Source organism: Ruditapes philippinarum, unplaced genomic scaffold (genome assembly GCF_026571515.1).
Source record: "Ruditapes philippinarum isolate M1 unplaced genomic scaffold, ASM2657151v2 ctg3743_1_1_1_1, whole genome shotgun sequence".
NCBI classification, from domain to species: Eukaryota; Metazoa; Mollusca; class Bivalvia; order Venerida; family Veneridae; genus Ruditapes; species Ruditapes philippinarum.
The window spans coordinates 647-72735 of NW_026864805.1; the positions used below are offsets into that span (position 1 = coordinate 647).

At 32.6% G+C, this 72089-nt stretch overlaps 3 protein-coding genes across 3 annotated transcripts in view; all 3 read left to right on the top strand.

Annotated features, from left to right (window-relative positions):
• Positions 1-11117: 11117 nt before the first annotated feature.
• Positions 11118-23372, top strand: LOC132726876 (adipolin-like). Its single transcript, XM_060712282.1, has 8 exons — positions 11118-11158; positions 11562-11706; positions 13235-13337; positions 14006-14061; positions 16247-16402; positions 18684-18886; positions 22736-22814; positions 23156-23372. Exons 1-8 carry the CDS (start codon positions 11118-11120, stop codon positions 23252-23254), a joined length of 882 nt encoding a protein of 293 aa, XP_060568265.1. The 3' UTR covers positions 23255-23372.
• A 2574-nt stretch (positions 23373-25946) lies between these two features.
• LOC132726875 (uncharacterized) lies at positions 25947-29522 on the top strand. The gene is made up of 4 exons (XM_060712281.1): positions 25947-26274; positions 27159-27575; positions 27849-28124; positions 28783-29522. Exons 1-4 carry the CDS (start codon positions 26182-26184, stop codon positions 28882-28884), a joined length of 888 nt encoding a protein of 295 aa, XP_060568264.1. The 5' UTR covers positions 25947-26181; the 3' UTR covers positions 28885-29522.
• A 34377-nt stretch (positions 29523-63899) lies between these two features.
• Positions 63900-72089, top strand: part of LOC132726874 (paired mesoderm homeobox protein 1-like) — a 14815-nt gene continuing 6625 nt past the window's right edge. Inside the window, exons 1-2 of the mRNA XM_060712280.1 lie at positions 63900-64236; positions 71336-71565. Coding sequence (XP_060568263.1) covers positions 64125-64236; positions 71336-71565 — 342 coding nt within the window. The 5' untranslated portion in view covers positions 63900-64124. The remainder of the gene's footprint in view (positions 64237-71335; positions 71566-72089) is intronic.

Consider the following 72089-nt stretch of genomic DNA (forward strand, 5'->3'; position numbering starts at 1 on the left):
ACTAAATGTGTTTTTATTTTTGATACCTCCAAATGGGGGGGATGTATTTACAGATGGCAGTGTTTGAAAATTGGTGTTTTTTTCAAATGGTGTAAAATTTTCCCCAAACCCCTCTTCAATTTGGGGTCATGTAAAAATATGTCGAAAAAACAAAAAAAAAAATATTAAAAAAACTAAAAAAAAATATGTATGCAAAATAAAAAAGAATTTTTGTATGCAAAAAAAATAAAATAAAATATGTTAAAATAAAAAAAAAATATTTAAAAAAAAAATTTAAAAAAAAAATATGTATTAAAAATAAAAAAAATATGTACACAAAAAAAAAAATGTACGAAAAAAAAAAAAAAAAGTAAATTTTAAAAAAAAAAAAATGTAAAACTTTTATGCCCCCGTTAAAAAGCTCTAGTACGAAAAATTTTTGTTTTCCAAAATTAAAAAAGTGCGCGAAAAATATCCCGTTCTGTGGGGTCTTTGTTTTTGAAAAATTTTTGGGTTGGCCATATTGACCCCCTTTAAAAATTTCCCATTTTGGGGTTTCAAAGCACTTTGGGGCCCCAACCCCAAAGTGCTTTTTAATTTTTGGGGCCCGACCCCAAAAGTGCGTTAGACTTTGGGGCCCAAATTTTCGACCCCCAAATTTGCTTTTAAACAGGTTTACATATGCTTTTTTAAAATCGGGGGAAAAACCAACCGACTTTGGGGTCAAAAAAATTAAATTTCATTTTTTGTTTAAATAATATATTGAAACCCAAAAACCCCAAGGGTAAAAAAAAAAAAATAAAGGGGTTTTAAAAATAGACACAAAAAGGGCCCCCCTAAATTTATAGAAAGAATAATAGGGTTTTAAAGGGTTTTAAATTAGTAAGTGGGGAAAATTTTTCCCCAAAATTTAAATCCCAAATAAAAAAATTTGTTGATTTTTTTAAGCAAAAAATACTTTTTCTCAAATTTTTCCATTTTTTTAAAAAAGGGAATGTACCCCTTTTTATTAATTTCCATTTTTTTTTTAGCTAAATGCATTTTTTTCCCCCCTTTTTTTAAATTTAAAATTTATAAATTTTTTATAAAAAAATATAAATAGTCTTGCATCAGAAAAGGTAAAAATTCTGGGAAATTTTTAGAAAGACTTTTTCAGAAAAAAAAATTCCCTTTGAAATAGGGTTGAAAGAGCCATTTTTTTTTAAGCTAAATGGGGACAAAAAACCCAAAACCCTTAAACCGCGGGGGTTTTTTAAAAAATAACTTTTTAAAAAGGGCCTTTTAGGGGTTTTTAACTTGTTTTTCTTAAAACCCCTTTTTTATTTTAAATGTTTTTCCCTATTTTTATAAAAAAATACAAAATTGGGCCCAATTCCCTGAACCCATTTTTTTTTCCTTTAGTTTCTTTTTTCCAAGGGATGAGTAAAAGTTATAGTGAAATTAGTATTTTTATAGGGAAGTAAAATATTACAGTGTTTTGAAAAAAAATTTTTACATTTACCCGCTAATTTTTTCCCAATAAAAAGGGCATCAAAAAACATTTCTTCAGATACCATTATTTTAAAACTTTTTTTGCCCCTTTCTAAAAAAAGAAAGAAAGTTTTCCCCTTTTAAAAAACCCTTTGGTGGACGTTAAAAAAATACCAAAGTTTGTTGAAAAAGTTTTAAATAATGTTTTTGTAAAAATCACTATTTAAAATCCAAATCAAAAAAAACTTAAATTGTTTTCAGGGGAAAATTTGCAATAAAATTTAATTTTATAGTTTTTTGGGAAAAAAATTTTAACTCCCAAATTTTATTTCATTCCAAGAAATTTAAAAGGGGGCCCTCAATATGGCCCCAAAAAAGTTTCAAGTAAATGACCGAAAACGGGAATTTTTGGGAAAGCATCTTTTTTTTCGGGAAATAAAATTTTTCTGTTACTAGAGAAATTTTGAAGGGTTTGGCAAAAAAGGGGGGGGAAATTTTTTTTTTTTTTGTTTATTTTTTTTTTTTTTTCGTACATTTTTTTTTTGTTTGTCGTACATTTTTTTTTTTAGTTTTAAAATACTTTTCCCTTTTTCTATTTTTGGGCCATACATATTTTTTTTAGTTTGAATAAATTTTTTTAATTTTTATTTTGCATAAAATATTCTTTTTTTTTGCAAAAAGTATTTTTTTATTTTTTTGTACATATTTTTTTTTTTGTTTTTTCGTGCATATTTTTACATAAAGGGCCATTTTCAAAGTAAAAGGTTTGGAAAATTTAAAACCATTTTTTAAAAACCATTTTCAAAACCACTTTCCCCATTTTAAAATTTAAACCAGTACCCCATTTGGAAAATGCCATTTGAAAAATAAAAAAATTTTCTTTTTGGGGGTTTTATCAAAAAAATAAAAACAAAAATTTTAGAAAATTATATAAATTTTACAGTCCCGGGAACCCCAAAAGGGAAGGGTTTCCCTCACGCCCTCGATGGGGGTTAATTTTTAAAAAATCCTTCAGGGGGTTTTGGGAAAAATAAGGAGGCGGAATAAACCCCAAGTCTTTTTTTTTTAAACCTTAGGTGGGGGACCCCCGGGCCCTTTTGAGCCCGGCCACACACCTGTAAATAAAAAGTTCGGGCACTTTTACCCTGGTTTGTGTTTTAAAGAATTGACCTAATTTTTATAATTCTAAAATTTCAGGGGGGGGGGGTTTTGAGTGGGGGCATTTTCCCTTTGGAATAATAATTTGATAAACCAATAAAACCCCCCTTTTTTCCAAATAGCCACAAATATGTAGTATATAATAAAAAAAACCAAAAATTTAAAAATACATATTATAAAAAATGGGCCAAAAAGGGGTGGGCCCCAAAACCCAAGATTTGGGCCCGGCCGAAAACGACTGAGCAGTTTCCCAAAAAATGGGCAGAAATGGGGCCCAAACCCTGTTGGGGTAGTTTTTTACTCCAATGGGTGTTTTTTGGGAAATTTTTAAGGGGTGTTTTTTATTGGCTAAAATAAAGTAGAAAACAAAATAAAAATTAAAGTACGGAAAAAAAAAAAATAAAAAATGAAAGAAAAATAAAAATAAATATGTATCAAAACTGAAAAAAAAATATGTATGCCCAAAATAAAAAACAAAAAAAAATTTCAAATGTCCTTTTTTTGCCACCGTAAATTTTTTTATTTTGAAAACCAATTTTTTTGATATTTTAAATGGTAAAAAAAATGAAACTTTATCACTTAAGATCCCTAAATTTTTGCCGCCATCCCTTTAACTCCACCCCAAAAAAAATTTCCCAAAGTCCCAAAAAATTTGAAAAATTTAAATCAAGGGACTTTAGTATTTTAAGAAAAACCAGATGAAAACCCTTTTTGACCCCCTTTTTAAACCCCAAAATTTCGTTTAAAATTTTAGCAAAAATTAACGCACTTTGGGGGGAATTTTTTTGATTTTTTACCCCAAAAGTGCGTTTTGGGCCCCAAAATGCGGTGGCCCCAAGTTTTTAAAGGGACTTTGGGGGCGAACCCCCCAAATGCGTTTTAAACCCCAAAATTGGGGGTTTTTTACAGAGCCCCATTTTAAATATTTTTGTGAAAAAGAAAAAAAAGGGAGTTTTAAAATTTTTTTCCAAAAAAACTATTTAAAAAAAAACTCTATTGGGAATGTTCTGGTGAAAAATCAAATTTTTGATCCCGGGTATAAAAAAGTGGGGGTTTTTTCAAAAAAAATTTTTTTAACTTATCAACAAAAATTAAAAGGGTTTTTTTTTAAACTCCGTGACAACCCTTCGCCAGAGGCTTTTTTTTAAGGGGAAATCTTACATAAATTTTTTAGAAAGAAAAAATGGGGAAATTTTTAAAGTTAAAAAAATGGGATTTTAAAATGTAAGATCTTGTTAAATTGGGGAAAAAAGTGCGATAAAAGGGGAAATTATTGTCAAAAAAAAAGTTAAAACACTTTTACTTCCCCTAAAAAAATACTAATTTATATAACTGTACTCAAACAATTTTCCAAAAAAACAACAGAAAAAAAAAGGGTGGTTTCCGGGAATTGGCCCAAAGGGGTATTTTCCTTTGGGTAAAAAAAAAAAAAAAAAAAAAAATAGAAGAAAAATAAAATAAAAATCTTTTTTTAAAAAAAAACAAATAAAAACATAATGAGTTTAAAAGGGTTTTTTTTAAAACCCCCGGGGGGATCGATACCCAAATCCCCTTATACCCCCCGTGAGAATTTTTCATTAAATTCTGAAGCTCCCCTCTTAAAGTGCGACTACTTAAATAGTTGATATTTTTGTAATTGCCCTTACGGACCCTTACTCTTAAAAACCGCATCTACACCAGTCAAGTTTCTTATATTCACATTTAGCTAAAAAATGGCTTTTCAACATATTATCAGGCCCATTTTTTACTGAAAATTTTTACTAAGATTTCCCAAAATTTTTACTTTTGTCTATGCTAAGCTATCATATTTTATAAAAAATTGGAAATAAAAAAAGGGAAAATAATGCATTTCTAAAAAAAATGGAGTTAATGAAAATGTACATTCTTTTAAAATAAAAGGGGGAAAATTTTAGAAAAATATTTTAAGCTTAATAATTGATACAAATTCTTTATTTGGTGATTTATTTGGTGAAATTCTTCACTTTTTATAAGCCATTTAAATCCCCCATTGATTGACTTAATTCAGGGCATATGTTTGTGCTATTTAAAACCCTTTATTTTTTTTTTACCATTGGCTTTTCTAAATATAAATTTAAAAGATTTTAAAGAACATTAATTTTTTTATGACCCCAAAAATGCGGTCGTTTTTCTGATGTTAAAAAAAAACATATGTACTGTTTAACGCAAACTTTTTTGGGTGAAAAATTGGACCCCCAAAGTACGTAAGCACTTTGGGGGCGGCCCCAAAAATGCGTTTTACCCCCAAATGCGGTGTTCATGCTTTTTGACAGATTTTGACAAAAACAATGCTGACAGAATATAATTCATTTTAAATAGAGACAGTATTAAAGAAGAATCCTTCTAGATGACAACACAACATATTTCAATGAATTTCATTAACGGTATCCGTTGTGAAAGACTTACGAACGTCTACAATGGTCTAAGTAGATTTTATAACATAATTTTAACATAACAAATAAATGATAGTGCACGTGTACATTTTTACATAAATAAAATAGTTATAATACTTGCAGTGTGATGTACACTCGTATATTGAAAGTATTCATTTTTACGGAAGCGTATCAGGGCCTACAGTTGGTGAGATGTTTTGCGCTAAGTCGACTTATTTTTATTCGTATTGATAAGATGTTTTTGCATTTCTCAATAAAATGAACTGACAAAGATGAGAAGTTTTTAGGCATTGCAACTGCATTTTCTCTTATGCTTAAGTTTTTTGTCTCTTTTGACCCAAAAAACCTTTTTGAAAATTCCTTTTATTTTTAAAACTTTTTCTGAAAAATTTTTGTAAGACGCAAAGAAGTTCTCGCATTGACAAAATGGCTCACGTAATTCCCCAAAAATCTTTTTTTCAAGATTAAAAAACCCCCTTGGGAAATTATTTAAATTTTTTTTCATTAAGTCCCTTTATGGAAAGTTTTATGTATTACTATTAATCATAACGTCTTCATGAAATGATTTTGGTCAAAACGAGAAGAAACAAGTTGACATGACGTGAAACTTTTAGATAAGTGGAGGCCCTGATAAGCATCCGTACATTTTTACATAAATAACAATAATACTTGTACGTGTGATGAAAGCATTACCTTCCGCTAAAATTGAAAAGTTATTCATTTTTACATAAATAAAACAATACTTTTTATAGTGTGATGCATACTCTGTAAATTGAAAGTATTCATTTTTAATTAAAATTTAACAAATAATTTATAGTGTTGTAAGCATACTCGTAAAACTTGAAAGTATTTCACACATTTTTACCCATAAAAAAACAATAATATTTACTAGTCTACCGTTGAAAGCATACTCGTAAATTTGAAAAGTTTCATTTTTACATAAATAACAATAATAATCTAGTATTGAAGCATACTCGTAATTGAAAATATTTCATTTACCATAAATTTAACAATTAATACTTGTAGTGTGACAGCATACTCGTAAATGAAAGTAATTCATTTTTACATAAAGTAACAATAAAAATACTTTGTAGAGTGATGCATACTTCGTAAATTTTTGAAAGTATTCATTTTTTTTACATAAATAAACAATAATATTTATAGTGTGAAGCATACTCGTTAAATTGAAAGTATTCATTTTTACCCATAAATAACAACATAATATTTAGTGTGGAAGCATACTCGTAAATTGAAAGTATTTTATTTTACATATAAAATAACAATAATATTATTTAGTGTCTGTGAAGCATACTCGGTAAATTGAAGTATTCATTTTTACATAAATAAACAAAATACTTGTAGTCACTGTGAAGCATTACTCCGATCCCTCGTACATTTTAATTACTTTAAAGTTTTTCATTTTTACCACCATAAATAACAAAATAAATTTATAGGTGGTGAAGCATATCTTTGTAAATTGAAAGTATTCAATACATAATGAACAATAATATTTATATTTTGGGTTTTTTGAAGCCATTACTCGTTAAATTTTCAAAGTATTTTCAATTTTTACAAATAATAACAATAAATATTTGTTAGGTCGTGAAGGGCATCAATACGTAAATTGAAAGTATAACATAGCATTTTTTACCATAAAAAACAAAAATTACTTGTTGTGAAGCATAAAATTTGTAAAATTTTTGGTATATTGAAAGTTTTTATTTTTAACATAAAAAACAAAAAAATCAAGCATTTTAAAAACCAAAAGTTGAACATTTCAATTTTAAACCCAAAGTCCAAAAACTACAATGGGACAATTTATTACCAATTTTCATTTTTTAAAGTCAATACTCAATGTAAAAAATTTCTGAAAATTAAAAATCCAAAAAATACAATTTTTACAAATACCAAATTTTATACTAAAGGGCAATACCTACAAAATTACTAATACTAAATTTTCCCTGAAAAAATTAAGTCAAATACAAGGAAGTACACCCATCAAACCCCCATAAATTAAAAAGTCCAAAATTATACATTGTTTCAAAACAATTTCATACAAAGTCAATACTAAAAATTTTTACAACAATACAATTTCATACTAAAAGTCATAATAAAATTACTGTTTTCCCAACATACCAATTTCATACTAAAGTCAATAATACAATGTTACAACATACATTTCCATACTAAAGTTCAATACTACAATTGTACAAACATTTACAATTTTCATACTTAACAGTTCCCAATACTACAAATGCTAACATACAATTCATACTAATGAGTCTAACACTACAATGTAAAACAACATACAATTTCTACTAAAGTGTCAATACTACAACAGTACAAAATTACAATTTCATACATCAAAAAGGTCAATAATACAATGTACCCAACATTACAATTTTCATACTAAAGTCCAATAATACAATTACAACATACAATTTCATACTGAAAGTCAATACTACAATTATAACTACATACATTCATACTAAAAGGTCAATACTTAACCAAATGTACAACACAAATTTTTTTACTATGGGGTCAAATACTACCTGTACAAACATACAATTTCAAAAGTTTAAAACTACTGTTAAAAACATTAAAATTCCAAAAACTAACGTCCAAAAACTACAATAAATTTCTACTTTAAAATCAAATACAAAAGTACAAATACAATTTTTATACTAAGTCCCAAAAATCAATTTTTACAACTAAATTTCTACAAAGTTCCCAAAACCCACAAAAGTAAAAATACAAATTTTTAAATAACGTCCAAAAAATACCCCCCGACAACATTTCCCAATTTTAAAACCTAAAGTAAAAAACTACAATGGTTTCCCAAATAAAATTTTAAACTAAACCCCCTTTTAAAAAATGTACTAAAATTTCAATTTCCTACTAAAAGTCAATAAAACAAAGTAAAAACTCCCCCAAATTTTTAAAAAACTAATCTTTAAAACTTAAATTTTACTACCCTACCCCCTTTTTTTACTAAAAGTCCAAAAAATACCCAAAGGGCAAACATTTCCCAATTTTTATATTAAAATCAATAAACAATGTACAACATACCAAATTTCAACTAAAAATCAAATTTCCCAAAACCTTTTACAACCATTAATTTCAAAACTTTAAAATCATACCTACAAAATGTAAACATACAATTTCAACTAAGTCAATAAAAACAATTTAAACATTACCAAATTTTATTAAATAAAGTCAAATTTTTACAATGTTTAAACCCCTAACAATTTTTTATACCCAAACCTTTAATTTCAATGGTTTAAAACCCCTACAAAATTTTTATAAAGGTTATACCTAAATGTAAACATCCAAATTTCATACTAAAGTTATTAAAAATGTACTACATCCTTTCATTCTAAAAATTTAATAATACAATGTACACCTAAAAATTTATACTAACGTAAATACTACAATGTTTTCCCAATACAAATTTTATACCTTAAGGGCAATAATTTCAAAGTAACAAAATACAAATTTTATACCTAAAAGTCATAATAAACAATGTCAAATTTCAATTTCTACCCAAAGGTCCCAAAACCCCCTTAAAAGTAAAACTAAAATTTTTATACTAAAGTTTTAATAATAACCCAAAAGTTATTTAATACAATTTCATTAAAACTACCCCAAAAGTACAACAAAAACATTCATTTCTAAAGTCAATAATAAAAATTTTTAAAAACCCTAAATTTTCCCAAAATAAGTTTTAATAAATAATCAATGTACAACATACAATTTCATACTAAAGTCAATAATACAATGTACAACATACAATTTCATACTAAAGTCAATACTACAATGTACAACATACAATTTCATACTAAAGTCAATACTACAATGTACAACATACAATTTCATACTAACGTCAATACTACAATGTACAACATACAATTTCATACTAAAGTCAATAATACAATGTACAACATACAATTTCATACTAAAGTCAATACTACAATGTACAACATACAATTTCATACTAACGTCAATACTACAAATGTACAAAACATACAATTTCATACTAACGTCAATTACTACAATTTGTACAACATACAATTTCATTACTAAACGTCAATACTACAATGGTACAGACATACATTTTCATACTAATGTCAATACTACATGTACAACATTACAATTTCATACTAAAGTCAATAATACAATGTATAACATTACAATTTCATACTAAAGTCAATACTACAATGTAAACATACAATTTCATACTAAAGTCAATACTACAATGTAACTACATACAATTTCATACTAAAGTCAATACTGTACTACAATGTACTACATACAATTTCATACTAAAGTCAATAACTTACAATGTACAAACATACAATTTCATACTAAAGTCAATACTACAATGTACTACATACAATTTCATACTAAAAGTTCAATACTACAATGTACAACATACAAAAAATTTCAAAACTAAAAAATCAATACTACAATGTTCAACTTTGTTTCCCCCCTTTGTCTTTTCTTCCCCCCCCCCAAATTTTTCTTTTGGCCCCCCAAAATCTTTTTTTGTCACCATTTTTAAATTTGACCCTGGATGCTTACTTTGCTTTTTTTTTGCTAAAATCTCCCAAACCCACCTTGGCTTTTTTCCCGGGCTTTTGGAAAAAATTCAACTTTAAAATGAACCAGGCCACATGAAAATGATTAAAATAATGGGAAGGGAATTATTAAAGGGGGGGCCCATTTACAAATTAAACTAACCTAAAAAACAAAAAAAAAGCTCCTTTCAGGGGGGGCCCAATTTTTGAAAGGTATAAAGATACCCCCTTTTTTTTTCCCTCAATTTTTTTTTCAATACGTTTCCCTTTTTAAATTTATGCGAAGTTTAAAAAATTATTTCGCTAGTTTGTTGGTTTTAAAAACTATTTTTCTTCCCCTTTGAGTCCAAAAAACGAACCCAGATTTATATACGTGGAAATGAAATTTAAAACTTTTCATTTTTTTTATATATGCTGGGTATAATTTTTGGAAATCTTTAACCCCTGTTCAAGGAAAATAAAGAAATTTTTCGTTTTTTGAAAAAGAAAATTTACCCCTTTCCCTCGAGTTTCACTTTTTGTTACGTGGAAACTAAATATGCGCCAGTTGTGTTTTTTAAAAAACAAGAAGATTTTGATATTTTTGTTCATGGAATATGTAAACAGGTTCGTCAAATATTCAAAACCTTCAGATAGAATAATGTATTTTTAGTGCATTATGTTTGGCATTAGAACAACGAAGAAGTTGGCAAGTGCGGAAACCTATCTCAAATAGTTTCACTCGAAACTTAAAATGTATTTTTATCTGTTTATGTATCTATTAAATTTATTTGTCACTTTCACCAACAATTATCAAATTAGTTTAACATGCACGGAATAATGTAAATTGTTAAAATTCAAACTTATGAAAGATAATGATTTTGTTTCAGCAGAAAACCAAGGTCCCAGTTTCTACAAAAAATGTGCTGCGCTCTAATTTCGTATCTGAAATATATTCACATTTTATTTGTTTTTTTTTTGTTTTGGGTTTTTTTGGTTTTGTTCTTCTTTTTTGGGGTACTTTTTGGGTTCTGGGGTGGGGGGATGGTGGCGACTTGGAAGTTTTGTGCGTGTGCCCAAACGGGGTGTTGTCGGACTTTTGGTGTGTCGGCCTGTTTGCTAAAAAGTGTACGCCCAAAAGGTGCGTTTTTTGTGTGGCTTTTTGTTCCCCGATGTCACATTTGTCGCTCGGTTTAAAACTAAAGGGTTGGGTTTTAAACCAATTTAGAGGGGGGACATCGCGACAAAAGCGTTTTGTAAGACAACGCGCCCTTTGACGTGCTTCGTATATTTCAGGACCCACAAAACGACAGTTTTCGACATCGGCCGTTTGGCGCTTTGGGCGTGTTTGTCCCCTAGCTACAAGAGAGGGAAAGGCCCATAAGATATTTATTGTCGTATCGACAACGCAACGCGCAATGTACCAAATCAGCCACCATACATAGGCGACACTAATTTGTTACAATAATAATGTGGACGCTGACTGATATTTTTATTGATTTTTGTGGTGTAGTATTTAGAAAATAAACTGACATTTTAGAACATGTCTAAAAGTACGGACTCGTTAAAGGGCCTTCATGATGTGTAAGTCGACTGATTTTAATTCGAATTAATTAGAAGTTTTTAACACAAATCAATAATTTTATTTACAAGGATTAAAAAAACGTTTATTTCGCCGAACATTTTCTCGATACAGTATGCTTGAAGTTTTTATTTATGCGAAAAATGTATTTTATTTTATGTCTTTTTTGTAAAACATTTGTCTTTTGACAAAAATCGCCTTGGATGAAAAAACTTCAATCATTTTGAGAAAAGTGACCAAGACGTTACAAAAATGATCTAGACTTCGTGAATAAAATGAACTGATTTGTGTTAAATAATCTAAAATCGAACAAAAAATCAGTAGGCTTACACCTAATGATCGCCACTAAATGGAGACCCTTTAACGTTTCCGTACTAAAGGAATCAACCAATCGACAATAATTTGAACGTTTCAGGAAGTGGAAAAAAGTCGACATAAACGTATAGATCCTAAAGGGAGCTGGCTAACATTTGTAAATCGTTTAGGAGATAGCAAGCCAGACAGACGGAAACGAAAAAAGAAAAGAAAGAGGAAAAGTAATAATATATTGGTGAGTTTCTAGCATTAGTCTTTATTCGAGATATACCGGGACGTCTATATGTACCATTACCTAGAAGATGCATTTGTAGCTACAGTGGTACCTTTTTCTAGATGTACTAATATCTTTATTATCATTTTAGTGGCAAGAGCCAAGTTAATGAATATACTTCAGAATCTTATATGCAAAGGGTAATAGAATCGAACCAAACTACGCGGAATTAAGACGTTCTTATATCGGACATAGACGTACATTGTGCTGAAATGCTTTTTTTATAGTAACACGAATTTATTTAAAACCATTAACGAATTAAACAATGTTAAGTTATTGCTTTTAATCTTGCAATATGTAATTTCGGTTTCATAAAGAAAAATATAATGATATTTCTAATTTGATTTCCTTATAGTTATCAAATCTCTTCAATATTAGGATATTATTTGGTTGTTGTCTTACTTGCATTTTGAAAGTACTGGTTTAAACTGATGAATACTTTTGACACTAACAAAACTTTTTATACTTAATTTATTGATATGTTAAGGCAAAATAAACTGGTTGATAAACGTAAAAGTACTTCTACAAGACTCCGGCTTCCACGATATCATTTTATTTTGTGACTCGATCATCAATCTTCCGTATTTCTTAGAATTATTTTAAATCCGTCTGAAAGATGTATGCATTTCACAATGGAGAGCATGCGTGTGGCAATGCTATTCAAGGGAATTCAAGATTTTTGTTATCTTACTTGATTTTAGACTGCATGCCCTCACAATTAAGACTCTCATCTTTTAGTTTCATATAAAACAGGAGAGACATAGATATATTAGTAGAGAGGACAGATGTGTTTAATTTGTTAAAGAAATGACTTGAAAGATGAATAACGTTTTGTACTTGTTTATGTGTGATGCTTATTTATGATTTGAAAGATGAATAACATTTTGTACTTGTATGTGTGTGATGCTTATAACTGACCAGGAAGATGAATATCATTTTGTAGTTGTATGTATGTGACGTTTATTTATGATTTGGAAGATGAATATCATTTTGTACTTGTATGTATGTTTTGGAAGATGAATATGAATTTTTACTTGTATGTATGTGATGCTTATAACTGACTTGAAAGATGAATAACGTTTTGTACTTGTTTATGTGTGATGCTTATTTATGATTTGAAAGATGAATATCATTTTGTACTTGTATTTATGTGATGTTTATTTTTGACTTATTATTATTATTGTGTTTAAATCCATGTTTGCTAGAAAGCGAAAATAAACCTCTCCTTCATAGACTTTCTATTTTTATTTTGAAGACTTTTCAACTCAGAGATTCTTACACAAATATTCCAATTTTAATGTAATTCTACAAACACGAGTGTTTACTCTCTCATGTAACAAATTATATTCATTTATACATAACTTTTAAGTCAACGGCTATTCATAATATCCAAAACATAAATAAAGAGTATATATGAAATAAAGCATATCCTTTTAATCGTATTTTAAATACAATTTAAGACTATATATATTTTTTTATTAATTATCAGTTAGGACCCCCGGGCCCGGCAGGACCTCCCGGACCTCCAGGTCCAGCAGGCAGAAGTGTTTCAAAAGAAGAAATCATTGCCGGTCTAGAGCATCTGATAAAAGGTTTGTTAAACTTAAACTTAATTTATCTCCAACGAATTCTCGGGTCATGACTGCGATTCCCAAAATGACACCAGTACTGGTTAGTTGACAGTGATTAATATAAGTTGCAAGAACATGTTTTACAATCGAGCTTGAATAGATTTGTTTTTTTTTAAATTAAACTATCGAATTTTGTAAGTTTGTTTTACATATACAAGTCAGGAAAAATAGTTATGATACCAATTACTTTATAAGTAAATAAGATCGATGCTCACACACGCGCACACACGCGCGCGCGCACACACACAGAGGTGGGCTTACATGGCGAGGTGAGTGTAGGTATTGGTAGGTTTACCCTCACTTTGTATTGGCTAAAACAACACATTCACCTCGCCATGTAAAGTATACCAGCCCACCTATCTGTGTGTGTGCGTGCGCGCGCCGTGTGTGTGTGCGTGCATCACAGCAATACAACATTTAAACAGTTTTATAGAATGAATGTCATATTACAACGGGTGGACTCAAATTGCACGGAGGGATAACTGACATTAAACCAAGAGTATTGTTTTGTAAACGACGTAAATTTATTAAACGTTTGTGAATCGTTCAAATAATTCGCGTTCTTTCACTACATCCTTTAAAAAAACAAAACAACAAAAAACTTATCTTTGTTGTACTTTATATTATAGAAGAAGCCACTAGAAGAGCACAACAGATGTTAGCTGACATGGTGAGTGAAAATTTGGTGAGTGATACGCCTTTTACCTGAACTTTTTTGCTACAGATGTTTTTATGGCAATGAGGGCAATTAAAGTGATTTAGTATTTTATATGGAAGTCAATATACCACTTTGTTTAACCTTTGTTACCCTTATGACAGCCATTTTCACGTTCATTACTATTAGCATCCAACAAACTCTTGTACCATTACTTAAAGCGGCCTTCAGTTTTTTCAAAAGGTTAACTATATAATTTTTTAGATCGATCGTTTCATATAATTGTCAAATCAAAAGAATTTAGGTGTAAAAAAAAGCCTATAAAATAATAAACAATAATGAAACCCCGCGGTACAGGTCCGCTCTATTTTTAGAAACAAAGGTCACTATGGAATACTTAGTTTGAAACAGCACATCTAGTGTCTACAAAAACCAGCTCGTATCTATCTTTAACACATTCTGTCAAGCTCTTGATGTTGGTAAAAAAAGTTCGCGCCGTCTTCTGTGATTTTTCTAAGGCGTTTGATCGAGTATGGCATCGAGGTCTACTGTATAAATTGAAGTTGACTGGTATAGCAGATCAATTACTTGATTGGTTCCGGAGAGGAAACAGAGAGTCGTACTTCCTGGAGCCCAAACTCCGCGCACCGGTTACGCTACGGCCATCTAATCCTGTAAGGGGAGATCACTGCGTAGGAGATTGCCTGGAGCCGTTTCATATTATCAATATTTCTTCTGGTGTTCCCACAAGGCTCCAACCTTGGTCCTCTTCTTTTTCTTGTCTATATCAATGATATTGTTTGTGATATAAATTCCAATTTTACACTATTAGCCGATGATACAAGCCTGTATATAGTTGTGGAAAATATCCGTCAACAGCTGCGAATATTTTGAATGATGATCTGAAGAAAGTCAATAATTAGGGGGGGGGGGGGGTGGCGGTGGAATGGCATGTTACTTTCAACCAAAATAAAACTGAATCATTATAAGCCTATCCACCCCCTCTTGCAATGAACGGTACTCAAATACCTGAAGTCACAACGCACAAACATCTTGGTGGCATATTGATACAATCAAAGCAAAAGCATGGGAATGAGTCAACGATATGAGAAAATTAAAATTTATTCTTGAGAAAGTATCTATATTACGTTTATAAGGCCACTTCTTGAACACTCAGATTTCGTATGGGATAACATAACAGAATAATACCCTTCTTTTGCTTTCTTGGGCTTTGTTTCGTGTATTTCTTTATTATATGCTATAATAACTAAAGCATATTTTCACAAGGAAACACATCACTGTATTATTTATAAAGAAATCATTTTAAATTGGCTAATACTTGGTTAATAAAAGATTTATTTCTTGTAAGGATCTAAAAACAGGACCTACACTTTCCATTATATCACAGTGACCCTCTCCATTCTGATCTCTTTTTTTCTGTTTTGTCTATTTATCTTTTATTCTCCCATGCCGAGGAATTATTTAAATTTGATATAGGCGTTGCATTTTATACACTTTACATGTTCAGCTCCTCTTTATGATCCTTTACAAATTACGTCATACGTAGTAGTTACTTATCATATTCTTGTTAATTTATGAAAGGAATTAAATGCAGATACAATGAAAGTACTACTAATGAATTGTAATTACAAAAACTATATATGTTGTTACTAAAATAAATTATTGAAATGTTTTTACAGAAGAGAGTTTCATATCAACTTTAAACTTTCTACTCAATCCTGAATGCTATTTATATATTGTAATTATGTCCGTTAATATTGAAGAAGAAATAATTATTGTTTAAACCAAACAGCACGTCATTGTTTTACCAACAAAAAATAAAAACTGAAGGCCGCTTTAAACCTTATGATACTCATGTTTGCCCTCTCAAAATAAGGAGAGAAAAATGTTTCTGAGACATAATGTGCCTTTAAAAGTTTCTATTATGCCATGTTGCTTTGACAAACAAATGTTCTGGAATTATATACGCCAGGCTTTGGTCGAAAAATGAGCAAAAAGTACATGTACAGATGTTATCGTGCGACTATCAGAATATTAACATGGGTGTTTATAGAACAACTCTGTAAAACATATAAAGAAATTTATCCTTGATTGCTTCTTTTACTATAGTCTAAAAAGTAAACATAAACAAATATAATGTTGCAGTGTTAGAATGGTTAAACAAATTTATCTAATATATTATGGTTTATTTTAGACTCCGTTTAATGGAAGCTCAACAATTGTCAAACAACCTGGTTTAACACCACCAATATTAGTTATTCCAAGAATTTATGCTGGATTTTCACTTCGTCTTGGTTCCAAAACAAAAGTAGACAGGAAATCATTTAGGGAAATCAAATCATTTCAGCAGGTAATTTTCCTGTATTCGTTGTCTAATATATGTTTATGTTCGTTAGTAAAAAAAATAAAATGCTACCCTAGCAGCATCTTTTCATTTTGTTGCCATAAACACAAATTTTCGCCATTACGTATATGTTAGTGTTCATCCGTGCTGTTCTACAGAAATTAGAAACTTTGACGGGAGCGATAGCGACAGGAGAATGTTTCTAATTTCTGTAGAACAGCTACGGATGAATACTAACATATTTAGTGACAAACTTTATTTGGCCTCATAATCACTCACTTTATTACGTCACTGTGCCGTTCTATGAAGTACTATTTAAAATAGAAGTCGACTATGAACGGAATTCGATATAGTATCGACTTTTGTTCTTCTATGAAAATTAACGCACAGAATTTTTAAGAAATACAGCGTTTTCATTGGATGACAAATAAAGTTGGACACTAAATTTGATTAGTTATTTACATTTAAACAAAAAAATTGAAGTGAAAATGTTGAAAATAATGCACTGGTGAGAAACGTTCAAAATTGTTTGACGTGTCTAGTCTTCATCAAGCCAGAATATTTAAGAATATTTATGAAATACAGCGTTTTCATTGGATGACAAATAAAGTTAGACACTAATTAACTATGTATATGTTAGTGTTCATCCGTGCTGTTCTACAGAAATTAGAACTTCGACGGGAGCGATAGCGACAGGAGAATGTTTCTAATTTCTGTAGAACAGCTACGGATGAATACTTACATATTTAGTGTCAAACTTTGTGTCCAGCTTTATTTGTCATCCAATGAAAACGCTGTATTTTTGTGCGTTAATTTTCATAGAAGAACAAAAGTCGCATACTATTTTTCGAATTTCCCTTCAAAAGTCGACTTCATTTTTTATTTATAAATTTTTCCTTCCCAAAAATTTTAACCGCCAAAAGTGACGTAATAAAGTGAATGATAATGAGGCCAAAAAAAGCTTGACACTAAGTATGTTAGTATTCATCCGTAGATGTCGCTCCCGTCGAAGTTTCTAATTTCTGTAGAACAGCACGGATGAACACTAACATATACATAGTGACGTAAACCATCGGTTTACGTTCAACGCAGGTTCCATTTACCGTGTTGTTGTTCTGCTACGGATTATTGATAGAATTTCAAGCTTCAGTGGTAATTTTCACGATTTCGAGAACAAACATGGCGTTGTCCATATAGCCGACAGGTAAACTGACAAAACAATCTTGCCCATTAAAAATTGACTATTATTTCAAGTTAATTTGTTAAAATTTACTTCAAATATTTTTTTTCTAACAAAAATCAACAATTTGTTTAACTTCCACGGTATTTTGATACTTTTTCTAATGCCTATGAAAATAGCTTTCTCGGGAAATCCGAATTATAAAGAAGGCGAAACATATACGGTCGTCATCAGATCTACATAAAAGAAATAAGTAGATCTGAACCTAAGTCAGATTGATACCATAGGTATATTTTTAAAAGATCATTAGGCTTAGACTGCGCCTCGTATGAAATCCATATTTACATTTGTACATATTTCATTATATATTTTTTAATTACTATAGATAAACGTCATTAGAATTCTGAAATGTAAATGCTTCCATCTTTCCAGTAATACGAACTTCATAAATCACCTTCACTGGACTTCACCCTCTATTGTTGTATAGCCTTCACCACATACAAGCTAATTTGAAGCGTGTATTCTTATTACGTCCGTCAAGTGGTATACAGTTTCAAGTATTTTGTGTCATACCATGCGCTTCATTAACGCGCCTTTTGTGTATTTTCACAACCTATATTCTATAAATATAATGTACATTTGTACATGTATTGTGAGCATCTTTGCCGACTAATGAATCATTTATTTATAAATGTCATTGAGAAAATGCTTTAGACTTAACGGTCAGTAAAAAAAAAACATCAGGTAAAACAAGTATGTAGAGGCAACAAATATATGCATCAATTTTTGACATTAATAATAATAACGTTACATGTACATGTATATACAACATGTTTACCGAGTTTTGTGGGCTGTCACGAGAATGAACTCAGTCCTTAAATCAGTACTTCTTTGACAACTTCATATGACTGTTTATATTATATTGTATATTATTATATATCGTATCTAACCTATCATATCATATAGTATTATATTCTATGGAATTACTATCTCTATCTCCCCAATCCCTATACTCAGTAACAATAATTGAATGACAATGATAGTTAAAAAATAACCATAGAACTTTTGTAACATTAATTCAATATAAATTTTCTCTGTTTCATGTAGCCTTTTGGCGGAGGAGGGTTCCAACGAGGGGAGGCATTTAACGCGAAGGAAGGGCGTTTCTTTCCTCCAATGGACGGTATATACCAGTTCACAGTAAACTTACAACTAAGAATACGCACAAAAAGAAAGTTGACAGATCGTCTAAAGACAGATGAAAATATAAGAATTATAATCTGCATTGACTCATTATGTCAGACAAACACGTAAGTTTAATTCATGCAAAAAGTTTGCTTTACCTGCTTTGAGGATAATAAATTTATGTAAATACACTGTGATGATAATACATTTATGTAAATACAGTGTGATGATAGTACATTTATGTAATAACAGTGTGATGATAATACATTTATGTAAATACAGTGTGATGATAGTACATTTATGTAAATACAGTGTGATGATAAAACATTTATGTAAATACACTGTGATGATAATACAGGTATATAATACACTGTGATAATAATACATTTATGTAAATACAGTGTGATGATAAAACATTTATGTAAATACACTGTGATGATAGTACATTTATGTAAATACAGTGTGATGATAATACATTTATATAAATACACTGTGATGATAATACAGGAATATAAATACACTGTGATAATAATACATTTATGTAAATACACTGTGATGATAATACATTTATGTAAATACAGTGTGATGATAATACATTTATGTAAATACAGTGTGATGATAATTCATTTATGTAAATACAGTGTGATGATAATTCATTTATGTAAATACAGTGTGATGATAATACATTTATGTAAATACAGTGTGATGATAATTCATTTATGTAAATACAGTGTGATGATAGTACATTTATGTAAATACAGTGTGATGATAAAACATTTATGTAAATACACTGTGATGATAATACAGGTATATAATACACTGTGATAATAATACATTTATGTAAATACAGTGTGATGATAATTCATTTATGTTAATACACTGTGATGATAATTCATTTATGTAAATACACTGTGATGATAATACATTTATGTAAATACAGTGTGATGATAATACATTTATGTAAATACACTGTGATGATAATACAGGTATATAAATACACTGTGATAATAATACATTTATGTAAATACAATGTGATGATAATACATTTATGTAAATACAGTGTGATGATAGTACACTTATGTAAATACAGTGTGATGATAGTACAGGTATATAAATACAGTGTGATGATAATACATTTATGTAAATACAATGTGATGATAATACATTTAGGTAAATACACTGTGATGATAATGCAGGTATATAAATACACTGTGATGATAATACATTTATGTAAATACAGTGTGATGATAGTACATTTATGTAAATACAGTGTGATGATAGTACAGGTAATTTAAATACACTGTGATGATAATACATTTATGTAAATACACTGTGATGATAATACAGGTATATAAATACACTGTGATGATAATACATTTATGTAAATACACTGTGATGATAATGCAGGTATATAAATACACTGTGATGATAATACATTTATGTAAATACAGTGTGATGATAATACATTTATGTAAATACACTGTGATGATAATACAGGTATATAAATACACTGTGATAATAATACATTTATGTAAATACAGTGTGATGATAATACATTTATGTAAATACAGTGTGATGATAGTACATTTATGTAAATACAGTGTGATGATAATACATTTATGTAAATACACTGTGATGATAATACAGGAATATAAATACACTGTGCTAATAATAAATTTATGTAAATACACTGTGATGATAATACAGGTATATAAATACACTGTGATGATAATACATTTATGTAAATACAGTGTGATGATAATTCATTTATGTAAATACAGTGTGATGATAATTCATTTATGTAAATACAGTGTGATGATAATACATTTATGTAAATACAGTGTGATGATAATTCATTTATGTAAATACAGTGTGATGATAGTACATTTATGTAAATACAGTGTGATGATAATACATTTATGTAAATACACTGTGATGATAATACAGGTATATAAATACACTGTGATGATAATACATTTATGTAAATACAGTGTGATGATAATTCATTTATGTTAATACACTGTGATGATAATTCATTTATGTAAATACACTGTGATGATAATACATTTATGTAAATACAGTGTGAAGATAATACATTTATGTAAATACACTGTGATGATAATACAGGTATATAAATACACTGTGATAATAATACATTTATGTAAATACAATGTGATGATAATACATTTATGTAAATACAGTGTGATGATAGTACACTTATGTAAATACAGTGTGATGATAGTACAGGTATATAAATACAGTGTGATGATAATACATTTATGTAAATACAATGTGATGATAATACATTTAGGTAAATACACTGTGATGATAATGCAGGTATATAAATACACTGTGATGATAATACATTTATGTAAATACAGTGTGATGATAGTACATTTATGTAAATACAGTGTGATGATAGTACAGGTATTTAAATACACTGTGATGATAATACATTTATGTAAATACACTGTGATGATAATACAGGTATATAAATACACTGTGATAATAATACATTTATGTAAATACACTGTGATGATAATACAGGTATATAAATACACTGTGATAATAATACATTTATGTAAATACAGTGTGATGATAATACATTTATGTAAATACACTGTGATGATAATACAGGTATATAAATACACTGTGATGATAATACATTTATGTAAATACACTGTGATGATAATGCAGGTATATAAATACACTGTGATGATAATACATTTATGTAAATACAGTGTGATGATAATACATTTATGTAAATACACTGTGATAATAATACATTTATGTAAATACACTGTGATAAATATACAGGTATATAAATACACTGTGATCATAATACATTTATGTAAATACACTGTGATGATAATACAGGTATATCAATACACTGCTATGACATTACATGTATAAAATACACTGTGATTATTATACATGTAACATGTATATAGATACACTGTGATGACGTTACATGTATAAAATACACTGTGATTATTATACATGTAACATGTATACAATTACACTGTGATGGCATTACATGTATATAATACACAGTGATTATTATACATGTAACATGTATATAATTACACTGTGATGGCATTACATGTATATAATACACTGTGATGATAATACAGGTATATTAATACACTGCTATGACATTACATGTATAAAATACACTGTGATTATTATACATGTAACATGTATATAATTACACTGTGATGACGTTACATGTATAAAATACACTGTGATTATTATACATGTAACATGTATACAATTACACTGTGATGGCATTACATGTATATAATACACTGTGATTTTTATACATGTAACATGTATATAGATACACTGTGATGACATTACATGTATTAAATACACTGTGATTATTATGCATGTAACATGTATATAATTACACTGTGATGACATTACATGTATAAAATACACTGTGATTATTATACATGTAACATGTATATAATTACACTGTGATGACATTACATGTATAAAATACACTGTGATTATTATACATGTAACATGTATATAATTACACTGTGATGACATTACATGTATATAATACACTGTGATTATTATACATGTTACATGTATATAGATACACTGTGATGACATTACACTGTGATGATAATATATGTTTATAAATACATTGTAAAATTAAACTTATAAACATGTATAGATACGCTATGTTATGTTATGTTATGATGTTATGTTATGATGTTATGTTAAGTTATATTCTGTTATGCTAAGTTATGTTATGTTATGATGTTATGTAATGTTATGATAAGTTATGTTAAGTTATGTTATGATGTTATGTTATGTGTTTTCGTTTTGTTTTACAATTTTTGACGGAGGTTATTTTTTTGAATATGCCATTATCATTTACCATCGTATTGGGCCTTCTCGTATGTATATATATTTATATTTTTTTGTACAAGTTTGTTATGAAATATTTGTAATATTTTCAGGTCCATTGAAACTATCACGGGTGTAAATATTGACAATAAAATGCTGACATCGAGTGTCACAGGACTTTTACTGTTAAAGGTAAAAATATCACTTTTATAATATTGCACACATCATCACATGTTGCCGGACATTATGTAGATTTTTTTATCAACTTGAACACTTTTCATGTATAAATCACAAGTTGTTTTGAGATACACTTTTTATTTAAACAAACAAACAAACAAACAACAACACAAAATGTTTTGAAAATAACTACATAGCGGTATCGTGTATATTGTTTTAATTAACTGTGAAAACATATGAATATTTATGTTGTTCCTTTAAACAAACCATATTTATATACCTCAGCCATAATGAAAATAACACATTTGTGCAGAAAAACATTGTAGTTAAAATTGAAATGTTTATTTTGTTTTCAGGAGAAACAATACGTGTCACTTTATGTAGACAATTCATGCTCTTACACAGTGCTTGCGCTGGCTGGCTCCGAGTTCTCGGGTATTTTGCTTGGTACATAGAAATGTGTGTGTTAGTTACAGGAACCAGTACAAGTGAAATATTCATGACGGAATAGGTGGTTGGGTTTATCAAATAACATTTACACCAGAACAAACTAAAATAAAGGTTTTAACTGAAGCTATACTTGAGTTTTCTTTTCTTCACTGTCTTTATTAAAAGTAAATTCGTTTTGCTTTCATTTAAAAGTCTCTTTGTTTTGTTGTTATTTTGAACGAAGGGGAAAAACATTTTGACATGCTATAAACAAAAGTGACGTGTATATAATATTTCCAAACCTATAAACAAATGCAAAAACATCTGAATACGAGAAAATTCATTTTATATTTTATAAATATCAAAGTTTAAATAGATAATTTGATGTGCTTTGCTATTTTCAAGGTAAGGATAGGCAGGTGTCAACATCTGTTTGTGAAGTTATGGGCTTGATTTATATACTAGATCAGAAATCAGGTGGCATTTTACTTAATAAGAAAAGTGTGATGTATAATTACTGGTTACCATATTACTATTTGTGGAAAAATTGACGTTCATAACACCGTTTTTGTTACGATGTTTATTTAATATCACAAGATGAAAAAACATGTATAGAAATCTGATAAATGTAGGTACAAAAATTTTTTGTATTGAATGTTTACTTTGATAACTAAATCAGCATCCAATTATTTTCCGTTAGACTAATAAAGCAACTCATTAGACGAATATCAAGCAGCATGAGATGACGTTATTTTTTCAGATTCGGAGTGAAACGTGACAGCTAATCCTTGTCGCTTTCATGAAAAAAAAAATTTATATATATACTTCTGATGATAAAAGTATGTAATTAAGGAATTAATGAACTTATCATGACAAGTTCTATCAGCTGATATTTACTATTAGCAAATAAAATGTTTGATTAGACTATCCTTCCATTATGTTTTTTTTTCTTTATGTTAAATTGTCTTTTATCGATCAACCTCTTTTAAAATTATATGAACATATGATTGAAGCATGAGTAAATTGCTTACGTAAAATCAGTAACTTTTTCTATTTTAAGAACGTTGTAAGATATAGTTTGTTTTATATAAAACAAAAGTAAATAATACACGGTGAAGTTGGTTGTTTGAATATCGAGATAAGCAAATCCGGGTTGGGGGCAGTCCCAGTACAAGAAATGTCCCAGTACAAAACTCACGGTGATAGGGCGTTTACCGCAACGTCAAAATACCATACATCTGACCGAGACACCGTATATTCTGTCATACAGAAAACAGATGATAATTTAACCGAAACAACGTAAAAATAACGAATTTTTCATTCCATCGAATGTGTCGTTTAATTGGAAGCTTATTACTCTTTACTACATGCAAATTGCTTCACTAAGTCAAAATAGTGAAAACAGTTGGGGCATTCTGTGAAAAATATTGTACTGGGATATTTGCTTTGAGTGCGAAATATAACGACTTCTAGTCCGTTTAGCTCAAATGACTGATAGAAATGCAATATAGATATGTACATTATTGTCTTATAAACATGTAACACCACTTTAATAACCGGTTTTTTGGATATCTGATATGATTTTCATGTTTCCACGTGTGTACTTTAGGCACTGTACAACTTGAACAATAGTAAGATGTGGGCACCGCACTTAACGTCCTTAAATCGCCGCACATTTTTTGTTGTTTTTTCCAGTAACGTCGATCGACAAGAGATATTAACATGTGGCGTTTATGCATTTGAAGAAATTCCCAGTACAAAATCTGTCCTGGTACGAAAAATGTCCCGGAACGAAAACTGTCCCGCTACAAGAAAAGTCTTAGTACAAAACTGCCCCGGTACGACAAATGTCCCAGTACAAAACTGCCCCGGTACGACAAATGTCCCAGTACAAAACTGCCCCGGTACGACAAATGTCCCAGTACAAAACTGCCCCTGTACGACAAATATCCCAGTACAAAACTGTCCTGGTACAAGGAATGTCCCAGTACAAAAAAACTGTCCCGGTACGAGAAATGCCCCAGTACAAAACTGCCCCGGTACGACAAATGTCCAAGAACAAAACTGTCCCAGTACAAGAAATGTCCTAGTGCAAAATCTGTCCCGGTACAAGAAATGTCCCAGTACAAAATCTGTTCCGGTACAAGAAATGTCCCAGTACAAAATCTGTTCCGGTACAAGAAATGTCCCAGTACAAAATCTGTTCCGGTACGAAAAATGTCCCAGTACAATAACCGTCCCGGGAAGGAAATTGTCTGGATACGAGAACCGTCCTGGTAAGAAAATTGTGTGAGTACAAGAAAATATCTGAGGAGAAGAAATGTCCCAAGAGTCAGATGTTTTCTTTGTATATGGCACTAGACCTGACCAGTTTCAGCAACCAGGTTGCTAACTCAAAAGTGTTTTATCAAAATAAAGCCAAAACAAATAATAAAGAAAGAAAAATAAAAAAGATATTGAAGTCATATTTTGTAGAAATAATCATTTTAACATCATAATATTCTGAGTACTTAAGAAATATCATGAACTGGTCAGTTTACAGTATACAGTTGAGTTCAAACTAAAGTTACCATCCTTGTGCACATTATGTACACTAGATCTGCGCTAGAAGTGTACATAATGTGTACTAGTTGAAGCTAGCTGTTTAATATATACACATGAGTTATATACACCATTATGTGTGAGTTATATAAATCTTTCACATGTACTGATACCAATTAATCATTATGGACTAGATGTTTTGTTCAGAGCAGCGAATCAGGAGTCAGTTTTATTGGTCATATGACATTCACAAGTGTAACTATGTATATAAACGGAATCAGACGATACTTTCATTTAAGAACTTACCAGAAAACTGTCCGTAAAACTACTCTAGTATTTTCACACTGTCACAGCTTTGAACAAAAAAAAGTGAAATCTTTATTTAGGAATAAGGAATAAAAATACTTCTGTTATGGCAATTATTTCCCTTTTCATCTTGATTACGGTAACAGTTTTGGCAGAAGTTAGCAGTGAAATAGAATCAAAACAACTTCTAATTAACCAGGTAATATCGAGCTTTATTTACATCTATATTTTGTTGGTAAATTTCTATTTTTCATATATTATATAGGATCTTACACGAGTCGACAGATAATATATATTAAAACGTGATAATGTTCCTTGTGATAAAATAATTATGTTTAAAAAATAATTTTTCAATGTATTCGGATAAGATGATTTGCATCCAACTGAAAATGTACAGTATGTATCTTTTGATCCAGTTATTCAATGTAAATGTTTTCGATATTTAAAACAATTACGTCTATATACATGTATACACATGTACATTTTTTATTATATAAAACAGTAATGGACGATTTCAATGTGACTTACTGCCGTGATTCGGTGTGAAAACTACCAATACCACCACGTAATAGATGATTTATTTAATTATATAAAATTTCTTTTACGTGCCAAATGTGGCGTCTATTAACGTAGACGTCTCGTCATTTCCTTAGTTATTTATCAAATGAGCCGCGTCATGACAAAAACCAACATAGTGGGTTTGCGACCAGCATGGATCCAAACCAGCCCACGCATCCGCGCAGTCTGGTCAGGATCCATGCTGTTCGCTTTTAAACCTTTTAACAAGTAGAGAAACTGATAGCGAACAGCATGGTTCCTGATCAGACTGCGCGGATGCACAGGCTGGTCTGGATCCATGCTGGTCGCAAACGTATTACGTTGGTTTTGTCTTGACGCGGCTCAAATGATGAAGCTTATTAAATCGAAACATGTTTTGATAAATTGTGTTTCATCCTCTTATATGTTGGTAAAAGTTCCGATATGATTGATAAGCTTGATTTTCTTTTTTGAAGAGCAAACAATATCTTTTGAAAATAAATTTTCTTAATGTATAAATAAGATATTGCTCATATTTATTTTAAGAAATCAACAGCTGATACTACTGGAATAAAATGGAAATTTGGAATGCCTGAACAATGGGAAAACACTGGAAGTGATGTTAATGTTGCGCCTAGTTTAAATAGAGATACACCCGAAACAGGTCACGAATCTGTGGCCCTTATCAACAAAGTTGATAGTGTCAAGTACAAATTTATCTTTGAAAGGATTATAAAAGATGTGATCAAAGCTAAACAAGCACTAGCATTACAAACATCCAGTGATAAATATAGAATCACAACACTTCAAGAAACAAAAAAACCTTTATCAAGTAAACGAGACGATCAGATAATATTTGAGTCAGGACTGAATTCGAACAGAGAAGCGAAAAATCATGCAACGCCATTTCCTAACAATTCCAATGGCATGAAGCAAAGCTTGAAAACAACACGAGTTTATCCGGTAAGCGATCAAGCTTTATGTTCTGTTTAACTTGAATTGTGCAATTTTAGATGATTTTTCATTATATATATATATTATAATTCAGTATGATATATTTCGAATATCTTTCTGCACTTTATTTGTATGCGCTAAACAATTCTGTTCCTGTGTCAGAACTCTTTTTCATTTGACTTATCTCTAACAAAATACACTTCACATAGCCACCTTAAGCTTGTTGATGATAACATTCCAAAGCGACTTCTTATTCTGATTTTCTTTTCTTTAAATTTTCAGTTTCAAGTTGCGGTTATAATCAGTAAACCAAAAATACCAAGGAGAAATTCCGTTATTTTTGTGCCTTTACTTGTTGATATGACAGTTTTGGACGCCTTCGTGTACGCCACGAGGATATATATGGACAAAATGGCAGTTAAAACAGAAGATGTACCTTTCAACGTTGTTCTGGACTGGGACAATGAACTACAGTGCTACATTGTGATAAAAGCAGTTGGTTTAGAAAATAAACGTAGACAAGCCTGGGTTTTTACAGTAAGAGATGCCAGGCATGTGGTATGTAAATTCTCCGATATCTATGTCATATGTATTTCAAATTGATGTGTTGTGATAGGCAACAATTAATATCTTTATGAGAATAATTGAACGATTGATTGATTGATGTAGATTCAAATAAATAGCCCATAGACATATTCAGAATTAACATATAACAAAAAATCTGGAAACAAAGTGATCCCTCGGAAGCATTAATCACAACAAAATTACATAAGAATTGCAGACTCGGTTTGATTGAGTCTGTACATGAGGGATAATGAATAAGTGCAACATCCCTCTCGCCCCTAGCACCGGCTTGAGCGGTACTCAATTCTCAACACTTAATAGTGCTGGTATCAATGATCCCGAAGCATTACAACGCGTTTCAACTTTGGATGAATTTTCACAATAAGAATTATTATTCTGGAAAAAAATGGAGCGAACGAATGACCTGAAATTTTGTACAGAAGTTGTTTGTCTAGACGTACATAAAATGGAACATTATTATTTAAAAAATATTACCAGCCCCGTCATGTCAAAACAAATCTAAGTTGAGTCCCTTCAACCTGGACTCAAGATTTTTCTCAAGATCTAAAGATAAAAACGATACTGTAAAACAAATATTGACGTTAAATATAATTATATACTAGTAATCATTTCTTTTTGACATGATTTTCAGGCGATATATAAAGACCGCTGTCTCCCTGGTGACAATGTCATCCTGCGACCAAGAAGCAGTGTACAGCTGACATATCAACACATAAAACGCTTATTATACTAAATATTTGTACAACATGTATAAGCATGTTTGATACGTTTGACAGTTTGGAGCATATATACAATAAATGTATAAGAAATACTGGGCAACCTCTCCAAAGTTGGACTCTACAGAAACATCTTTACAATAACAGTTTTGATTCTTTCAAATTAAGACGTTCACATCCTCCTGTAGAACAGTAACCTCTGTATAACAACCGTAGCAATTATTCTCCTGTAGAAATAGTAACCTCTGTATAACAACCGTAGCAATTATTCTCCTGTAGAAATAGTAACCTTTGTATAACAACCGTAGCAATTATTCTCCTATAGAACAGTAACCTCTGTATAACAACCGTAGCAATTATTCTCCTGTAGAAACAGTAACCTCTGTATAACAACCGTAGCAATTATTCTCCTATAGAACAGTAACCTCTGTATAACAACCGTAGCAATTATTCTCCTGTAGAAATAGTAACCTCTGTATAACAACCGTAGCAATTATTCTCCTGTAGAAACAGTAACCTCTGTATAACAACCGTAGCAATTATTCTCCTGTAGAACAGTAACCTCTGTATAACAACCGTAGCAATTATTCTCCTGTAGAAATAGTAACCTCTGTTTAACAACCGTAGCAATTATTCTCCTGAAGAAATAGTAACCTCTGTATAACAACCGTAGCAATTATTCTCCTGTAGAAACAGTAACCTCTGTATAACAACCGCAGCAATTATTCTCCTGTAGAAATAGTAACCTCTGTATAACAACCGTAGCAATTATTCTCCTGAAGAAATAGTAACCTCTGTATAACAACCGTAGCAATTATTCTCCTGTAGAAACAGTAACCTCTGTATAACAACCGTAGCAATTATTCTCCTGTAGAAATAGTAACCTCTGTATAACAACCTTAGCAATTATTCTCCTGTAGAAATAGTAACCTCTGTATAACAACCGTAGCAATTATTCTCCTATAGAACAGTAACCTTTGTATAACAACCGTAGCAATTATTCTCCTGTAGAACAGTAACCTCTGTATAACAACCGTAGCAATTATTCTCCTGTAGAAATAGTAACCTTTCTATAACAACCGTAGCAATTATTTCCTGTAGAACAGTAACCTCTGTATAACAACCGTAGCAATTATTCTCCTGAAGAAATAGTAACCTTTGTATAACAACCGTAGCAATTATTCTCCTGTAGAACAGTAACCTCTGTATAACAACCGTAGCAATTATTCTCCTATAGAACAGTAACCTTTGTATAACAACCGTAGCAATTATTCTCCTGTAGAACAGTAACCTCTGTATAACAACCGTAGCAATTATTCTCCTGTAGAAATAGTAACCTTTCTATAACAACCGTAGCAATTATTCTCCTGTAGAACAGTAACCTCTGTATAACAACCGTAGCAATTATTCTCCTGAAGAAATAGTAACCTTTGTATAACAACCGTAGCAATTATTCTCCTGTAGAACAGTAACCTCTGTATAACAACCGTAGCAATTATTCTCTTGTAGAAATAGTAACCTTTGTCTAACAACCGTAGCAATTATTCTCCTGTAGAACAGTAACCTCTGTATTACAACCGTAGCAATTATTCTCCTGTAGAATAGTAACCTCTGTATAACAACCGTAGCAATTATTCTCCTGTAGAAATAGTAACCTCTGTATAACAACCGTAGCAATTATTCTCCTGTAGAAATAGTAACCTCTGTATAACAACCGTAGCAATTATTCTCCTATAGAACAGTAACCTCTGTATAACAACCGTAGCAATTATTTTCCCGTAGAAACAGTAACCTCTGTATAACAACCGTAGCAATCATTCTCCTGTAGAACAGTAACCTCTGTATAACAACCGTAGCAATTATTCTCCTGTAAAAATAGTAACCTCTGTATAACAACCGTAGCAATTATTCTCCTGAAGAAATAGTAACCTCTGTATAACAACCGTAGCAATTATTCTCCTGTAGAAACAGTAACCTCTGTATAACAACCGTAGCAATTATTCTCCTGTAGAAATAGTAACCTCTGTATAACAACCGTAGCAATTATTCTCCTGTAGAAATAGTAACCTCTGTATAACAACCGTAGCAATTATTCTCCTATAGAACAGTAACCTCTGTATAACAACCGTAGCAATTATTCTCCTGTAGAAACAGTAACCTCTGTATAACAACCGTAGCAATTATTCTCCTATAGAACAGTAACCTCTGTATAACAACCGTAGCAATTATTCTCCTGTAGAAATAGTAACCTCTGTATAACAACCGTAGCAATTATTCTCCTGTAGAAACAGTAACCTCTGTATAACAACCGTAGCAATTACTCTCCTGTAGAACAGTAACCTCTGTATTACAACCGTAGCAATTATTCTCCTGTAGAAATAGTAACCTCTGAATAACAACCGTAGCAATTATTCTCCTGAAGAAATAGTAACCTCTGTATAACAACCGTAGCAATTATTCTCCTGTAGAAACAGTAACCTCTGTATAACAACCGTAGCAATTATTCTCCTGTAGAAATAGTAACCTCTGTATAACAACCGTAGCAATTATTCTCCTGAAGAAATAGTAACCTCTGTATAACAACCGTAGCAATTATTCTCCTGTAGAAACAGTAACCTCTGTATAACAACCGTAGCAATTATTCTCCTGTAGAAATAGTAACCTCTGTATAACAACCGTAGCAATTATTCTCCTGTAGAAATAGTAACCTCTGTATAACAACCGTAGCAATTATTCTCCTATAGAACAGTAACCTTTGTATAACAACCGTAGCAATTATTCTCCTGTAGAACAGTAACCTCTGTATAACAACCGTAGCAATTATTCTCCTGTAGAAATAGTAACCTTTCTATAACAACCGTAGCAATTATTCTCCTGTAGAACAGTAACCTCTGTATAACAACCGTAGCAATTATTCTCCTGAAGAAATAGTAACCTTTGTATAACAACCGTAGCAATTATTCTCCTGTAGAACAGTAACCTCTGTATAACAACCGTAGCAATTATTCTCCTGTAGAAATAGTAACCTCTGTATAACAACCGTAGCAATTATTCTCCTGTAGAAATAGTAACCTCTGTATAACAACCGTAGCAATTATTCTCCTGTAGAAATAGTAACCTCTGTATAACAACCGTAGCAATTATTCTCCTATAGAACAGTAACCTCTGTATAACAACCGTAGCAATTATTTTCCCGTAGAAACAGTAACCTCTGTATTACAACCGTAGCAATTATTCTCCTGTAGAACAGTAACCTCTGTATAACAACCGTAGCAATTATTCTCCTGTAGAACAGTAACCTCTGTATAACAACTGTAGCAATTATTCTCCTGTAGAAATAGTAACCTCTATAAAACAACCGCAGCAATTATTCTCCTATAGAACAGTAACCTCTGTATAACAACCGTAGCAATTATTCTCCTGTAGAAACAGTAACCTCTGTATAACAACCGTAGCAATTATTCTCCTGTAGAACAGTAACCTCTGTATAACAACCGTAGCAATTATCCTCCTGTAGAACAGTAACCTCTGTATAACAACCGTAGCAATTATTCTCCTGTAGAAATAGTAACCTTTGTATTACAACCGTAGCAATTATTCTCCTGTAGAAACAGTAACCTCTGTATAACAACCGTAGCAATTATTCTCCTGTAGAAACAGTAACCTCTGTATAACAACCGTAGCAATTATTCTCCTGTAGAACAGTGACCTCTGTATAACAACCGTAGCAATTATTCTCCTGTAGAACAGTAACCTCTGTATAACAACCGTAGCAATTATTCTCCTGTAGAAATAGTAACTTCTGTATAACAACCGTAGCAATTATTCTCCTATAGAACAGTAACCTCTGTATAACAACCGTAGCAATTATTCTCCTGTAGAAATAGTAACCTTTGTATAACAACCGTAGCAATTATTCTCCTGTAGAACAGTAACTGGTGGATGTGGCTGGTACTCATTCTACTACTGCTCCGAGTACCTGTGGTGTTCCCCCTGAGGTTCATTTTAGGTCAGGAGTCTTTTATGTCTGATATATGTCAGTGACAAGTCTGCAATCGTAAGCAATAAGCTTTTATTATATGCTTATGACTCAGGTATTCTTGTATCTGGTTAAATAAATCTTAAGAAATTCTCTCTTATGGCATGAGTCTTAAGCTACAGTCTCACTTACATCCCGGCAGAGCCCCGGCAGAGCCCCGGTAGACGTCCGGGGTGATCCGGGAACGACCGGGGTACGACCGGGAACAACCGGGGTACATCCGTAACTCTGCCGGCAACGTCCTGGATGATCCGGGATGATCCGGGAACATCCGGCATTCGATCCCGGATGGAATAAAATATTTAATATCACCGGGGTGGTCCGGGATGATCCGGGAAGGTATAGCTTTGCCGGCATCATCCTTAGCTCTGCCGGGAACGACCGGGTGATACCGCGGAAAGCACCGTAGCTCTGCCGGCACAAACCGGGGATGATCCGGGGTATGATATAGCCGGTAGAGCTACGGTAGAGCTACGGTAGAGCCCCGGTATATGCCGGCAGAGCCCCGGTAACTACAGGCAGAGCCCCGGAGGATAAAGGTAGAGCTACGGTTGATCCCGGTAGAGCCCCGGTAGAGCCCCGGCAAAGCCCGGATCATTTCAAAAAAATAAGGACAATTTGTGATGATTGAACTTGTTTGTATTAGAAGCCTTCCCATGTCCCTTCTATCCAGTATGGCATAAGGATTTTTCAGAAAATCATCATGAATTACTATTCTGGAACAATAGATATTATATTAAATGAAAATTATGTATCAAAGTTATCATTTTCGGGCGTTTTAAAACCCACCGGGGTTCCGGGGTCTGCCGGGTCGCCTGGGCTCCCCGGGGCTCTCCCTGGTCGACCGGGGTTCCCCGGGGTAAACCGGGGCTTTGGGCGTCACCCGGGAACGACCGGGAAAAGCCGGATGAACCGTAGCTTCCCCGGGGTTGCTGGATGATCCGGGAGCGCACCTGGGTTTTTAGTGGGGAAACTACCTGTGTCCGGGGTTTTGATGCAAAAATAATTTTACCCCGGTGCCCCGGTTTCCCCCCGTAATTCCGGGAGGTTTCCGGGCTCTGCGGGAAAGTGGCCGGGGTTTTTAAGTTTGGTTAAGGGGAAAGACGGGCTTTTTTTTTTGGTTTAATTTTCAACTTAAGGGGCCCTGCCCCCAGGTAATTATGATGCTAAAAGTAAAATCTTTTGTGCAAAACTTAATCAAAATTTTTTGGCATCGCCTTTGATGCTTTGCATCAATGCTTTTCTTGTATCATATTGTATCACTCCGTTCTCACCAATTATAAAATAAATGACAGCACGTTCGTAGACAATAAAGAAAATTAAAAATAAACGTGTTTGTTTGGTATATCTTAATAGTTATCACCGTTATGACTCTTTTACACAGAATGTCCTACAATTTAAAGTAAATGAGATATTTCTTTGTTTGTTGGTTTCGTTTAACGCCTTTTTCCAACAGTATTTCAGTCATATAGGCGGGTAGTTTCCTAACCATCGTTCCTGGAGATTATGAGATATTTCAGATATTCAACAGAAACGTAATATGTATAACACAGCAGTATCATAGTGTCTCGTTCCCACTACTTAACTATCTCGTGACCACGACTTAGTAACTCACGGTCACGAGATAGTATTTCGTGCGCACGAGATGAATAAAAACACACACACATGTCACCATTGTGACACCGTAAGAAAGATATCTAATTGAAATCTAAAATAACACACAAGTTCATTAGGCCAAGTTATACAAGTCTTCACTTTATTTTGACAAAGTTATGCCCCTTTTGACTAAGAAATTAACCGTAGATTTTATCATGTACTTAAATATTTCTAAGGCGTCCGTGGCCGAGTAGTTTAAGTCGCTGACTTCAAACCACTTGCCCTTCAGCACTGTGGGTTCGAATCCAGCCAGGGCCTTGGGATTCTTTCACTAGGAAGCTACTTTTAGGAACGTTCAGTAGTTCTACTTCTTACGGAACATTAGTAGTTCTACTTCTTACGGAACGTCAGTAGTTCTACTTCTTAAGGAACATCAGTAGTTCTACTTCTTACGGAACGTCAGTAGTTCTACTTCTTAAGGAACGATTAGTAGTTCTACTTCTTACGGAACGTCAGTAGTTCTACTTCTTAAGGAACGTTAGTAGTTCTACTTCTTACGGAACATTAGTAGTTCTACTTCTTACGGAACGTCAGTAGTTCTACTTCTTACGGAACATTAGTAGTTCTACTTCTTACGGAACGTCAGTAGTTCTACTTCTTACGGAACGTCAGTAGTTCTACTTCTTACGGAACGTCAGTAGTTCTACTTCTTACGGAACATCAGTAGTTCTACTTCTTACGGAACGTCAGTAGTTCTACTTGTTAAGGAACGTCAGTAGTTCTACTCCTTACGGAACGTCTGTAGTTCTACTCCTTACGGAACGTCAGTAGTTCTACTCCTTACGGAACGTCAGTAGTTCTACTCCTTACGGAACGTCAGTAGTTCTACTCCTTACGGAACGTCAGTAGTTCTACTCCTTACGGAACGTCAGTAGTTCTACTCCTTACAGAACGTCAGTAGTTCTACTCCTTACGGAACGTCAGTAGTTCTACTCCTTACGGAACGTCAGTAGTTCTACTCCTTACGGAACGTCAGTAGTTCTACTCCTTACGGAACGTCAGTAGTTCTACTCCTTACGGAACGTCAGTAGTAGTTCTACTCCTTACGGAACGTCAGTAGTTCTACTTCTTACGGAACGTCAGTAGTTCTACTTCTTACGGAACGTCAGTAGTTCTACTTCTTACGGAACGTCAGTAGTTCTACTTCTTACGGAACATCAGTAGTTCTACTCCTTACGGAACGTCTCCTTACGGAACGTTAGTAGTTCTACTTCTAAAGGAACGTCAGTAGTTCTACTCCTTACGGAACGTCAGTAGTTCTACTTCTTAAGGAACATCAGTAGTTCTACTCCTTACGGAACGTCAGTAGTTCTACTCCTTACGGAACATCAGTAGTTCTACTCCTTACGGAACGTCAGTAGTTCTACTTCTTACGGAACATCAGTAGTTCTACTCCTTACGGAACATCAGTAGTTCTACTCCTTACGGAACGTCAGTAGTTTTCATCTTACGGAACGTCAGTAGTTCTACTCCTTACGGAACATCAGTAGTTCTACTCCTTACGGAACGTCAGTAGTTCTACTCCTTACGGAACGTCAGTAGTTCTACTTCTTACGGAACATCAGTAGTTCTACTCCTTACGGAACGTCAGTAGTTCTACTCCTTACGGAACGTCAGTAGTTCTACTCCTTACGGAACGTCAGTAGTTCTACTCCTTACGGAACGTCAGTAGTTCTACTCCTTACGGAACGTCAGTAGTTCTACTCCTTACGGAACATCAGTAGTTCTACTTCTTACGGAATGTCAGTAGTTCTACTCCTTACGGAACATCAGTAGTTCTACTTCTTACGGAACATCAGTAGTTCTACTTCTTACGGAACGTCAGTAGTTCTACTCCTTACGGAACATCAGCACTCAGGTGCCCGTTAATATGTGAAGTCGCCATACGACCCGTACTATGTTGGTGCGATGTAAACCTCAAATAAACAAGAAAAATATTACATACACTCGTATGGAACGCCATAGCTGCCTCATGTTATTACATTTCTTTTTATCGTGCCAAGAAAGCGTCTTATCATGTCAAATATAAGCGTTGTAATGCCATTGTTATTTGTCGACTTGTCTAAACATTGCCTTATTATGCGTAACAGTAGTCTTATCTCTTTAAAATATGATGTTGACTTGTATTAACATTGTTTAATTATTTCAACCAGTAGTGTTATCATGTCAAAATGTCGCTTTGGCTTGTCTGAAATGTGTCATATTATGTCAACTAGTCGCGCTATTTGGTCAAATTGTGGAGCTGTTTTGTCAAAAGACTGTCTGTTTATTTGAAACAGTAGTGTTCTCTTGTCAAAATATGGTGTTGACTTGTTAAAACTCAGTCTTATAAAGTCAAAAAAATGCGGTATCTTGTCGAAATGTGGTAATGACTTGTCTAAACTCTTTCTTATAATGTAAAACAGAAGTGTTATAATGTCGAAATTTGATGTTATAATAATAATAATAATAATAATAATAATAATAATAATAATAATAATATATAATAATAATAATAATAACTTTATTTACCGAAGGTAACACATTAAGACATATACAGGTTGCAACATCTTATTTAAAATGCGGCCTTCTAAAATAAAAAAATAAAATAAAAACACACACACAAAAGAACACATATCAATCAAAGAAAATATTACATGTAAGAGAAATGATTAAATGGTTATCACAATTTTAACATATATTAACACATATACTGAACATTCATACAATTCATTTTATTTATCATTAAACATAATATTTTCATCAGTGCATCATTTTAATCTGCAATTTAAAAAGTAAAATTAACTTACAAAATTAACAAAATTAACACAGTCAAAAAAACTTGAAACTAAGACAGACACCCATTATTAGAAAACATAATAATAAAAAACACATGTATGAATATAAAGAGCGTATCTTGCATATAATACATACGGACCGTGCTAAAGTTGATTAAATAAGTATTTCTTGAAACTATTCTTAAATATTGACAATTTTGTTTTTCTTCTTATAGTCAGTGGTATGGAATTCCAAATAACCATGGCATTAAATTGAAATGTGTCATTAAAATAATTAGTACGTGGTTTGTAAGACGAAATTAAATTTCCATGAGATATCGATCTTAGATTATACTTTTGATTATTAGATATGGTAAGTAAGTCTCGGATATATTGAGGGGACATATTATTCAGTGAAAAACACAGAAACTGTCTTATTATGTCTAATAATTGTGTAAATTGGTTCAAATTTAGTTCTGTCTTGAGAAAACGCTGTCTGATTTTTGGCTTGCTGCAAGCCATTTGTTTTGAATAACTTGTTCCGGTAAGGTGGTTTCCTGTTTCCAATTGTTAGTGCATGATTGAACGGGAAACCAGCTGCAATCGTGCCAATCGCAACTTTTCGGCCTTTTCCGTCACTCTTCGGATTAATGATAATAGCCGATGTAGTTCCGATTCCAATCGTGACAATTCGGGCGATTCCGTCATACTGCGGAATCAGACGAAGTAATATTACGGAAATCTAAGCTATTTTAGTTACTTCGGTAATCCCAGTTTGTTGATATAAATAGAATTTCTATTTTTACTTGATTTATCGGGTTAACCGTAATAAATTATAAACGAAATTGTTCCGTTTCAATTGTTTTTCAAGACGCAAAAGTTATATAATTTATAATTGTTTTTGTTTGTATTAGTTTTATACAATAGAGAATGGTACTGTAGTAGTATTCCGTCTTCAAAGGGTGGTCCTGCTTACCAAATCAAGCATGATCGAGTTATATTTAGATCTACTGAACGCAATTCAATGGTGAGGTAATCTAAAAATAGCCCATGCATATCATTAACTTTGCCACGTGCTGATCTACAGATAGCGCATCGTATTTGTGATCGTGTAACATAGTTGATACATGCTTATTAATTGGTACCACGTAACGAAGTATTTTAGTGCATTTACTTGTCTATAAAGCAAACGAATGATTTCTCTGCGAAAAAGGGGAAATGAAATGTGCACACTTGTTTCCCTTCAGTATGAGTTAGTATTTTTACGATTGATCATTTTCTTTATTAGTTTTATACAATAGAAGAATAGATTTCAAATCGTTTTGACAAAAAATATTCGTTTTTCCAAACAAAAAAAAACAACAACTAAATAAACCCTTTATGATATACAAATACCGTAATTCAAAACAAATTGTGATAATAAATTGAAACCAAAAAAAAAACAATTTTAAAGGGTTGGGATGAAGGCACAACTGTGCAAGCCTTTCCTTTTAAAAGGAAACTTTATTTTAAACTGTCCCGTTATCTTTTTTGCTCTATCTTTTCACGCTCCGCGTGGGCTCTGGTCACGTGATACTAAATTTGGACAACATCGCATCTGGACAGGATAACACGATTATCTGACATAATGAGACGGTATTTAGAAAAGTTAATGTAATAAATTTGCAAGTCAACTTCACTGTATTACATAATGATACTGTGTTTTAACAAGTAAACACCACATTTGAAAAGGAAAAATGATACTTGATGTTTAGTAAAATAAAATGACACTTTGACAAGAAGATAGTATTTTTAGACCAGCCATCACCACGTTTCGACAAGATGATATGACTATTTGACATAATAAGACGAATATAGACAAGTTGAATCTGCATTTGGACATAACAGCATGACAGTTTGACAAATTAAAATAGCGATTTAACAGTTCATAACCATAATTTGTAAAGATACCACCATTATTTCACATAATAAGACGGTGTTTAGGCCGGTTAAAATCAAGTTTGGAAAAAATAGCATGGCGATCTTAGAAAATAAGGCAGTGTTTAGACATGTCAATACCATTATTCGACAATGCAACAATACTGTTTAACATAATAAAATAACGTTTACACAAACAAACAAAATTTATGGCAAGTCAACATTAGTATTTCACATAATAAGTATATTTTTAGACAGGATAACAACAGTTTTAGACAAGAAAGCATGATGTTTTGGTACAATAAGACAGAATTAAACCACCTCATACAAAGCAACATAACAGTTTGACAAAACAGGGCAGCACTCAGCCAGGTTAATATAACGGTTGATAACAAGATATCACTACTAGCCGACATAATTAGACATGAGTTTGACAAGTTGGCACCAAATTCCGACAAGATTACACTACTGTTTCACATAATAAGACAATTTCTAGACAAATTACCACCACAGTTGGACAAGACTGCATGCTATTTTGACATAAAAGACTTTCTTTAAGCAAGATAACACCGAATTTGAACACAATGACATGGCAGTCTGACAAAATGTGCTGGTGTTTAAACATGTCAATGCCACATTTGGACAAGACAAAACGACAGTATAACATAATACAACAGTGTCATAACATACCAGGGTCACATTTGGATAAGATGACACCAACTTCCGACAAGTTAATACTACTGTTACACATGATAAGACAATTTCAAGACAATTCAACACCACGTTTAAACAAGTCTGTGTTCAGACATATTGAAATCTTAATTCGAAAAGATGGCGTGCATGTTAGACATATTAAGACTTCTATTCGGCATGTTAACACCGGATTGGCACATGATAACATGACGTTTTGAAATAATAAGACAGTGTTTAGACAAGTCAGCACTACGTTTGGACAAGAGAAAATGAATAGTTGACCTAATAAGACTTCGTTAAGACATGTTCTCATAAAACGTTGGCAAGCCAACACTTCTATTATACATAATAAGACGTTTTTAGGGAAAAATAAAATGAAATGTAACAACATGAGGCAGCTATGGCGTTCCATACTATCGTATGTAATATAGGTACGATTGCATACTACTTTTTGTGAAGACTTTTTATGTTTGCTGCATTAAATGTGTAATGTAAAATGAACAAACATGTCATAAGATATTTTATATCTTTAAATATTTTCATGGAATGTAATTAATGTATCATCATATTAAAGTTGCATGCCTTCCGATGAGAAAAATAATTTCAAGGAAATCAAAATTTGAAAAGAAAATTCACGGTCAATTGACTGCTTTGAAGCATAATCACAGAATAAAATTACAGGAAATTAAAAACCTTTTTAATATACTAAAGGTAGAATTTCATTGTAAGTCATAGTCACAGATTTGAGATATGATTATTTATTCATATTAACATCATTATTGGTTATATATTGATAAAAAAAACCCCGAAAGACACAGTTTGTAAATATTTATTACAATAAAATATGAAAAGGGTATTTTCCATCCTATGCGACGCGCCGATGTTAGCTTTTTTTGCGACGGACGCGCCCTCAGGCGCGTTCAGAGCTAAGTCATCTACACATGGGATTTCGTCGGCTACAATCGCGCAATGTGTCCTCAACCGAATAACGGCCCACGAAATAGTACATGACTTTGATCCTATGAAACTTACATACTTCGTCGGGATATCTTAAAAACTTCCATATTTAGCCTTTACAATTTCAAATTAAGTTATCCAAGTTAAATTATAAACGTATTTGATTGATAAAAACGCTGAAGCCCCGTAGTATTATTGCGCAATTATGCAAATAACTGCTGAAACGATTTACCGCTGTCGAAAAAGTAGGACAGCAAATTATGCTATAATTAAGGAGTAAGCTCAATAATTCATAGAAATTATAAGCAGGAAATAAATATTTCCCCATTAAAAAAAAACATTTTTATTAACAGATCAAAAGTTTTTCGTGACTTTAGAATAACTCGCGCATTAATAAAAGAAGAACTCTTTTCGTGACTCATACCGCGGGTTTAGCTGAATATCCAGCAGTTATTAATAAATTAGACTACAGTACAATGGTTAGTATTATAAATGTCTATTTTTGAAAATGCATGTAACAAGGGAGTTTTTCAACACTTTACCACCATGTAGTCTTTCATGGTATAAATCTTTATTGAAGGAAGTTATAATATCAGTTCTACTTCCGATTCTTGTGTTTTGTTAACATAGTTTTCTAGGTCACGATATGAGTTAACTATAATAGCCTTCGACCAGAAGATAACACTATTCTAATCAAAGTGCTGCAGCACTGAATGCGACGGACATGCAACCGGAGAGACATTAATTAAGACTTCTTTTAGAAAAAAAAACAAAACACAAAATATATGACAGAGAAAATTTGTTCCATACAAGTTCGAGATTTGTAGAGCAATATATTTTGTGTCCCAAATTGATATAATTCAGATTTTCTACTTTCAAGCACTTAAATACAGAATGAAATTTATGCCTAAAAACTCTGGTCAAACTTGTAAATCAGTGTCCTTATCGATTTATTCTAAGAAATGATATGTAAATAGAAAAAAAACTATCAACGAAATATTTCTTGAATAAATCCAGGCAAATAAACTTCAAACATAATACATTATACATTTGAGAATGCTATTTAGATTTGCTTCGTGTTATATCATAGTGGGCATACAGACAATAAAATATAAGTCATTTGTATTTTTATTTCTCTTGGATATGTCTCATTAAAAAACAAATTGGTTAAAATCATCAGCAATTAATAGTGTATTTCTTAGATTTTTTTTATTTACAAGGTAAAGATGTAGAGGCCAGAGCACATCGTTTTCATTTTAATTTAAATGTCACTTAAGCACTACAGTGTTTAGTTGTCCTTTTCAACTTCACACTAAATTCCATTTTCAACTTGTTTGCTTCTTACAATTGTATAGCATTTCTAAAAGTATTGCATTAAATCCGCTGGTTTATTAATTACATGTTTAATGTGTACTTCCTAATCGCCTGTCCAAAAATCAGAACAGGTGAAGCAGAATCTATTTTTAGAATAGCGAAGGTTAATTCATATCATGACCTAGTAAAATATGTAAACAAACCACAAGAATCGGAAGTAGAACTGATATTATAACTTCCTTACCATGAAAGACTACATGGCGGTAAAGTGTCTTACATGCATTTTTCAAAATAGATATTTATACCAGCCATTGTACTGTATCTAATATATTAATAACTGCTGAATATTCAGCTAAACCCGCGGTATGAGTCACGAAAATAGTTCTTCTTTTATTAATGCGCGAGTTATCCTAGAGTCACGAAAAACTTTTGATTTGTTAATAATAATGTTTTGTATAATGTAGAAATATTTATTTCCTACTAATAATGTCTTGGAACTCAGAGGTTACACCTTTATTGTAGTATAATTTGCTGTCCTACTTTTTCGACAGCGGTAAATCGTTTCAGCAGTAATTTGCATATTGCGCAATAATACTACGGGACTACAACGTTTTTATCAATAATATACGTTCCAATTTTAACTTGGATAACTTAATTTGAAATTGAAAAGGCTAAATATGGAAGACATTAAGATATCCAGACAAAGTATGGGAGTTTTTAAGGATCAAATTCATGTACTATTTCTTGGGCTGTTAATTGGTTTAGGACACATTGCGCGAGTGTAGCCAACGAAATCCCATGTGTAGATGACTTAGCTCTGAACGCACCTGAGGGCGCGTCCGTCGCAAAAATAGATTCTGCATCATCTGTGCTGTTTTTCGGACGAGTACACATTATACATGTAATAAACAAGCGGATACTTACTTTGTTCACATGCAATACTTTAAGAAATTCTATACAATTGTAAGAAGCAAACAAGTTGAAAATAGAATTTAGTGTGAAATTGAAAACACTGTAGTGCTTAAGTGACGTAAATGAAAAAAAAATCTAAAAAAATACACTATTAATTGCTGATGATTTTAACCAAAAATATTTTTAATGAGACGTATCCAAGAGAAATAAAAATACAAATGACTTATATTTTATTGTCTATATGCCCACTATGATATAACACGAAGCAATTCTAATTAACATTCTCACATGTATTATGTATTATGATTGAAGTTTATTTGCATGGTTTTATTTTAGAAATATTTCGTTGACAGTTTTTTTTCTATTTACATATCATTTCTTGGAATAAATCGATAAGGACACTGATTTACAAGTTTGACCAGAGTTTTTAGGCATAAATTTCATTCTGTATTTAAAAATTTGGACTTGTTCTGCTTGAAAGTAGAAAATCTGAATTATATCAGATTGGGACACATAAAATATATTGCTCTACAAATCTCGACATTGTATGGAACAAATTTTCTCTGTTATATCTTTTGTGTTGTTTTTTTTTTTTTTTTTTTCTAAAAAAAATGCCTTAATGTCTCTCCGGTTGCATGTCCGTCGCATTCAGTGCTGCAGCACTTTGATTATAATTCCCGCGCTAAGTCGCGGTGGTGCTTGGGATATTCACTTGATATGGCAGCCATTTTACGATACGAAAATGCCTGGCCCTCCTCGGACAGTTTATCCTGCAGAAAAGATATGAAAAAATACTTGCAATTCAAAGTTTGTTTAACATAAAGATTATCGATTTACTCTTTGCAAACCTTTTCTCTGCCTGATTGTAATAATATTGATGCGTTTTCATTGGCATAAACCATCACGTTATCAATACACATAAAGGTGTGAACTAATTTCGTGTTCATTAAAATTGTTCCGTTAATAGACATATAACAATCTTATTTTACAAATGAATTGATAAAACAACAATCCCAGAAGCATTTAAGATAATAACAATCATTGGAAAAAAATAAATGCATATTAATTGTAAATTTGTGAATGACAACTCACCCCCTAAACAAAACATAATAGACTCAACCAAAACAAGCGCCTGCTTCTTAACCTAACTATGTAGTTGCATGACCATGATTAGCAATAGCAAACCAAATTTAAGAGCTTTTAAAAGGAAAGGCTTGATCAGTTGTGCCATCATCCCTTCCCTTTTGAATTGTTGTTGTTTTTTGGGGTTTTTTTTCAATTTATTATCACAATTTTTTTGAATTACGGTATTTGTATATCATAAAGGGTTTATTTAGTTGTTTTTTTTTTTCTTGAAAAAAAAGTTTCACTTTTAAAGGGATAGGTAGGGTAAGCACTTGTGCCCATTTGTTATGCGTGCAAATTTGGACCAAATAGGAACCGGAAGTCCACTGATTATAACTGAACGGGAACATGCTGACGATAACAGTAGCAACTTTTTTTTTGTAAAAACAAATATTTTTTTGTCAAAAACGATTCGAAATCTATTCTCTATTGTATAAAACTAATAAAGAAAATAATCAATCGTAAAAATACTAACATTGGCTCTCACGTGGAGATCAATCTATCATACTGAAGGGAAGCAAGTGTGCACATTTCATTTCCATTTTTTTCGCAGAGAGAGTCATTCGTTTTGGCAGTTGCTAATTTCATTTATATAGCAGCTTTAGAGACAAGTAAATGCACTAAAAGACTTCGTTACGTGGTACCAATTAATAAGCATGTATCAACTATGTTACACCTAAAATATCCATGATCACAGATATACCGATAACACAGGAGATCAGCACTTGGTAAGGTTAATGATATGCATGGGCTATTTTTTAGATTACCTCACCAAGACGTTTAAGCTCTGTCAGTAGATGTAAATATAACTTGATCATGCACTAATATTCTGCGTGGTTCGGTCACGATCTTTTGGTAAGCAGGACCGCCCTTTGGAGACGGAATACTACTGCAGTAACCATTCTCTATTGTATAAAACTAATAAAGACCAAAACCAATTATAAAAGAAACTACCTTTTGCGTCTTGAAAAAGAATTGAAACGGAATCAAGTAAAAATAGAAATCCTATTTATATAAACAAAGTGGGATTACCGAAGTAACTAAAATAGCTTAGATTTCCGTAATATTACTTCGTCTGATTCCGCAGTATGACGGAATCGCCCGAATTGTCACGGTTGCAATCGGAACTACCTCGGCTATTATCATTAATCCGAAGAGTGACGGAAATGGCCGAAAAGTTGCGATTGGCACGATTGCAGCTGGTTTCCCGTTCAATCATGCACTAACAAATGTAAGCAGAAAACCACCTAACCGGAACAACTTTTCCAAAACAAATGGCTTGCAGCCGTGGCTGTAAGCCAATAATACTATGACCACAGCAGATTTCGTACAGAAAAAAATAAACACCCTACGGTGTCATAGAGAGGACATCAGAAATATTTTATCTGTCTCGTGCGCACGCGATAGTCACTATGTGCGCACGTGATAGCTACTACTTACGCTCACGATAGCTACTACGTGCGCACGCGATAGCCCCTACGTTGGTCAATCAATACGCACGCATGTTACATCATATTCGTCAGCTAAAAAGATTATATAATTTATAAATCGCTTTCATACAACGGAAATCGGCGTTATAGCTATCGCGTTCGCACGTAATAGCTTGTACTTTCGGTTGTAGTAGCTATCGCGTGCGCACGTGGTAGATAAAATATTAATTATGGCTCTTTTATGCCACCGTTAACACCAGGTTTTATTATATAATAAATTAATATCTTTTAAATGCGTTTCTTTGATTGGCTAAGAAGTATTTTTTTGTTAAAAATAACAGGTCAATATCAGAGTTTATTATATAATCTATAAATAGCTTTGAAATGTCTTTCCTTGATTGACTGACAAGCAACTTTTTTAAAATATAATAGGTCAATATCTATTAGTATATTTACTGTTTTTACCCCTAAAAATAGATTTGTAGAGTATATTTATCGTTTTTTTCTCTCTAAAAATAGATTTTTTGAAAAGCCCACAAAAGACGCGTGCTATGACGAGACGTCACGTCAAGTCAAAACATTGGGTGACTCCAAAAAAAAAGTCAAATTAGTCTATTTTAGTTACCGTCTTTACATTTTTAATAAGGCCTGTATGTTAAAATGAAGGTTATTACCACAAAATGAAATTTTATATATGTATACAATTATGCTTCTAAAATCGAAGAAAATATAAATATGTACTGCAAATATTTGTCCACGTTATAATTATGTAATCATTAAAATATATGCATTCATTTCTACGGAAGAGTATACTGACACCCTTATATATTTTATATGCCTGTTTAAAATACGACGATACATGATAACAACATAGTTCGTAATGGTTTTTTTAAAAGTTATATATATATATATATCATCGTGATCTTTTCTGTTTTTGGCTACTATACTGTTAAAGATATGTATTATAAACTTAAGACTTTCTTAAGACCTTACTTTTATTTATAAGAAATATGTTTTTTTTCTTTTCATTGAAATTCTACCTCAAGAAACAGCCTACGGCCTTGGGCAACAGTTCAAAACACTACCCCCTCCACCTTGGGCCAATAGTTTGACTGTTCCCAAACCACATATTAAATAACTGTATACTGTTTTCTGAAATTAAAAAAAAAAAAACTTCCATGTTCCGTCAATAGTTTCGACGTTTTCCCGCGCGTGTTCTGACGTCATAGAGGAATTCCCCTTGAAGCGTCGATAGATTTTGATCGTAAACCATGCAGGCGTGACTGATCGATCTTGGTCATAAACCAGACGTGACGTTACATGATTTTTATTTATTTACATACTTGAAAAACTATTTTCTTGTTCCTTCTTTTCCTGCAAGTACTGTTAAAACAACAGAAATTGATCAGGTAAAAAAACAGTTATAATTATTATAGAGAAAGAACAACTCGCCTGTGCAAAAAATGACCAAGCCATTCGGAAATGTCCCGGACATATTACTTTATCTGTGATATCTTTAGGCCTTATAACGTTCAAAGAAGACCCCCCAAAGTTGTACAAAATCGAATTGAATCGGAATTGGTCAAACGGTTTTTGAACGGTAAGCTCGTAAAATTGATGTTTTTTTCCGAAATTTATATAGAAAAAGAACAAATCGCCTGTGCAAAAATGACCAAGCCATGCGGAAGTCTCCTTGATATGTTCTCTGGGTTAGGGCTTTAAGCCTTTTTAGCTCACCTGAGCTTGCTCAGGGTGAGCTATTAGGATCGGTGAATGTCCGTCGTCCGTCTTCCGTCGTACGTCCACAATTGCTTGTGAACACACTAGTGGTCACACTTATGACTCAATCATCATCAAACTTTGTCAGGATGCTTGTTTAGTCAATTGCTCGGATGAGTTCGAAACTGGGTCATTTCGGATGGAAAACTAGGTTACAAGAGCTAAAAATAGAAAAACCTTGTGAACACTCTAGAGGTCACATTTTTGACCCAATCATCATCAAACTTGGTCAAGATGTTTGTCTAGGTGATAGCTCGGATGACTTCGAACATGGGTCATCTCGGATGAAAAAGTAGGTCACAGCAGCTATAAATAGAAAAAACCTTGTGAACACTCTAGTGGTAACATTTTTGAACCAATCATCATCAAACTTGGTCAGAATGCTTGTCTAGTCAATTGCTTGGATGAGTTCGAATATGGGTCATCTCTGATGAAAAACTAGGTCACAGGAGCTAAAAATAGAAAAACCTTGTGAACACTCTAGTGGTCACATTTTTGACCCAATCATCATCAAACTTTGTCAGGATGCTTGTTTAGATAATAGCTAGGATGAGTTCGAATATGGGTCATCTCGGATAAAAAACTAGGTCACCAGAGCTATAAATAGAAAAACCTTGTTAACACTCTAGCGTTCACATTATTGCATCAATCATCATCAAACTTTCGGATGAAAAAGTAGGTCACCGGAGCTAAAAATAGAAAAACCTTGTTAACACTCTAGCGGTCACATTTTTGCATCAATCATCATCAAACTTGGTCAAGATGCTTGTCTAGGTGATAGCTCGGATGAGTTCAAACATGAGTCATCTCGGATGAAAAAGTAGGTCACCGGAGCTAAAAATAGAAAAACCTTGTTAACACTCTAGCGGTCACATTTTTGCATCAGTCATCATCAAACTGGGTCAAGATGTTTGTCTAGGTGATAGCTCGGATGAGTTCGAACATGGGTCATCTCGGATGAAAAACTAGGTCACAGGAGCTAAAAATAGAAAAACCTTGTTAACACTCTAGTGGTCACAATTTTGACTCAATTGTCATCAAACTTGGTCAGGAAACTTGTCTAGGTCATTGCTGGAAATAAATCGAACATGGGACATCTCGGATGAAAAACTAGGTCACAGGAGCTAAAAATAGAAAAATCTTGTTAACACTCTAGTGGCTACTGTTGTGATCCAAATATTCTGTTAATTGGTCTGAAAGTTTGTTTTGATGATTTGCATAGTCAAGATCGAACATGGGTCATCTTGGATGAAAAACTAGGTCACACCGCCCAAATATGGAAAAACCTTGTTAACATTCTAGTGGTCACATTTTCGACTCAATTATCATCAAACTTGGTCAGGATGCTTGTCGAGGTAATTGCTTGGATGAGTTCGAAATCGCATGTGAAACTAGGTCACCGGAGATAAAAATAAAAAAATCTTGTTAACACTCTAGTTGCTACAGTTTTGATCCAAGTATTCTGGAAATTGGTCTGAAAGTTTGTTTTGATCAAGTTTGAATATGTGTCACCTGGGTAAAAAACTAGGTCGCACTGCTCAAATATGGATAATCCTTGTTAACACTGCAGTGGTCACATTTTTGACTCACCTGTCATGAGACTTGGTCAGAATGCTTGTCTAGGTAATTGTTTGGATGTGTTTGATAAGTTAGGTGAGCGATCTAGGGCCATCATGGCCCTCTTGTCATGTGTAAAGAAGACCCTCTCAAGTTGTACAAAATCGAATATGCATTGGAATTGGTCAAATGGTTTTTGAACGGTAGGCTCGTAAAATTGATGTTTTTTCCGAAGTTTATATAGAGAAAGAACAATTCACCTGTGCAAAAATGACCAAGCCACGCGGAAATCTCCTGGACATATTACTTGAGTTAGGGCTTTAGGCCTTATAACGTTCAAAGAAGACCCTCATATAGGGAAAGAACAACTCACCTATGCAAAAAATGACCAAGCCATGCGGAAATCTCCTGGAAATGTTCTTTGGGTTAGGGCTTTAAGCCTTCTCATGTGCAAAGAAGATCATCCAAAGTTGTACAAAATCGAATTTGCATTGGAATTTGACAATTGGTTTTTGAACGGTAGGCTCGTAAAATTGTTGATGTTTTTCCGAAATTTATATAGGGAAAGAACAACTCACCTATGCAAAAATTGACCAAGCCACGCGGTAATATCCTGGACATATTACTTGGGTAAGGGCTTTAAGCCTTATAATGTTCAAAGAACACCCTCCAAAGTTGTAGAAAATTGTATTTGCATCGGAATTGGTCAAACGGTTTTTGAACGGTATATAAGCTCGTAAAATTAATGTTGTTTTTTTCCCCCCGAAATTTATAGAGAAAACGAACAAATCGCCTGTGCAAAAAATGGCCAAGCAATGTGGAAATCTCCTGGAAATGTTCTTTGGGTTAGAGCTTTAAGCATTTTCATGTGCAAAAAAGACCCTCTCAAGTTGTACAAAATCGAATTTGCATTAGAATTGGTCAAACGGTTTTTCAAAGGTAGGCTCGTAAAATTGATGTTTTTTCCGAAATTTACAATTTATACAAAAAGAATTTAACAACACGCCTGTGCAACAAATGACCAAGGCACGCGGAAATCTCCGGGACATATTACTTGGGTTAGGGCATCAATTTTACGAGCTTACCGTTCAAAAAACATTTTTCCAATTCCGATGCAAATTCAATTTTGTACAACTTTGGAGGGTCTTATTTGAACGTTATAAGGCCTAAAGCCCTAACCCAAGTAATATGTCCAAGTGATTTCCGCTTGGCTTGGTCATTTTTTGCACAGGCGAGTTGTTTTTTTTTTTTCTATATAAATTTCGGAAAAAAAACATCAATTTTACGAGCCTACCGTTCAAAAACCAATTGATCAATTCCAATGCAAATTCGATTTTGTACAACTTGAGAGGGTTTTCTTTGCACATGAAAAGGCTTATATATAGCCCTAACCCAAAGAACATTTCCAGGAGATTTCCGCATGGCTTGGTCATTTTTTGCACAGGCGATTTGTTCTTATTCTATATAAATTTTGGAAGAAAATAAACATCAATTTTACGAGCTTACCGTTCAAAAACCGTTTGACAAATTCCAATGCAAATTCGATTTTGTACAACTTGAGAGGGTCTTCTTTGCACATGAAAAGGCTTAAAGCTCTAACCCAAATAACATTTCCAGGAGATTTCCACATTGCTTGGCCATTTTTTGCACAGGCGATTTGTTCGTTTTCTCTATAAATTTCGGGGGAAAAAACAACATTAATTTTACGAGCTTACCGTTCAAAAACCGTTTGACCAATTCCGATGCAAATTCAATTTTCTACAACTTTGGAGGGTGTTCTTTGAACATTATAAGGCCTAAAGCCCTTACCCAAGTAATATGTCCAGGATATTACCGCGTGGCTTGGTCAATTTTTGCATAGGTGAGTTGTTCTTTCCCTATATAAATTTCGGAAAAACATCAATTTTACGAGCCTACCGTTCAATCAAAGCACTGCAAGCACTGAGGTATACATTGCTTGACATCAAGACCATGTGATTTTAATCTACTGAACTCAATAGAAGTCATCTTCTGGTTACAGTCAATTCCGAACACAAATCTAGGCTTATTTCTTCTCAAGTTATTAATAGGACAAGAAAGAGGTGTTGTTCCTACAGACTAGTGCTGTGTTTTTCCAGGCAAGACTATATGGTTTGCGAAACTGAAGAGCAATACAGAAATCAGTTTGCAAAGACCTGTTTATTATCTGCAGTATACAATGCTGAAATAGTAAAATAGAGTCTTCAGTGTTTTTATCTATTACTTTAAAAACAAGACCAACATGCGGGTTTGTAGTCTACAAAAAATGTGGTATTGAATCATTCAGCAAAACTTAAAAGTTAGGTGAACATTTTTGTTTACATGCAAAACGCATTCACTGGAAAAAATGCACTCCATAGTGCAATTATTGATTCAAAATAAAAGCATATGTACTTGACAAAATTTAGGCATCAACTGAAAGCCCTAAGCTCTAGCCTTCTACATTCTTAAATTTTTACTACAAGTACATTACGAAAATTAATGACTCCCTCCCCAAACCCTCCCACAAAGCAAATTTTATCCCAGGGCTAAAATTAAAACAATCTTGGTAGAGGTCGACTACACAATGTTTCATGCCAAATATCTTACCTCTAGTCTTTGTCAATTCAGAGGAGAATACTGTTTAAGTTTTTTTCTATACATGTATATACATTTAAGGAAAACCTAAGACACCCTGGTACCTGGTAAACCTTGTACCTTCAGACAAGATTTTTTTAAAAGTTTATATATACATACCATATAAGGAAAACCTAAGAAGACTCCTTGGCAGAGCCATTTTGACCCCAGGGCTATAATTTGAACAATAGTGATAGAGGTCTACTACACATGTAAAGGTTTCATGCCAAATATCAAACATCTAGCCTTTGTCAATCCAGAGGAGAATATTTTTTAAGTTTTTTTTTTGTATACATGTTTATACATTTAAGGAAAACCTATGACACCCTGGTGCTATTTCACTAGGGGCAACATTTGAACAACTTTGGTAAAGGACGTACTGATGATATTATTTACCAAGTATCTAAGCTCTAAGCCTTAAACCTTCTGATAAAAAGACTTTTTAAAAAGTTTTTGCTATATACATATAAGGAAAACCTTAATATATGTCCCCAGGGGTGAGGCCAATTTTGACCCTTGGGCTGTAACGTGAATAATCTTGGTAGAGGTACACACACACATGCAGGCATGCATGCACACACACACACACACACAAAAGAGGGGAATCGCTATATGCCAACAGAGCATCTACATGCATTAGACCAGCAGTCCAACACATTTTCAAAAAATAAAATGACAATTACATTGTTGATGTGTTGAAATCCTTGTGAAATTTAATAAAAGCTTTATAATATTTAGAATAAACTTTCATTTTTTCATTCCAAACTGTAATCAAACAATATGAGGTATGGTACATGGTATGGTCAACCAAGTGGAAGTTTAAATTTATGGCATAATGCACTTTATATGTGTTAATATGCTATATATCAAAATTAAATACTCAATATCTTTTTTTTATGTTAACTATAAACCTAAAGAATTAATTAATTTCTTTTATATAATCTATTAATTCAGTTTATAGTATCTTTTTTGGTTTGACTTTTATCACAGTCTGTGCTTTTTGTGATACCATACTATTGTTTCCGGCACCTTTACTCCAAGTAAGCAAATGAAGTAATTGAAGACCAGGACCTTGAGTGTAGTAACTTCCTTTCTGAGTGGGGAATCTGAACATCACTGTCTGTCCTGTTCACCATGTCTCGATATAGGATTTGTCTTGGTACAGACCACCCTGCCTCATGGTCTGCAAGGTCCTGCATGTATGGCCAGCTGGGACTGTTTAATGTCACCGAGGAGAACTCCATATAGTTTTTTGACAATCAATAAATATTTTACAATCCAATAGGAAATAAAGTTTCCTTTTAAAAGGAAAGGCTTGCACAGTTGTGCCTTCATCCCAACCCTTTAAAATTGTTCTCTTTTTTTTGGGTTTCAATTTATTATCACATTTTTTTTTTAATTATGGTATTTGTATATCATAAAGGGTTTATTTAGTTGTTTTTTTTTTTTTGGAACACCGAATATTCTTTTGTCAAAACGATTTAGATCTATTCTCTATTGTATAACACTAATAAAGAAAATGATCAATCGTAACAAGTGTGCAATCTCATTTCCCCTTTTTCGCAGCGAAATCATTCCTTTGCTTTATAGACAAGTAAATGCACTAAAATACTTCGTTACGTGGTACCAATTAATAAGCATGTATCAGATCAGCACGTGGCAAGGTTATAATATGCATGGGCTATTTTTAGATTACCTCACCAAGAAGTTGAATTGCGTTCAGTAGATCTAAATATAACTCGATCATGCGTGATTTGGTAAGCAGGACCACCCTTTGAAGACGGAATAATACTACAGTCACCATTCTCTATTGTATAAAACTAATACAGACAAAAAAACAATTATAAAAGAAACTAACTTTTGCGTCTTGAAAAACAAATGAAACGGAACAATTTCGTTTATAATTTATTACGGTTTAAACCGATAAATCAAGTAAAAATAGAAATCCTATTTATATACACAAACTGGGATTACCGAAGTAACTAAAATAGCTTAGATTTCCGTAATATTACTCCGCAGTATGACGGAATCGCCCGAATTGTCACGATTGCAATCGGAACTACATCGGCTATTATCATTAATCCGAAGACTGACGGAAAAGGCCGAAAAGTTGCGATTGGCACGATTGCAGCTGGTTTCCCGTTCAATCATGCACCAACAGATGTAAGCAGGAAACCACCTAACCGGAACAAGTTTTCCAGATGAAATGGCTTGCAGCCGTGGCTGCAAGCCAAAAAATGATTCATGTAGTATTTTATTTAGCTAAATCCTTTCAAGCTATCATCATCGTGTACAATAAAACTTACTGGTAAGGAGTTAATTAAGGGCTTCTCCCCCTAATACAAAAAAGGTCAAATTAAGAAGTAGTACTGTTACAATGCCTTATCAATAATAAAGTCACAAATATATAGACAATAATTAAATATTTAACAATATTGATTTAATACAAATAAATCATTAATATATGCAGTCCAGCCAATAATGAGCTGAAAATATTTATCAATTTCAAAGAGTGAGAAAATAAAATGCAGCCGGACTAAAACTCAAACCAGAGACACTCAGAATACAATACCTCAGCACTACCAAAAAAACCAGAACCCTTGGAATACCATACAGCAGCTCTACAGCTTAAATATTTTCAGTCTCATAGTTCTATGCATTGACATAATCCCCAGCATATTGAAATTTTTCCTTTTTCATTGGAACACTTAAGTAACAAAGTGAATTGACTTATGATTCAGTTATGTACCATCATAAACATATATTGGACCCTAAAAGTAACAGGGTGAAAATATCACAGGGTGAGAAAAAATGTGCAGTTTGACCGGAATCAAACCTGAATCAGAATATTATACATGTATGTGGGCTGTACTGACTCACTCAGCTGAGCTATCTAGCTGACAATGTCAATAATCTATTACACATGGGCATAGAAGTCAAAGAAACATTCATTGATAATGACCCATTATTGAAAGTAAATCATATCAGAAACATCCCTTGAAAATGATATCATTTCATTTTTGACCCACAGTTATTACCACTACCTCCTTATGGGCCTAATCAAACTGAGCCTGCAGAATTTTATAATTTTGCTGTCTGTCAGACATGGCAATTTCTTATGGGTTTCATCTTTATCTCCATTTGAAGGGATGTAACTTATGTTTACTAAATAGTTTGTTCTTATTTGTCTAGTTTAGTCATTACAGACTATTCTAGCTGTATATAAACATAAAAAAAATCTTTTCTGTACGAAATCTGCTGTGGTCATAGTATTATTTTTACAATAGGTTTATCTCTTAGATTTGGTTCGCTAAATTGCTAATCATGGTCATGCAACTACATAGTTAGGTGAAGAAGCAGGCGCTTGTTTTGGTTGAGTCTATTATGTTTTGTTTAGGGGGTTGAGTTGTCATACACAAATTTACAATTTATATGCATTTATTTTTTTCCAATGATTGTTATTATCTTAAATGCTTCGGGGATTGTTGTTTCATCAATTCATTTGTAAATAAGATTGTTATATGTCTATTAACGGAATAATTTTAATGAACACGAAATTAGTTCACACCTACATGTGTATTGGTAACGTGATGGTTTAAGCCAATGAAAACACGTCAATAATATTATACTCAGGCAGAGAAAAAGTGTGCAAAGAGTAAATCGATAATCTTTATGTAGCCAGCAAACTTTGAATTGCAAGTATTTTTTCATATCTTTTCGGCAGAATAAAGTTTTCGAGGATTCGTATCGTAAAATGGCTGTCATTTACAGTATCAAGTGATTATCCCAAGCACCACCGCGACTTAGCGCGGGAATTTTAATTATAGCTAACCTCGGCGCGTATACCTTTTTCATATTTTATTGTAATAAATATTTTACAAACTGTGACTTTCGGGTTTTTTTTATCAATATATAACCAATAATGAAGTTAATATGAATAAATAATCATATCTCAAATCTTTGACTATGATTACAATGAAATTCTACCTTAAGTGTATTAAAAAGGTTTTTAATTTCCTGTAATTTTATTTTGTGATTATGCTTCAAAGCAGTCAATTGACCGTGAATTTTCTTTTCATATTTTGATTTCCTTGAAATCATTTTTCTCATCTGAAGGCATGCAACTTTAATATGGTGATACATTAATTACATTCCATGAAAATGTTTAAAGATATAAAATATCTTATGACATGTTTGTTCATTTTACATTACAACAAAAAGTAGTATGCAATCGTACCTATATTACATACGAATGTATGTAATATTTTTCTTGTATATTAACAAACAGAACATAATAAGATAAAAAAATTACCAGTTGGAGAAATTCATCAAATGGATGGAGGTCCAGGAATGATGAATATGGATAGAAATATTTTTTTTGACTGGCTTTATGTTTATGTACCTTCTAGTTATTGTGGCAAGGAATTTTATAATTATTCAGTTAAACCTGGTTTTTCAGTTAAGATTTCATCATAAAAAGATCTTCAGGACTCTAAATAAATTCATATTTGTGGTTACATCAGGGGAAATTAAATTACTATTTGTGCTAAATCTGATCATAAACATCAATCTAAATATTTAGAATGTACCTGTAGGTGTTGAGTGTCATATTTCACTCTCCACTTTGGTTATCCCAGGTACTAATGGCTTTAATTTAACTGCCCATGCAATCATAAGCTCATATATGGCTAATAATTTTACCAATAGTCTAAAGAGTTATGGGGTGGCTCAGCCTGACTGAGTGATTTGATTGTAAATAACATATTTCAAAATATATTTCTGGACTCAACATGCTTTCAAAACTCTGTAAAAAAAACAGTCAAATGATGTATATTCATCTGGATTTGTTACCCAAAATATGTGTGATTCTAGCACTTCATTTTTTCTAGGATTGCAATAGCTTTCTATTTTGTCAAATATTTTTTTCATTTTCAGTTTGTGTTCTGCATTTTCCCATGTAAATTGATAACTTTAGGTCCAGCACAGTGTAATAGGATATTTACTTGTATCTTTTCATCTTTCTCAGCATTTCCACTGGCAGTCAATACTGGTCAAGTAAATTTCCATTGGCGCTTCTATTTGATAAAGTTATGTGATATGTTACCATTTTCAACATCTAAATGTCCACGGGGGTCTAAACGTATCTACCATGATTGTCAGTTCGAATAATACCGATTACGAAGGCTAAGTTCGAATAATATTGAGTACGAATCCTTAGTTCGAATAACATTGAGTACGTATCTTCCCCTTCCCGAAAAATGGCTTTTGGGCGATATATTTCACTAAAGTGACAGAAATACTTCACACTGCAGGTGTGCAACAAATAATTTCATGCTCCTCCGATGCCACCACGATGATAGGGTTCTATTATATGCAATAATATGACAATACGTTTTCAGAACGTAAACTTTCATTCCATTCATACAGACGCTTACAATGTTACATACCACTAAATAAGACATATATATCTGTATATGCTCGTTTTCTAAAACAGTTTGAAATAGAAAAAATATTCAAGTGTATATTTAAAAGTAAATAAGGTTTACTTGTTTGATTTAATATTTATTTTGGATGTTGGACATATTTTTATACAGAGTCTGTCGTAATTCATTCATTCTTGGATTCATGCGTGGATACGAAGTTTGAAGCGTAGGTTTACACAATGCTTTTATGAATGAAATAGAAATTTTCATATTTTTTGCTTTCATGTTTAGAAATGTTTCTTTAAACTGAAAGTGCATAGTTCATGTGCTAAGAAGAGCCTCACAAGTTGTACAAAATGGAATTTGCATTTGAATTGGTCAAAAGATTTTCGAACGATAAGCTCGTTAAATTGATGTTTTTTCTGAAATTTATATAGAGAAAGAACAACTCACCTGTGCAAAAAATGACCAAGCCACGCGGAAATCTCCTGAACATATTACTTGGGTTAGGGCTTTAGGCCTTATAACAGTCAAAGAAGACGCTCCAGAGTTGTACAAAATCGAATTTGCATTGGAATTGGTCAAATGATTTTTGAACGGTAGGCTCGTAAAATTGATGTTTTTTCCGAAATTTATATAGAGAAAGAACAACTCGCCTGTGCAAAAAAGACCAAGCCCCGCGGAAATCTCCTGGAAATGTTCTATGGGTTAGGGCTTTAAGCCTTTTCATGTGCAAAGAAGACCCTCCAAAGTTGTACACAATCGAATTTGCATCGGAATTGGTCAAACGGTTTTTGAACAGTAAGCTCGTAAAATTGATGTTTTTACCGAAATTTATAATTTATCATATGTGATTCGGGAACAGTCAAACAGTTGTCCCTCGGTGTTGGAAATAGTGCTTTTATCTGCTGCCCTCGGCCTACAGTTCAAAACCTCCGTCTCGGGCCAACAGTTTGACTGTTCCCAAATCACATATGAAATAACTGTATGTTCGTGTCGCTTTTGCGACTCCAAAATAATGGTATAGCACGACCGTGCATATATTTTGTCTGACGTCTGGTCATTGGCGTTATACAAACATACAGTAGCATAAAGACGCACAAAATGTTAGCGTTATATTAAACAAGGGGGAGAATCACGCCGTTCGTTACCCAAACAAACAAGATGGCGGATGCAGCAAAAAAGTAGGTTTTTCCCTTTTTTTCTGAAATTTGTGATGTTCTTGTGTAAAGGTATATATAATAACCTTCTCCACAATTTTCCTGGCGCACAGAATTTTATTTTATGATGTTTCGTCCCGTACTTCATCTGAAATGCGCGTCACCAGATTCGAAGCGAGAGAATTTTCCACCGGTTTGATCGTGGTAACGTACGGCTTCTTCTCTAAGATTCACTGTTTCGTTTACAGATATTATATTAACTGTACCCACTGACTTTAAAAAGTTATAGTATGTCATCATCTAAGCATTCATGCCCATTCTGGCTAGAATAACCACTGAAAATATTAATATCGGGGCATTTTCCGGAAATGATAACGTATGGCGCACAAAATATGTATGATAACGTACGGCGCATTTTTTCTGCCTTCTTGATTTTCTATGTATATGTTAGTGTTCATCCGTGCTGTTCTACAGAAATTAGAAACTTCGACGGGAGCGATAGCGACAGGAGAATGTTTCTAATTCTGTAGAACAGCACGGATGAATACTAACATATTTAGTGTCAAGCTTTATTTGGCCTCATTATCGTTTACTTTACTACGTCACTATGCGATTTTATGAAGTACTATGAAAAATAGAAGTCGACTATGGACTGAATTCGATATAGTATCAACTTTTGTACTTCTATGAAAATTAACACACACAATTTTTAAAAAATACAGCGTTTTCATTTGATGACAAATAAAGTTGGACACTAAATAATAGTAAAGTTATGTTTACCAGACATATAAGGATGTGTAGAACCAAATGAAGAAAGTGAAATAAATAATATTAGTGTCCAGCTTTATTTGTCATCCAATGAAAACGCTGTATTTCTTAAAAATTCTTTGTGTTAATTTCCATAGAAAAACAAAATTCGATAATATATCAAAGTCCGTTCATATATTAGCCTTCTTTTTTCATAGTGCTTCATAGAAGCGCGTTCGTAAAAGATGGACAGGTACTTGACACTAAGTATGTTGAATTCATCCGGAGCTGTTCTATGGAAGTAAGAAATATTTTCCGATCACTATCACTCCCGTCGAAGTTTCTTATTTCTGTAGAACAGCAAGGGTGAACACTAACATATCCTGCGTAAATACTATTTTAATAGTAGCGTAATAATTTTTACAACCGTTCTTTCATAAAGATAATGACGTCATCTGAGCGCATGAGCTGTCTGGCATTAAAGGTTTCAGATGGGTTTTCGGTATTGATGAAAATATCGAAATCCAAATCCGATTTGAAACTTTATATTTCATTGTCGGTGAAATGTTTACCATTAGAAAATTATAAGCAAATTTCAATGTCACTCTTTTATTGCTAACACCTGCAATACTTTTTAAAAAAAAATGATTTTTTGTTGAGGCGTTTGTGGGAAAAATCGCCAGAATATGATAGGCAAATTCATAAATTGCATGTAATTGTTTTGATCAAATTATTGCGTTTCTTTCATTTATAATAAAAAAACTGTAGGCTATGTCGTTTTATAATTGACGTCATAGTGGCACAACATCACGCTAAATGGTAGCGTTTCAATATTAACCGCCCTCAAATAAACAGGAAATTTCTTATTTACTAAATTTATTGAACTTTTTCGCATACAGGTAACATTATTTACTAAATCATTCAATTAATTCAATACAGAACTTACACATACTCATTATTCTCTGTTATGTATTTTTCTTTCAATGAGCGACCAGATTGAATAAACAGGGGCTCGTCTCATCTGGGTGTAAGCTAGTCGCAATCGCTTTTCGTTTTGTTTATGTTTGACGCGGTTCAAATATTAAGATTTACTTATCAGAAATTTATAAGGAACGATTTTAGACTTTTTCTTTGGAAAAGAAAATATATCCAGCCGTCCGTACCTTTATAACATTTTTGCTCTGCTGAATGCGTTTCTTCTTCTGATAAGGGGATAAGAATCATAAGACCATAATTATAGCACAATACTGGCGAAATTTAATGTGAAGACAACAATACACAAATGTTTCCTGAAAGTGGAGGCTTTTCATTCCACTGTGCATTTTATACAAAAATATTCTCAAATTACACACGTGTATACGTGTTTTAATTGGTATATTAACAACAATATCTATTATGCCACCAGTTAGAAAGATATTTATACCCGATGGTGCAGCATTGTTCAATAAATTATTTCTGACCTGACAAACATTTTTTCAGATATATATCATTTCCTTCATACAAATAATTCATTATCAGCTGACTGGACAAATGGAAATCCACCAAGTAGAATCAAAGGGCTGCAAGCTCTGTGGTATTTTCTGATCTTTGCAATCTAAATCGTACTGTATATCTGTATGTATTTTCCGGTATACGTTTATTTTTATATACTATAATTCATCTTACAGGGCACCGAGATTCAGTTACTGCGTTTAGATTTTTTACTATAACAGTTTGAGTTTGATACATACGGAATTTTGCATGACCAGACTTGCATAAAAAAAATCATTTATGTTCATTTTTTTATGACAGCCACACTTTATCCTTGCATATCGTTGCTACTTCTTTAAAAAAAGATACGGGGAAGTTATACGAAGAAAGCCTGAATAAAATCAAATATTTCTAAATTTAGAATTTACATTTCGGGTTTGTAACCTTTATTAATTTCGAGGTATTTTGTACACGATAAACCTGTTGTTTAACACTGATGTAAATAATTTAGCGAAAATCTTCTCGCCAAAACAGTCCGACATGTATATATTCCACTACTCGACAGTCAGATTTATTTGTGTACTACGCTCTAAAGTATTCGGTAATCGACATCGCTTAAATAGCATTTTCATTGATTAAAATGATATTCATCCACGTATTTTGTGATTGTGCATTTATTGACAATTCTAAAAGCCAACGCTACTGTACTTTGAATACGTTGTAATTTGTTGGATACTTGTAACAAAATAAAAATATTTCTTTCTTTTACATCGCTAATTTTAAGCTGTTTGGAGAACTACTTGTTGTTAGGTTTGTCGTGAAATTCTGTGCCAGAGATTGAATGTCAGCATTATATTTCCTGATCTGCGATCAAAAAATACAAAAACGCGCCGTACGTTATCATTGATATTTTGTGCGCCATACGTTATCATTTCCAGAAAATGCCCCGATATTAATATTTACAGCGTTAAAACTAGCCACAAAGGGCATAGATGCTTACTTGACAACATATTACAACTTTTTAAAGTCATTGGTTTCAGTTAATAAGCATATATGTAAAAGAAACAGTGAATTTGAGAGAAGAAGCCGTACGTTACCACGATCAAACCGGTGGAAAATTCTCTCGCTTCGAATCTGGTGACGCGCATTTCAGATGAAGTACGGGACGAAACATCATGAAATAAAATTCTGTGTGCCAGGAAAATTGTGGAGAAGGTTATTATATATACCTTTACACAAGAACATCACGAATTTCAAAGAAGAAAAGGAAAAACTTACCTTTTCGCTGCATCCGCCATCTTGTTTGTTTGGGTAACGAACGGCGTGATTCTCCCCCTTGTTAAAGGCGCGTCAATGAAAAAATGGTTCTTATTCACTCCAAACGGTTAATATTTTTGTGTTTGATAAATAGAATATCGAATTCTTGTATGTTCATTACTGAATGTATTGAACTCGTTGAATAAAATAATATTAAGCTCGCTCGCAAGAGGCTCGTTCAATAAATTCAGTATTAAACTTACACTCATTCAATATCCTCTATATATTCCCCAGCTAAAAAGTCCTAATATTCATTCGACAAAAGGGCCACAATAAGGATTAAAAGTCAAGTTTCTCTGTGTTGCATAATAACAAAGTTATGTCCCTTTCTAAGTATATACATGTATAATATATCAAAAACCAAAACAAATTAAATTACAAATTGTTGTCAAACATATTTTCAAGCATAAAAGTACCGAAACAGACTTTTCTTTTGGATGTCAAATATATACATTCGTTTTACATAATCTTTGTTTATATATGAACTGCTTTTAAATAATAGACGAGGATATTCCGATTAATTAATTTTATGACTTTATACCGCTCTCTTTTTCAATAGATAAAAATTACTCAATCTAAGTATAGCTCAAATTTGTTATTTCCCAAGTAATGGCAATAATTAATGTCTCATGAACATAAGTAATCAAGTTCAAATTTAGGTACTAATAACTTTTGCATAAAATCATGTCCCGGCAATTAAAATTCATTTACATGTACAATAAATTCACCATATATTCAGTTACAAACGATTATTTTATTCGAAAATACGATCTTGACAACGTTACTTTTTTAACGATTCTAATCATACTGAAAGTTACTTGGCAATAAAATGCCGGACATCGCTTCAACTGTTTATTGACCAAGTATTTAAATTTTTGAACAAAGTTGAATGTTGTTATTCTCAATTAATGAAAATAATTTAGTATTTTTGTCCATGTTGAACCCTCCCCCCTTTATCAAATAATGTTTTATAATTTTTATATAGCTCGGTTTATATTCGTAGCAGGTGAACAAAATGTTATCCGTTACAAATAGTGTCCAACATAGCTGATTATTGTACTAGCAGACGTTTAGGAATCGAATGTCTGGCTGTTTTTAATGCAATCTCAATGCTAAATTTCGGACTTAATCTACAATATGCATCTTGTTTGTGACAATTACATAAAAACACCTCTAAAATGTCAAAATGTATGTGGGTATAGTTGTTCTAATTTTCAACAGAATTCGATTAATCAAAGAGTAAAATAAGATATTTCAATATATCATAAAAATAAGATATTTCAATATATCATAAAGATAAGATATTTCAATATATCATAAAGATAAGATATTTCAATATATCATAAAAATAAGATATTTCAATATATCATAAAAATAAGATATTTCAATATATCATAAAAATAAGATATTTCAATATATCATAAAAATAAGATATTTCAATATATCATAAAAATAAGATATTTCAATATATCATAAAAATAAGATATTTCAATATATCATAAAGATAAGATATTTCAATATATCATAAAAATAAGATATTTCAATATATCATAAAAATAAGATATTTCAATATATCATAAAAATAAGATATTTCAATATATCATAAAAATAAGATATTTCAATATATCATAAAGATAAGATATTTCAATATATCATAAAAATAAGATATTTCAATATATCATAAAGATAAGATATTTCAATATATCATAAAGATAAGATATTTCAATATATCATAAAAATAAGATATTTCAATATATCATAAAGATAAGATATTTCAATATATCATAAAGATAAGATATTTCAATATATCATAAAGATAAGATATTTCAATATATCATAAAGATAAGATATATTAGATCAGATAGAAACATTTTATATGTCTACTTTATAGACATGGCTTTAATATTAAAGTATTTAGTGAATTAATACAGTCTAATATAAAGTTGACCACCTACGGGTAAAGATGTTATAAACCTTCTCTAATTGGCATAAAATTAAAAAAAGATTTAGTTGATCCGCTTAAGGAACCGCCAGATTTATAGCAATCTTATGATCCTACGTTTACGTACCTTTCTCTCAAAGCCGATTAAAATTAATTAGACAATTTTTTTACACTGAATTGTTCATTTCAAATAAAAACAGTGTATCGTTGTTTACGAATAGAGATGCACACCTTCTAGTTTTTCATTTTTTACACAATGATAAAATTAGATATATCTATGATAACAAGTATTGAAGTAGAAGTTATAAGTGTTTATTCAAATAAGTAACTTCACAAGTAGTGTTTGCATGACGATTGGATTTTTTTTATTAAACACGTTTTACAAAGGGACACTTCAGACTGATTAACTAAATTGATAGTATCTCCAACATGTCAAACTCGGGTGCTTCAGATGTATTGTCCCAGGCGTCAGACGACGACGACGAATGTGTAATTGACGTCGTGAATGATAACACAGCATCTGATAACTGTAAACTAAATCGTGAGTATATTTCTTGTTAATACCGTTAAAAAACAAAAGAGCGGGTATAGGTTATGTGTATTTATTTCTGGCTGATTCTTCCTATGCGACAAGTGCAGATCAATCTGATCCCCCCCCCCCCCCCCCCCCCGCCGTAAAATTTATCGATGGAAAGATGGACACGTTCATATAAATATTTAGCGTGGTATTACATTTTACAATAACTGGTCCTCTGTAGATATTGTACCTGTTATTATCATTATATATCAAGAATAATATAACTGAAATGTATCGTTATAAACGCTATACACTTGCATTACAATCTGAATACATTGTGATACTTTAATTCAACACAAATTATAACACAGTGACACAGTGACACATTTATCAATCTTACTGCTAATGCTCTCCTTATTTTTCTTATATTTTATTCTGACACGGGCGACTATTTCAATATTCCTGTATGATATGAAAAATTGAAACATTTATAATATTGTTGAACAATATTATCATTGGTTATTCGACAAAACAATTATTATTAATTATTGCTTTTATTATTTTAATTTATGTCCGTATCTTACATTGTGTATGTTTAACCCAGGTCTTATTTTCTTAGATTTTACGACACGTGTCTTACCACAGTGTATGTTTAACCCAGGTCTTATTTTCTTAGATTTTACGACACGTGTCTTACCACAGTGTATGTTTAAATCTTTGATTTTTTTTCACTCGTATCAAAGCACAGCCTTATGAGAACATCGGTCTATTTGTTGTTGTTTTTGTCAGTCCGTCTGTTGTCAGTGCTGACTTAATTTGATGAAAATTGCAATATATATTCTTTAAAACTTATTGAAATCAATGGCCACAACGTGGGTTTTTGAATCGATGAGTTAAAGGTGCGTTGTTTCAATTATTGAAATATTATTCAAAATGATTTCTATATAGAGTGTGACACTGCCTTGTTATCTTTCACTCTTATCCTACCACTTATCTCACCACTTATCTTACCACTTATCTCACCACTTATCTTACCACTTATCTTATCACTTCACTTATCTTACCAATTATCTTACCAATTATCTCACCACTTATCTTATCATTTATCTTACCACTTATCTCACCACTTATCTCACCACTTATCTTATCACTTCACTTACCTTACCACTTATCTTATCACTTCACTTACCTTACCAATTATCTTACCATTTATCTTACCACTTATCTCACCACTTATCTTACCACTTATCTTATCACTTCACTTATCTTACCAATTATCTTACCACTTATCTCACCACTTATCTTACCGTTTATCTTACCACTTATCTCACCACTTATCTCACCAATTATCTTACCACTTATCTTACCAATTATCTCACCAATTATCTTACCACTTATCTTACCAATTATCTAACCATTTATCTTACCACTTATCTTACCAATTATTTCACCAATTATCTTACCACTTATCTTCAATATTTCTCCCACATTTTACTAATATACACATCTTTTCATATCATTTGTCCCAAAGAAAAAAAACGAAATAAAACTCACCCTAAATTTAAAAAAAATGCAGATTCCATTAAATGTTCAAGCACATGCATACACATTTCATTTTACACTACCACTAAACAAATTACTTAAAACATTGAAAACTTAAGTACCAGTTAAAAGAAGCCTAAAGCGTTTAGTTTTGCTGAGCTAATACAAGACATATAGCTACAGTTATCACAGCAGTCAATTAATATGGGCTGTAACCCCTACCCGAAGTTGGAGAGTACCTACTAAATTTCATATTATAGAATTTTAGCATAGTATATCTTTAACTTGATAGTAAATGAACTTACAAATGTAGATATTTCGTATCTTGACACCTTAAGAACAATAAAAAATTAGAAGTGTGTATCTTTTATGTTTGAGTGAAATCTCCTGATAACTCTTCAAATGGCATAAGGATTCTACAGGAAGGTGACCAAACTCCTTACAGCGGTTACGTCACGCTTTGCTACTTTAATCAATGTCGCCACTGAAACCCACGTGACGATAGTTGTATCATGTGACAAAAACATGGTGGCCAGTTTCAGAACGCCAAGGATCCCATATCCAACTGGCAGATTTACAATTATATCCTTACCAGATAAAATATGTTCAAAACTACACTTTAAAACCAGTGCCGGATCAAAATATTTTGTGCAATCGTTCAATAACTGTCTAACTTCAGCCATTGTTTACTATACATACGGTGTCACAGTGAAAATATCTTTCGTGATGTTTACAAAATAATTTTAATACGTATATTTTTTACATTCATAACAATTTAATGAAAAGAAAGTTCCACAGGGAGGTAACTATTGCGCGACAAATCGAGTCAGTTAGAGTGACCTCCCCTGGTAACATTGCAAATGGCGTAAGGGTTCAAAGGGAAGTAACTGTTGCACTCCAAAAAAGTGTTGATTAAAGTGACCTCCCCTTATAACATTGCGAATAACGTAAAGGTTCATAAGGGAGGTTACTGTTGCGCTACTAAGAGTCGGTTAGAGTGACATCCCCTTAAAACATTGCAAATGGCATAAGGGTTTTAAAGAGAGGAAACTGTTGCGCTAAAAAAAGAGTTGATTACAGTGACCTCCCCTGATAACATTGCAAATGGCGTAAAGGTTCAGTAGGGAGGTGACTGTTGCGCTAAAGACATAATCAGTTAGAGTGATTTCCCCTGATAACATTGCAAATGGCGTAAGGGTTATGAAGGGAGGTTTACAAATGTGTTAAAAAGAGTCAGTTAGAATTACCTCCCCTGAAAACATTGCATAGGACGTAAGGGTTCAAAGGGAGGTAACTGTTGCCTCAAAAAAGAGTTGATTCGAGTGACCCCCCTGATAACATTGCAAATGGTGTATGGGTTCAAAAAGGGAGGTGACTGTTGCGCTATAAAAGATTCGGTTAAAGTGACCTACCCTGATAACAATGCAAATGGTGAAAGGGTTCCAAAGAGAGGTTACATTTGCACTTCAAAAATAGAGTCGATAAAAGTGACCTCCCTTTATAACATTGCAAATGGCATAAGGATTCAACAGAACTTTGCATGATTGCATGTAAGAAATTTTGGTCTTTGAAGCTCCTCCTAAATAAGATTTTATTCCTCAACTCCTAATAATATTTTATTTCTCCTATTGAAGGATTTTTAAAATTTGGACCAAAACGCCTTTGTTAACGTTGTCATTATAATTTAGAGATTTTCGACCATGCGACCACATACATGCTTGAAGGAGAGTGACCGTGCGACCACATACACGCATCACAGGATTCCCCTTCTCTTACGAGAAAGAGACAAAGAGATGTCCAAGAAAGGGACAAAGAGATTTCCGCCCTTTTATTTAAGGGCAGACTTAAAAAATGCCTTTGCCTTATGTTTTTGACAAGGAGGCTAATTTTCACAGATATGTCTTGAATTGGTTTTTATACAACATAAGTAACGCAAACCAAGCGGGTTAACAGTTTACGTCTTTTTAAGTCCGCTATGAAATTTTAAAAAGATAATATATAACTTCTTCGATATAATTATTTTGCCTTGAATAAATTTAAATTGTAATGACCTCTTAAATATATAAAATATATTAATTGACAGAAAAAATGCTTATTAAAATACAGTGTTTTGATATTTTTGTATAATAAAAAGGCGGTATTTCAAATAACACATTTATTTTGGAAAATCGGCTTATTATTAATTATAGTTAAGTAAATTGACTATTTAAAAAAAACTATTTAAAAAAACATCCTCAAACACTACATAAGTGAGTGCGCCGTTCTTGGCCAATTTAATTTTGTAAATGCTTACTAGCAAAGACTAACCATAACATAATATCATCCGAAAGGTACCATAAACAGTAATAGAAAGTCAAGGAAGCAACACCATTTGAGCCGCGTCACGACAAAATCAACATAATGGGTTTGCGACCAGCATGGATCCAGACCAGCCTGCGCATCCGCGCAGTCTGATCAGGATCCATTTTTTTCGCTTACAAACCATATTACAAGTAGAGAAACTGACAGCGAACAGCATGGATCCTGATCAGACTGCGCGGAAGCGCAGGCTGGTCTGGATCCATGTTGGTCGCAAACGCACTATGTTGGTTTTGTCGTGACACGGCTCATTTTCAACCTCAGATTTCCAAAAACTTTCTCAGTCTACGGCATGAGACACGTCTTCAAACCACCCCATTCACATAAATTTACGCTTAAATTCAATTTCACTTTTGCACATACGACTACGGAACACGCTTAAAAATTAGTATAATGTGATTTGCCACTTAGAGAATGCGTTTTATGAGTCATCTTTTACATTTTTGTAACATGCTGGCCGAATCTTAAGAAAAAAATTACGCATTTTTCGCCTTTCACAATCGTTTTCTTTTGTTTTATCTCAAAATGTTCCACTTACATGTCAGCCCCAAGGCTAACTCTGTTTGGTATCCGCCCCTCAATCGGAACGTCCTCGGCTATTATCTATAATAATCTCGGAGTTAATACGGATTGGAAGTAGTTCTACCACATGCAGAACCAGAGAGTATAATCTTCGATAATGTAAAACGAATGGAACAGAATTAATGCATTTATTCTATCTTGCTTCAGCTCGGTGACATTAGAACTTGCGTTTTGCTTGATTCCTATTTGCATTATTTCATTCAAACTTGCGTAGTGACTAATTCTTTCATTGAGTGATAACTATTGAACTTGCATAGTCTTTTATTGTACTGTTTTGGAATATTAAAAATTTAACATCATATACCTTCATGTATCATCTACCTTTATTCATGCTCTGTACAAACTATTAAACTTTACGGTGTGTCTTTCATGATTTATTGCTCGCATGGCGTAATTACTGTGAGCTTTCGCATATTATTCAGTGTTTATGTTAAATAAAGGTCGGTGTCTGATGCTTTGTCGATTATGTTTGATCATCTGACATTGTAAATTTACAATTTAAATAAACAATGTATAGTGAAGGGGCGAGAACTCCATCGGAATCGGGATGTAGCTTTGTAAGACAATCACGCGCCAAAATAGCAGGACAAGCCGAAAAATAACGGGATGTACCCAAGAAATCGACACCTGCTGTCATCATATGAAGACAAAATATTGCAAATCACATTATGCTTATCGCCAACACCATTATATCGTTATCGTTGTTTACGTATTGCATTTAATTTGCGGATATATGAATGCTAAAACACGCCAAATTCGCCAAGTATTGATCAAAATCAATAATTTATGTAGTCCAAATGTCGAAAATGCAAGTGGCTGCAAATTAAAGGTATTGACTGGAACGTACCATTTTACATCGAATTGTATCAATAACAAGTAGAACGCCAAACACCGCCGTTCCTAAAGACCCTATTGTTAAAACACAATTTTTATGATTTATATCATAAATATAATGCTCAAATAAAGATTTATCAATATTGTAAGTTCCAAAAAGCATTATTTGTAAAGATATTACCGAATTTACATTTCATTTTATTATAATAAAGGGAGGTAATTAGAAATTTATTTTTTTATAAAGTATAAGTCAAGTTTTTCAATAAGAAATGAATGCATATATATTTTAATGATTTCATATAATGTGAACAAATAATTGCAGTACATATTTTACATATTCTTAGATGTTTGAAAATTGTTTTAGAAGCATAATTATATACATTTACTAATAATGTGTCCGATTCTGTTGCAGATTCGTTTTTGTACAACATTGGAGAGTCTTCTTTGCACAAATTGAAAACCAAAGCTCTAAACCAAATAATATGCCTGTGAGATTTCCGCATGGAATGTTCTTTTTTTGGACCGGCGTTTTGTTCTTTCACTATATAAAGTGCATATTTTTTTCTAAAAATACACCATATTCTAGAGTCAACAGGTAAAACACCATTTGTCTGATCCCGATAACGATTCATTTTTGCACAGCTTCGGAGGGTCTTCTTTTCAAACAATGAAGACCAAAGCCCTAACACAAACAATATGTCCGTGAGATTTCCGCATGGCATGGTCATTTTTTGGACCGGCGTTTTGTTCTTTCTCTATATAAAGTGAATGAATTTTCGCAAAAAAACACCATATCCTAAAGCCAACCGTTTAAACACCATTAGTCTGATTCCGTTGAAAATTCGTTTTTGTACAACTTTGGAGGGTCTTCTTTGTACACAATGAGCACCAAAGCCCTAACCAAAACAATTTGTCCTGGAGATATCCGCGTGGCATGGCCATTTTAATGAACGACGATTTGTTTTTTGTCTATATAAAGTGTATAAAAAACATAATATTATAGAGCCAGCCGTTAAGACACCATTCGTTTTTGTACAACTTTGGAGGGTCCTCTATGCACAAAATGAGGAATAAAGCCCTAACCCAAACAATATGTCCGGGAGATTTCCGCGTGGCATGGCCATTTTTGGACCGGCGATTTGCTGTAACTGAAAATTGGCAAAGTCAAAACCTTACTGAAACTGTGTTTTATATTATATGATCGATCACAACTTTATTAGAATGTTATTTAATGCTCTGTGACGAAAACTCGCTTAAGAGCAGGTTCTTTCAGGAATTGACGTCATTCACAGTTAGCCGTTGTAAATGAAACAATGCGTACTTAAAAAAAAAGAAAGAAAAAAGAGAACGTGGAATGATTAGGAGATTGTGATGGTTAAGAGGATCTTCTTCACAGCAATATAAGCTCTAGAACTAGCTACCGCAAGGGAAATGATAGCAGGAGGCCGCATAAAATTGTCGCTTTTTGGACCGGCGATTAATTGTCTAAGAAAAAGTCTAAGAAATTTCCTAAAAAAAACAACATTCATATTCTACAGCCAACCGTTTATACATACATAAAATTTCACTTAAGTGTGGTAACCACCTTGATGTATTTTCTTACAACAGCGTATGAAATTACAAAACTAATTCATTTATAACGGCGGGAAAGCGTCATCTTGTCATCTTAAGCATGCCATTGTAAAGCACGCGACTCATATTCTAACTCCCATCCCCCCGCAACCCCATGCCAGATGAAATTTAAGGCATGGGTAAAACTAACGGAAACACGAGTCTGATATGTAAGAACGATTGTTTCTATCTGCAGAAAGTGCAACGTTGTCTAATGAGTCAAGAGATGATGGTGACGATGATGAAGATGATGATTACGATGATGATGTCTTCTGCCACCATAAAAAACAACGTCGTAATAGAACAACATTTACGTCAGATCAATTACGGGAACTAGAGACGGTGTTCAGACATACTCATTACCCGGATTGTACGCTTAGAGAACAGATTGCTGAAAAGGTTGACCTAACTGAAGCGAGAGTTCAGGTTTGTTATTTTAAACTGTGTTTTAATTCTTCTTCTTTTTCTTCTTCTTCTTCTTATAACTATTATTATTTTATTATTATTATTAAGTTGATGTTGTTGTTGTTGTTGTTTTTGTCTTAAATAACAGTAGAAACGTTGTGTGTAATTTTGTTGTTATCATAAGAACAAAAAACAACCCAAAAATATACTTTGTAAACGTTTTGCATTTCATTTTTAACATTTCAGGGGCAATTCATTTCTTTAATGTTAACCACATTGACCTGGTTAACGTCATTTTACTTGTTGTTTTCTCATGTCATTATTTAAAACAAATGACGATATAGGCTAAATAACCAAGAAATTTCAAGTTCAACATTTACATAAAGTGTAAATTATGCTTTTTCCGCATTTAAATATACATTGTAATTCATTGATTTAACTGTCAACTGATGTAATAAACTGTTTAAAACATTTTTGAGCCGCGTCACGACAAAACAAACGTAATGCGTTTGCGACCACCATGGATCCAGACCAGCCTCCGCATC

What these genes read in the sequence shown, in the direction of transcription:
- LOC132726876 (XM_060712282.1), top strand. Translation starts at nt 11,118, where the DNA reads ATGTCTAAAAGTACGGACTCGTTAAAGGGCCTTCATGATGT. An exon ending in TCTAGAGCATCTGATAAAAG is followed by an intron (nt 13,338 to 14,005) that starts GTTTGTTAAACT and finishes TTTATATTATAG; the next exon opens with AAGAAGCCACTAGAAGAGCA. An exon ending in ACATGGTGAGTGAAAATTTG is followed by an intron (nt 14,062 to 16,246) that starts GTGAGTGATACG and finishes GGTTTATTTTAG; the next exon opens with ACTCCGTTTAATGGAAGCTC.
- LOC132726875 (XM_060712281.1), top strand. Translation starts at nt 26,182, where the DNA reads ATGGCAATTATTTCCCTTTTCATCTTGATTACGGTAACAGTTTTGGCA. An exon ending in AACAACTTCTAATTAACCAG is followed by an intron (nt 26,275 to 27,158) that starts GTAATATCGAGC and finishes ATTTATTTTAAG; the next exon opens with AAATCAACAGCTGATACTAC. An exon ending in AAACAACACGAGTTTATCCG is followed by an intron (nt 27,576 to 27,848) that starts GTAAGCGATCAA and finishes TTAAATTTTCAG; the next exon opens with TTTCAAGTTGCGGTTATAAT.